The 72,089-nt window shown below is 38.9% G+C and overlaps 1 protein-coding gene across 1 annotated transcript; it reads right to left on the reverse strand.

The window, feature by feature from the left end:
* Nucleotides 1-14,566: 14,566 nt before the first annotated feature.
* LOC114645927 (neurogenic locus protein delta-like) lies at nucleotides 14,567-53,850 on the reverse strand. The gene is made up of 15 exons (XM_028793847.2): nucleotides 53,708-53,850; nucleotides 53,423-53,452; nucleotides 53,193-53,303; nucleotides 52,771-52,871; nucleotides 45,398-45,493; nucleotides 41,436-41,555; nucleotides 41,064-41,192; nucleotides 39,214-39,336; nucleotides 37,036-37,131; nucleotides 36,866-36,955; nucleotides 33,372-33,497; nucleotides 30,194-30,325; nucleotides 29,271-29,302; nucleotides 17,465-17,495; nucleotides 14,567-14,900 (listed from the first exon to the last, which is right to left on the reverse strand). Coding segments are annotated over exons 1-15 (1,269 nt in total). The 5' UTR covers nucleotides 53,758-53,850; the 3' UTR covers nucleotides 14,567-14,898.
* Nucleotides 53,851-72,089: the final 18,239 nt, after the last annotated feature.

The raw sequence follows: 72,089 nt of genomic DNA on the forward strand, positions 1-72,089 counted from the left end.
TTGTGAAGCAACACCCAATACTCAATTTTTGCTAATTCTTTTCAAATAAAAAACTCATATACAGGTCAAGTTGTGTTATTTCAAACTCCATTTAAATGAAGTCCTTGTTTGAACAAATTGTATTTTTTGCTCCAGCCAATTGGCTATAGCACTAATGTTAAAAAACCTCATTACAGTAACTCCATTTATCTGTAAACAGCATTATAATGAAGCCATTTTCAATAAAAAAGCAGCAAAACTCGTGCATTTCTTCTGACCTTGGCCCAAAAACTTGTGATTCAGGAGCTCTGCTGGACATCCAATTGGATTGCACGTTTATGTCAATTAGTTTACTTGACATTCGTTACACTCTTGCAACAGAGCGGAAACAATGTGGGCGGATGCAAGGGTGGGATAACTGTCAGTCAAATTCAACTTCAGCTCTACTTGTGGAGCTCTGCAGGTCCGTAGTTGGACTCCGTCATTGAATCGAGTGCGATTGTCACATATTTCCCCACGATTGGGGAAGGTCATCTGGGTTAGGCTATGGGAAACCTGCAATGCCACCATGTTGAATCAGACACAATTGTCAGAGTGTTGTTCCTTTAAGTGAATCGAGCATGAGCGCCATGCTGCCATGGTGTATCTGTATCCTTACATGTAACAGTTCTGTATTTAGCGAGTCATATATTCTATTCTTGCATTTTCCCTGGAGATTTGTTATGCCTGCCCTTGCTGAGGAATGCTATGCAAGAACAAAGTAAGTTTCTGCTACTGGATTGTGTTTCTGAGGTGGCCATGATAGATTGGCCATCTCGCTCTGTGCTGTTTTGTGTTGTGTCTGCCCCATTTTTTGGCACCCACTGCACGCCCAACCTACCTGGGAGGAGGTCTCTCTCTGAATTGCCTTTCCCTTTTGGAGTTTTTTTCTTGTTAAAGACTTTTGGGGCATTCATTGTATGATTTTGGGCAATACAAGAAATAAGTTGTTGTTTTTGTTGTGTATTAAGCACTATTGTCAGAGTGAGTCAGCTGCAGCCCACAGGTTACAAAACCCTGCACAAGGAGAAATTAGCCTCAACAACGGGACGCCGCAGGGTTGTGTGCTCAGCCCACTCCTCTACACCCTCTACACATATGACTGTGTCCCCACTCACCATAGCAACAAGATTATAAAATTCGCAGATGACATGACGGTGGTCGGACTCATCTCGGGCAAGGAGGGTGAGCTGGCATACAGGGATGAGGTGGAGCGGCTGTCAGAGTGGTGCACAGTCAATAACCTGCTCCTCAACACCAAAAAAACAAAGGAGCTTGTTATTGACTTTAGAAAAAACAAAACTGACATCCAGCCACTCATCATTGGCGGGGCCTGTGTGCAGAGGGTCCCGGTGTTCAGGTTTCTGGGTATTGAGCTGGAGGATGACCTGACCTGGAGCGCCAACACCAAGGAGCTGCTGAAGAAGGCGCAGCAGAGACTGTATTTTCTGAGAATTCTCAGAAAGAACCATCTCCCAAAAAATCTGCTCCATGCCTTTTATCATCGTTCCATCGAGAGTGTGCTCACGTACGGACTGTGTGTGTGGTACGGCAGCTGCACTTCCTCAGAAAAGAAAGCGCCCCACAGGACCGTCAGGACAGCGGAGAGAACAATTGGTTGTACCCTCCCCACTCTGGAACAAACCTACACCTCCCGATGCCGCAAAAAAGCAACAGACATTTCACAGGATTTATCACATCCCGGTCATTGTCTCTTCCAGCTTTTGCCATCGGGCAAGAGATACAGAGCTATGAAAACCAGGACAAACCGCCTTAAAAACAGCTTTTATCCAAAAGCAATCATGGCCCTGAACTCAGAATAAAACTGCTCCGTATCATTCTAACAGTGTGCAATATAGACCTTAAGTCAACAAGTGCAATTTGTATATTTTGTAAAGTACTTTTATTACTATTCGGTTTGTTATTATTTTCTCTCTTCTTGTCTTTTTGTCTTTTTAACTCTTATTCCTCACAGTGAGTCGACTGCACCTTCAATTTCGTTGTTCCTTTGTAAAAGTGACAATGACAATAAAGATCTATCTATCTATCTATCTATCTATCTATCTATCTATCTATCTATCTATCTATCTATCTATCTATCTATCTATATATCTAGTGTTCGGCTGGGCTGACACTTATGAAAATTGAGGAGTATGTGCACCGTATGCCGAGGAGCACCATTTATGTAACTCAAGCGGCAATTGCTTCAGAAAAGTCCGTAATGTACACTTAGAGATGACCTTTTATTTTAAGGGGACGTATGCTCTGGACACCTAGGGGCATCCTCCCTGACTCACCAAACTGAGATCTAATAATACTGACTGATGCACCCCGTAGACAACAAAAGGAACAAACCCTAGGGCTCCACAGAGGTTTTGGCACTGACTGCAGCAATTTACAGAAAATGTTGGCACTTCTCGTTGCCATTGATGTTGGCAAAAAAGGATGTTGCCATCAAGTTTCGCATTCCACAGTCAGCTTTATGAACTGTACATGCTGAAAGGTCGTGCTTTGTGCAGATTCGATTATAACTAAGTCCCCATTTTGAAGAAGGGGCCTGAGTTGCTTCGAAAGCTTGCATATTGTAATCTTTTTAGTTAGCCAATAAAAGCTATAATTTTGCTTGGCTTTTCTCCCCATTATAAAGAATTTTTTTTAGGCCTGAGCACTTTGGTCCAACAAAATTTGATCTGATAAGATCTGATAAGGATAGAGCTGCCAGGGAAGAGGAAAAGAGGAAGGCCTAAGAGAAGGTTTATAGATATGGTGAGGGAGGACATGCAGGTGATGGGTGTAACAGAACAAGATGCAGAAGACAGAAAGATATGGAAGAAGATGATCTGCTGTGGCGACACCTAACAGGAGCAGCCGAAAGAAGAAGAAGATTGCATTATCACAGTTATTCAGACCCTTTGCTATGAGATAGGTACATCCCATTGTATTGTATTGTATCCTTGAGATGTTCCTGCTATACTTGCCTGAAGTTCTCCTGTGATCCATTCTTTTGACTGGACATGATGAGAAAAGGCACATCTGTCTACAGAAAGTTCCACAGCTGACAATGTGTATCAGAGCAAAAACCAAGCTGTGAGGCCGAAGGGATTGCCTGCAGAATTTAGAGACAGGATTGTATTGAGGCACAGATCTGAGAAGGCTGCAAAAAAAAACTGTGCAGGTTTCAGAAGTTCCCAAGAGTACGGTGGTCTCCATAAATCTTAAATGGGAGAAGTTTGGAAGAGCCCCAAATCTTTCTAGTGCTGGCTGCCTGACCAAACTGAGCAATCAATGGAGAAGGGTCATAAGAGAGGAGGACCAAGAAACCAATGGTGCAGACGCCCAGAGAATCTGCGTGGAGAGGACTGAAACTTCAACAATGCCATCTATCACTGCAGCACTCCTAATCTGGGTTTTATGGCAGAATGGCAAATCAGAAGTCTTTCCTTGGCAAAAGACACATGAAAGTCCACTTGAAGTTTGCTAAATGGCTCGTAAAAACCTCTTGGACTGAAACAAGTCTAGTCTGATGAAACCGAGGTTGAACTGTTTGGCCTCAATTCAACCTTTTCTTACTGGAGGAAACCAGGAACTGCTCATCAGTCTCAATACCACTCCATAGGTGAAGCATAGTGGTGGCAGTAGCATGCTGTGCGTTGTTTTTCACCGACTTGGACTGGACACTAGACATGTTCAAGGAAAAGTTGAACACAGCAAAGTACAAAGATATCCCTTAAAGAAAACCTCCTCCAGAGCGCTCTACACCACAAATTTGCTCCAAGACAACACAGGAATGACTTCAGAACAACTCTGGGAATGTTCTTGAGTGTCCCAGCCAGAGCCCAGACCTGAACCCCATTGAAAAAATATCAGTCCAGTGATGGTCTCCATCGAACCAGGCAGAGCTTGAGAGGATCTGCAGAGAACACCGGCAAAAATGCCCCTAAAATAAGTGTGTGAATCTTGTTGTGTCAAACCCAATAAGACTCCAGGCTGGAATTGTTGCCCAAGGAGTGTCTACCAAGTAAGGAGTAAAGGGTCTAATTATTTAGTGCCAATGTAATATTTGCTAATTTGTAATAAAATTCCAAAACTGTCTGAAATTCTTAATATGCTGTGTATTGTCTGGGGTAACGAGTGTTGCATGATGAGGGAAAAATTAAATGATTTTAGCATTAAGTTGCAACAGGGCAAAATATGAAAAAGTAAATTGGTCTGAACTCTTTTTGAAAATAATTGTGTGTTTCCGTAAATTAATAAATACGGGGGCACAGCAGCATAATCCCCAGTGAGAAAGTGCAAAATAAAATGAAAATGCTCACCAATCCAGTTTGCTCAGCACTGGAGTCTCTGCTTCAAGGAGGTCAAGGAGAAGCAACAGTCAGGGACTGCTTCGTCAGACAACAAGCAGAGAAACCACAAGCTCCTGGGTCTGTAGGGGAACTTTCCTTTAAATACCAGCTGGGATCTTCACTGCAGTAAGTCCAGAGGACCACCTTTATTACTTCAAACCTGCTGGAGCACCTGCCGCGTGAACACCCTGAGTTCACTATGACAAATGCTGACCTACAGGGAACGCTGGGTAATATGGACTGACATGGGTTCATAACATGCTTGCATAATACATTTGTATAATACCCATAATTCCATCACACCAGGTTCCTTATATGGAGAGGAAGTTCTTGATATGGAGAGGATGGGCACTGAAATAGTTAAATGCTTAAGAACAACAACTGCGTAAATGACCTCAATGTTCCCATCTTGGATACGGTGACACCTGCTTAGTCATGAACAGGATCTCGGGGGGCTGGAGTCTATCCCAGCTATCACAAGGTTAGGTTCAAGGCCATCACAGGGTGAACACACACACACACACACATACACCAGAACCAATTTAGCATCGCCAATCGACCAAACCTGCATGTCTTTGGACCATGGAAGGAAACCCATGTAGACACGGGGAGAACATGCAAACCACTGTGCCACTGGACTCAAATTGTTTTATGAGAAAATTTCCCTTACACCAGCCAAGCTAAGAAGTCCTTTGATCAGTTAACTTTGGCTCTTTGCCCGCAGACTCACTTCACTTGCCTTACTCATGTAACGGAGCTCTCTGATGTGAGAGATGGTGAGTTTTTTGCTTATTTTCTTTTCTTCTTTAAATCTGTGTTTTCTAGATGTTTCCCTACTCCTTTATAATATGTGGAAAGACAACATTAAGTCTTTGTTTTCGAGATTGGGCAAATGTGTGTTGCGATCGCTTTTCTGAAAGAATCAGTAACTGTTGTTGTTCTTCTGTCTTTGTAGTTACAGAGGGTGAGATTTGCACAGGTGCCACCTTGTGTTGGACTTAACTGAGAAAAGTCTTTTGTCATGAGTTCCATTTCAGTTTCCTCATCTGTATATCCAAGAAGAGCATCGCAAAGAGCGTTTAAAACGTTCAGATCTTTTGTGATTACAGCAGTGGCGTAGCTACAGGTGGGCAGAGGGGGCGGTCCGCCCCGGGCAGCACATTTTTGGGGGCAGCATTATTGGCCAAAAGGCTCAGTACAATTCATGTGTAAGCAGCAGGGTTTGGAAAAATATCACCCATGAATGAAAAAAGTAAAATTCTCTAATTTTTATCCACAAATGCTTCAAAAATAATTTTCAGACTGTCCTTCTGTGACATCATCAGACAAAGCAGCTGAAATTTATGAGGCAATAATAAAAATAAACATAAACATCCATCCATCCATCCATTTTCCAACCCGCTGAATCCGAACACAGGGTCACGGGGGTCTGCTGGAGCCAATCCCAGCTAACACAGGGCACAAGGCAGGAACCAATCCCAGGCAGGGTGCCAACCCACTGCAGGACACACACACACACACCAAGCACACGCTAGGGCCAATTTAGAATCGCCAATCCACCTAACCTGCATGTCTTTGGACTGTGGGAGGAAACCGGAGCACAAGGAGGAAACCTACGCAGACACGGGGAGAACATGCAAACTCCACGCAGGGAGGACCTGGGAAGCAAACCCAGGTCCCCAGGTCTCCCAACTGCGAGGCAGCAGCGCTACCCACTGCGCCACCGTGCCGCCAACATAAACATTACAGCGATAATAATTTCTAGAAAGATAAACAACTAATTTACAATTTATAATTTCATTTTGTTATCAATCTGAATGCGTTCTTGCTCTGTGCAGAAAACATCCCCACCTATCACTTGTACACTACACTGGTTCTGGTTTTCGCAGCGTAATTATATTAAACTAAACACTGGTCAACAAGCATTTTGCTACTGGGATTCTTTCATCTGTACTTTAACAAATTTCACTTGCTGACTCCAAATCTGAAAACCGTTTTTGTCCAGCACGTCCCTTTTTTTAATTATGATGTTCCAGGTCTTGGACAACTAAGGTGACTGGACAGTAAAGGTTATGCGTTTCAGCATTTAAGAAATAAGTTTGGTCTCAAGAAAAGTGAAGCCAAAATTAAGGAAGGTGTTTTTGTTGGCCCTGAAATCCGTGAACTGATGCTTGACGATGAGTTCAAAAAGAAAATCATGAAATATCCCTATATTACCGGCCTTTACCAGATCCAGAACAAAATCAATATTTTACCACTCTGCATACACACAAGCGTACATGTAGGCCTACTGGTCATCTAAGGCCTTTTCCGGATGTTTTATTAGAACACCTTCCTGAGCTCATCCGGGGCTTGCACATTTCTGAACCACGTAGGGCCCCCAAACTGCTAAGAGCAACCCTTGTCCGTACACTGGCACCTCTGCACACCCTTAGGTTCTGGGCGTCTGCAACATAACTGAATGGATCAGTGGTGTATTTGGAGGCACAAATATTCAAAAGAAAACAAATCTTTATTAAAGTGCCAGTAAGAAAAGAAAAATAAATTCCAGAGTCATGCACTTTAATTAGATGCAGCCCTCTGCAATGACACTGTATGATTATATACAATACTGTGCAAAAGTTTTAGGCAGGTGTGAAAAAATGCTGTAAACAAAGAATGCTTTCAAAAATGGAAATGTTAATCATTTATTTTCATGAATCAGCAAAATGCAGTGAATGAACAAAAGAGAAATCTTAAATCAAATCAATATTTAATGTGACCACCCTTTGCCTTCAATTCTTCTAGGTACACTTACACACAGTTTTTGAAGGAACTTGGCTGGTAGGTTGTTCCAAACATCTTGGAGAACTAACCACAGATCTTCTGTGGATGTAGGCTTCCTCACATCCTTCTGTCTCTTCATGTAATCCCAGACACACTCGATGATATTGAGATCAGGGCTCTGTGGGGGCCATACCAACACTTCCAGGACTTCTTGTTCTTTATGCTGAAGATAGTTCTTAATGACTTTGGCTGTATGTTTGGGGTTGTTGTCCTGCTGCAGAATAAATTTGGGGCCAATCATATGCCTCCCTGATGGTATTGCATGATGGATAAGTATCTGCCTGTATTTCTCAGCATTGAGAACACCATTAATCCTGACCAAATCTCCAACTCCATTTGCAGAAATGCAGCCCCAAACGTTCAAGGAACCTCCACCATGCTTCACTATTGCCTGCAGACACTCGTTATTGTACCGCTCTCCAGCCCTTCGACGAACAAACTGCCTTCTGCTACAGCCAGATATTTAAAATTTTGACTCATCAGTCCAGAGCACTTGCTGCCATTTTTCTGCACCCCAGTTCCTATGGTTTCATGCATACTTGAGTCGCTTGGCCTTGTTTCCACATCGGAGGTACGGCTTTTTGACTGCAACTCTTCCATGAAGACCACTTCTGGCCAGACTTCTCCAGACAGTAGATGGGTGTGAGCTGATGGCACTGCTGGACATCTTCCGATTTCAAAGGGTAATAAGCTTGATGTGTCTTTCATCTGCTGCACTAAGTTTCCTTGGCCAATCACTGCGTCTACGATCCTCAACGTTGCCCGTTTCTTTGTGCTTCTTCAAAAGAGCTTGAACAGTACACCTTGAAACCCCAGTCTGCTTTGAAATCTTTGTCTGGGAGAGACCTTGCTGATGCAGTAGAACTACCTTGTGTCTTGTTGCTGTGCTCAATCTTGCCATGACATGAAACTGTCTTCCACAACCTCACCTTGGTAGCAGAGTTTGGCTGTTCCTCACCCAGTTTTAAGCCTCCTACACAGCTGTTTCTGTTTCAGTTAATGACTGTGTTTCAACCTCCGTGTGACATTGATGATCATTAGCACCTGTTTGGTATAACTGGTTGATCAGACACCTGACTAGAATCCTACAAAATCCCTGACTTTGTGCAAGTGTACCTATAAGAATTGATGCTGGTTTGAAGGCAAAAGGTGATAACACCAAATATTGATTTGATTTAGATTTTTCTTTTGTTCGCTCACTTTGCATTTTGTAAATAAACAATAAACAATCATTATTTATATTTCTGAAAGCATTCTTTGTTTACAGCATTTTTTCACACTTGCCTAAAACTTTTGCATAATACTGTATATACTGTATAACAATAAACATTAATAAGTGAAGGTGGATCTGTACAGTATTTACATGTCTCAAAAATAAAGGTGATGAAAAAAGCAATGAAAACACACGATTAGACAACACTTCATCTTCCTCCTTCTCAAGAGGACAGAAGAAGCAGACATCAAAATCAAAAGTGAAAAAACAGCACAAGCACAAAAATAGAGAAAGTCAGTGAAGAAAATCAAATAACGCTCCATAAACAGGAATGCCAGATAAGAATCGCTCTATCACAATCACTCAGCTACCTTCTCTCTCCTAGCCAGATGATCAAAAGACGACCCCTGCTGGGTACCTCTCAGTTTTATCTGCTGAGCCAAACTACCTGACCAATCATTAACTCCGGCCTGACACCAACCTGTCAGCAGCGCCACTTGTGACCTTCAACACCCTGTAGCCTCGATCTAAGCAGACGTCTTCCTATATTTCGGGCATCTCATTCACGCGTGTCCATGCGTGGCTGCTGGCACATACGCATATGCATACTCTCATGTACACACAACTCTAACTTGAGGTGGCTTCCTGTAGTTGTTTTCATTTGTTTTTTCTCGTCCTTCGAGATTTACAATTTTACGGCTACTCTGCACACCCAGCTTACGTGCCTCAATTTTCAGCTGGTTACTCTGCCACGACTCGTGCAGCCACATGGACATCCTTCCTCAGTATGGTATGAAGTAACGCTGTGATGTTGGTGTACCGGCGCTTGTGTTTTAACGTGAATGACAGGCCTCCTCATCCATGTCAAAACTACCAACAACGTTTCTACCTGTGGCTCTCCTCAATACCACCACCACGGCCATTTGCAAATTCTAATTTCTCACCATCCCTGCAGGTAAGTGCTCTCTTTTTATAACTAACCAATACAAAGATCAAACTGCTCTAGGTAGCTATTAGTCTCCTAAAGTCCTGTGAGACGGCCCATCACAGACTGTTATTTTAAAATGAGTTCATCAAGAACACGGGGACACAGTTGGAAACTTGTTAAGGGTAAATTTCACACAAACATTAGGAAGGTTTTCCTTTACACAAAGAACTACAGACACCTGGAACAAGCTACCAAGTAGTGTGGTAGACAGTAGAACTTTAGGGACTTTCAAAACTCGATGTTTTATAAAAAAAAATTGAGTGGATAGGACTGTCAAGCTTTGTTGGATTGAATGGTCTGTTCTTGTCTACATTGTTCTAATGTTCTATAGACACATGGAATAAATGACCAGTTAGTAAGGTGGGGAGTAGGAGATTAGGGGCTTTCAGAATTCGACTTAAAAATTAGGCAAATGCAATTAGCAAGCTATTTGAATGGCCTGTTCTCATCAAAACTGTTCAAATCATATTTCTCATCACTGATGTTGAAATGAACTAAAATGATACCCATATGCTTATGTTTGAAATTTGTCATTTTTAACCTTCAGAGAATGTATCTTAGAAGGCTAGGACCACCAGTAGAGACTCAATTATCAAAAAGATTATCATATTCATGATCTGCAAACCTCAAAATGGCTATAAATGACATTCCACATGTCTGCATTACTGATCTCATTTTTTTGAAGCCATTGTGTTTTGATTGAAGTCTCATGAATATTGATGAGTTATCTTAGAGTGGCCAAACACATACACATATTCATCATTTTGTTACAGCATGGTGTTATTTCATCCACTAGATGGCAGAGGATTCTGTCCTGAGAGTTATTCAGGCCTAACACTCTACACGTCACCCGGAGTCTGACTCAGGGATAACTGCATTTACATAGAATTACGAGTACAAGTCACGCGCTGGGTTATAATGGCAAAGAGGTTAAATATATCAAATACATATAGCTTTGTTTAATTTTAGAAGCACATTGATAATTTACTTGTCCAGGAATCTTAAACTCATGACATGAAGCATCACCGTGTCCAGTGTTACAAAGAGAATCTCAAACTAATTAATTCAGACTGGGATTCTTTTAAGAGGTGTTTCATAACTGAAGATGAAACTTGGATACATCATTATGACCCAAAGTTCAAATGACAATTGAAATAATGAAAGCACAGCCTTTAAGGGCCAAGCCAATGTTGACAAGATTACGTGTACGTTTTTGTGCAATGTTGTGGCTGTAGTCCATATTGATTCCATGCCTCAAAGACTCCTATAACTGGTTAATATTTAACTGATTTGCTTTGACTGTTGCGACTGTCAACTAAGGAAATGTCCTTCACCTTAATTCCATTTGCTTCAGGACACACTCTCTCTCTCTTGCTGACAATGCATTGGTTGCAGATGCACTTCAGAGAGAGATTGGATGGCAGGCCCTCTCAGTTCCCCAGACCTGGCTTGGTGTAACTACCATCTGTCCCCCGCTATGGGCTGTGCTTGTGCGATCGCATCTCCAGCCTTAGCAGTGAAAGGCAACCAATGCCATACAAGTGCCTGGTGAACATTATTATGAGCATATTGGCGTTTATGCTGGTAGTGTTGGAAAAGCAGTTTGTTTTGCTTTTTTTTTTACTGGTGACTTCTTATCAGGTCATGGTCTTAATATTGTGTGTACGCAATGAAGGAAATATATAAAGTGAAATCCATTTACAATTTAATACTTCTATAAAAATGATTTAAAGAAAACCTTAAATCTAGAATACTCTTATTTTCTGCAGAACACTTCCAGTATTTAGGTGTTTGTTATGTCCATATTTATTCTTTATATGTACCCATGCATTAAGATCTCGTTACAGAGCCTTTTGAAAAGACTAATATATTTTAATCTTCTCTTGGCAATTTCTAATTCCTAATTCACCTAACCTTCACATCTTTAGGGATGTGGTAGAGTATCTAAGCCGAGAGAAAAAGAGAGAACCTGCTACTCCATACTATAAGAGGCACCTTCACTCATAGAAGACCCCAGTCAGCCATTGTAACAAAGGGAGTTCTCCTTTAATTTCATTGGCTGAAAGGATTGTTGTATAATCCAAAAACCTCAAATTCGAGTCTGCCACTGCAGATGAGCAGCTGGAAGGGGGGTGGAGCTCAATGAGCAGAGATAAATGGTGTCAGGACCAGAATTCACTTGGGGAAGCAGGAGAGTACAGTGAGGCTGAGGGAGGGAGACGGAGAGGGAGAGACTCTGCTGCTATGTAAGAGGCAACTCCGTAGGTAGAAGGTCTGCCACAGTACAGAAAGGAGATCTCCTTCAGCTTTACTGGCCATTTAAGACCGTTCTATAATCCAAAGGCCCAAGTTCAAGTCCTGCCACTGCAGTCACAGAAATGACAAACAGCTGAGAGAAGGGCATCACCCTGAATGAAGTCCTAAGCAGAAATAAACAGTGTCATGACCTGGATTGGATTGTGGTAGAGCAGATTGTATCAAGGCTGTTAAGAGAATGAGGATCTGCTGCTACATCCTCATAATTAGAAGCCCAATTGATCAGTTCAGCTTAGGAAGGTCTCCTGTAGCACTCTTAGTTGAAATTGATCTTCTGTAATCCAAAAGCCACAAGTTCAGTTCCTGCTGGTTCGATGCATTTGTTGAGCCACCTTCTTTACCTTTTCAATTTGTCTTCTTCAACTGGCAGACTTCCTTTTCTTTGGATATTTTTTCTGGCAATTTCTGTCTACCTTGGCTCTCTTCAGACTGATATATGCTTCTTGGGATTCTTCTAGTTGTATGTTGCAGGCGGTACCCTGTACAAAACTCCCTGTTACTGATGTCTACTGTAAATACAGTGCTTTCTACCTAAGTGACTCCTCGTTTTAGAGGACAGTTTACTCACATTCAGAGCTCAGGCTCATCTGTGCTTCCTTTATCCCCAGACAGAGGTGGGACCAAGTCCTAATTCTGCCAGCACAAGCAAGTCTCAAGTCTTAAACCTCAAGTAACAAATAAGTCCCACATAAGTCTCAAGGCCTAGATGTAAACTCAAATCAAGCAGCAAGTCTGTAATTTTGTGCCACAAGTCTTCTAGTCTCATGCTTGGTCAATACCTTCTCATAATATATAAGGTTTAAAAAACATCAGTGATAATGTAATCGATCATATTTATGATCCTGTAATCGCTACAAATACCTTAAGACTGTTCACATATACGATCACTTGTGTGTGTGTCCTTCAAACCGTTTGCATGACAGCAGACCTCAGCTCAAGGGTTTCTTTCTCCATTGCTGCCCAATGGCCAGTGACTCCAAGATCACTTCTCATCTTGCAGTCAGACCACATATCCACAGTTACAGAGAGACGTCCAGCTTGTCACAATTATTTTTTGAGTTTTCTATTTTAGAGGTGATGGTTTTCTGGCAGGATGATGTGCACTTGCTATCGACAAGGGACGTGAAGTGACATAAGCTACTGTGTTCAACTATTGAGAGGGGCTGCAGCCAACAATTAAGTCTGACAATATAGCATTGGCTTATGAGCTTTAGTTGAGGGTGGTTGGAGGTATACAGTAGAGTTTAACAGCACTTGATTCAATGAACTGCGAGATGCTCGGCTGCCAAGGGTCACTGGTTTCCATCTTGGTCTTCAGATATTCTTCAAAGCCAAGGGATTAGAGAAAAGGCAACCATATCTAAACAAATGGCAAATGTTACATATTTTTTCTATGCTTTAAACACAATTTATAAATGTCTGTCACAGTTACGGGCCTAGCATGGTCAAGTGGGGAATATTAACTTGAGCATTGTATGTATACATCAAAAATCAATGTTAACTAAAGCTAATATATTGGAGTGGTTGCACAGTCATCATTGCTTGTCATGACAGCAGCATCTAATGTTACAGTATCTTTAGCTATTTTGTTTAAATGAGATCCCCGTGACCCAGTAGTTAGGATATAGCGGGTTGGATAATGAATGGATGGATGAATGGATGGATGGGAGTCCTAAGGCCTGCAGAGAACAAAATCCTATAGCCTGGCACAATTCAGAATGTTGGGCTAATTCATCAGCGAGTAGAATTATTAACCAATGGACCTTTTCATACTTCTGTGCTTGTGCAGAATTGCAATGGAAACCACAACATGGTCTTTGTCAAACTAAAATTCAATATTATAAAAATATTCTCTTTTTGAAAAATTGAAAATAATAGCACATTCCACAAAACATTTTTGAAGAATATTTCAATAAGCAATGAGTTAAGAAAGAAGATGCTGTTAAAGTTGAAGCACACGCTGTAATCTTTAATGAAACATATGGCTACGTGTTTCTCTGACACCGGGTTGTTCATTTTAGAAGTGACAGAGTATTAGCTTACTACGCTGTATGCTGTCCTTTCTAATGCCTCATGAAAATGGAAGTTGCGTCATCCTATCAGTATTTATAGCTCCATGTATTGTAAAAACTGTAGTTCGGTGTTTGGTTTAAAATTTAAAAAGCCACTGCCGATTATTTTTGGCACAATCATACTTTCACAGTTCACAATCCGTTCACAATCTTACTCACAGTCCTTTACTCCCCTCTCCCCGTATTGTAACCATTTACATTAAAATGCTTTGCTGTGTTTATCACATAGATTACGTATGTCAGCCGTTCCTATTGGCTAATGCAGCGCTCCAAACATGAAAACGTATTGACTGCTGTGAAAGTGCTGCATCCCACAGGAAGTTCAGGAATTGACAATGAGATAAGGGGAGCCGAGTTGTTTGTTTGTTGATTTTTTGTCAAGTCAGTTCAAGTTTGAAGTGGTTAACCGTGAAGTCAAGTCATAAAACATGTGACGTGAGTCAACTTGAGTGCAAGTCACTGGATTTGAGTCCCCACCACTGTCCCCAGAAATACCAAATTTGGTCTCCTGTTTCTCAAACAGATCACTTAACACCCCTCGACAGTACGAACTTAAACTCCATCATGACTTAGAAACCCCTTATATATTAAAAAGACAGTTTAATGTCACTATGCTTTATATTCACATTATGATATTTCTCTTTCATCATTTTTCTTGAGATTATTACCAGAGACCCTGTGCTTTTTAACCCAGTTGCCATGACTGGCCACTTAGCGCTGTAAATTCTTTCAAATTCTATTAAAAAAGAAAGAACAGATGGAGACTTCTTCTTGATATTCTCGTTTGTTGAATGAATGGGTTTGAACCAAGAACCATGATTACTTTATTTAAGACACAAAAAAGTTTGCATTTATTAAATCATTAGAAGCTTTGCATTGGATAAAAACAGATGAACATTTTAGCAAACAGTTCTGCTCAGGTGCCTGTACTCTGTTTGACTTCTTCAGAAAAGAGCGTTGCAATCTCAGGAGTGTTAGTGCACTTAAGGCAGCCAAGTAGACAGTGAAACCGATTTGGTGTAAGAGGAACACCTTGGGTGTATTTGTGCTTAGCAGGTGCATGAAATTCAATTCAATTCTGGAGTTTCTTCAAAAACAGATGTGCTGTGTATTGTGTAATCCTGGGAAAAAGAGAGAGAAACATCAGCAAAAATCAATTTGATCAGAAAATGGCAATCTTAACCCGATTTCACCAGTGCTCTAAATGGCCACACATGACAGTTTTACAGTCTTTCAATCATTGCAATTTAGAATTTTAGATTTAAAGCATTCATAACAGTTTAATGCAATAGATCCCAATGGCACCCATTCACGGCGCAGCACAACCAGCTTCACAATCAGCGTGTCATTTTCACCCCTTATTAGTCTCATTGTTTAATTAGTTGTGCTTTTTCATTCTTTTTTTGTATGAAATGTACATTTATGATAGATAGATAGATAGATAGATAGATAGATAGATAGATAGATAGATAGATAGATAGATAGATAGATAGATAGATAGATAGATAGATAGATAGATAGATAGTGTGACGGATGGCCGGGGCCCATGCCTGGCCGGGATGCCCCTTCACCACATCTTCCAGGGGGACAAGGGTGGGAAGCCCAGTATCCCCCCCTGGACGCTAGATGGCAGACTCCCTGGGTTTCAGCGGTGCCTCGGACTCCCCCAGGGCTTCATGGGGGTTGGAGTTCTGTGCAGCCCTGTTGGGTTCCGCAGGCGCTGCCAGGGGGTGCTGCAGCAGGAGCTGCTGGCCCCTTTTGGGCACTGGTTTCGCCTTACCCTAAAGTGCAGCCGGGTGTCACCAATGAAGCACCTGGAGCACTTCTGGGTACCCAATTAAAGGGAGCCAGTGACCACCACTCAGTATCCAGAGTCAGGTGGAAGAAGGACAAAGCTGTGGTGGTGGTGGTGGTGGAAGAAGAGAGTGTTTTGTGGTGTAGTTTCAGTGCTTGGGACTGTGTTGTGGCTGGAGGGATTACGGGGAAGACGTGCCCTCCAGCTGAAGAAAAATAAAAGTCTTTTTATTTTATACGTGCCTCCCGTGTCAATCTGTGTCGGGTTGGGTGCAATATAGCGCCTTTCTTACAATAGATAGATAGAACTTTATTTGTCCCCACGGGAGAATTTGGCAGTCAATAAGTTTAAAAATGTTTGCATTTTACCATAGCCTACCCCCCTTGCCATTTTTGCATTACTGTAAATCACTTTTTCTGCTCCCTTGATTGTATCCTAATAATGATAATTAGTGGCGAGCAGGGTAGACAGTTGGTCAAACAAAACTGAATGTTCAAAAGGCTGCAGATGGTAGGAAGGAGATCTGTCAACTGACATCTTAGAAAAGGAGTGAAACTCAGCGATACATAGAATTACATTCTAGGTCTGTATGTGCTAAGTATTCTGTAATCCAACTAAAGGTCATCCATCAATCACATTTATCTTGTTTAAAATTTTCCAAAATGTATCCAGGACAAGATTCGACCTGTGAGCACTGCCATGTAGCTCCTGCTTCACTAGGCCTTATGTTCTGAAAATGCACTAAATCAACATCATTTTGGACAAAAGTCCTTACACACTTCTCAAACAGTCTTGGTGTTACAAAAACTCCAAATTCATTAACGGCAATATTTGGTGTACTGGAGGATGTTGTTAAAGTGCATAGAGATAAACATATTGTAAGGTCCAGCAGCACACTAATAGCACGCTGATTAATTTCGCTCGACTGGAGGAATCCCAAGCCACCTTCTATAACTCAGTGGGTAAGCACCATTCTGTATTATCTAAAATTAGAAAAAGTCAAATACTCTGTTTGAAAAACTTTTCAAAACATGGCCAGAGTTCACTAATATTATTTTAAAATAAGCATGCTAGGCTGGTGATTGACTCTATTATGCAATGAATTATTCTATCATTCTTTATTGTTTGTTTTTGTTTTCCTTTGATTTCTTTGGATTCATCTTGAAGTAAAAATCTGTTAAGTTATTATAATTTGTTTGATTGAGTAGTCCGCCATTGCATATTTTCTGGTTTTTTGAAAATAAAATGTCAAGCAGCAGCTGCCTCAGCATCAGACCTACTAGCATGGTAACTGGTAAAGAATGGCTTAAATAACCAGAACATGTGGAAAATAGGAATGAAAACCAGGATCATGATGAGCATCTTAAAAATGAAGGTAACCACATGATTATAGCCATGTGATGGAAATGCTTGCTACATTCAAATACAAATATAGCATAATCTTATAAATTCTAAATTAACATCAAAACATAGAAACTGGGACATGGCAGCTTGAGTGGTTAAAGTAGGAGTCCAATTAAAAGCAGACGTTGATCGAGATGAAAATCTGCAGCCCTCTGGGATTGAACTTTAGTGCACTTTACAAAGGCTAAACACCAAATTTTGTTTTTTATTTTTCAGTTCTAATTCAGGTTTTATAAACATGCAATGTGAGTCCAAACTGTTCATGAGTTTGTTTTTCATTAGTCTTGAAGGAGGACAATAGTGACCCACGATACGCTATGGAGCATTGAGGGTATGCAGTGTCTAATCAATGCATTAGGAAGACTCAGCCACATGTGCGGGATTATCTGTATCTACTCCAAATAAATTAACATATCAGGCCAAGCTTTCCCTGACTTTTTGTGAACTAATTAAAAGAATCAGCTGCCATTCGTCTCTGTTACTTACATGCTTTCTTTGATTCCTCATTCGCGTAGTACTGCATGGAAAAAGAGAAAGATTTGGTCATCATGAACAAGAACACAAATGTAAAACAGCAATTTATAAAAGTCAATGCAAATCCGTTAGATACACAAACATACTGCATTTAAAAAGTAATGAATTTAAAATATAAATAGATTAAGGAAAAATAGATAACACTGAAGCAGCTTTCGGGAGCCAGAAATGAACATGCTGCAAATGTTACCAGTTTGCTGATGACAAGGTGGCAATTTTTATTTACAAAAAGAAATATCCACCGCTTTGGTGGGTTTGTCCCACTCCACCATCATTTTTTTGCCTAAACAACATTTCCATTCTAATAGGATGGCATGTCCGTAATTTGTCATTTGCTAATGTTGTTCACTCAAGGCCCCACTGTAATTTAATAAAATTCTGGTACATCCTAATATAGTAAGCAAAACCTACACTATAGAATACAGTTTTAAAGTCTGATTATGTAAAGCCACCCCATCACCACAAGGCTATCCATCCATGTGCTATCCTGTGTAATGGATGGCACGCATGCACTGATGTCCCTATCAGGATGAGTTCCTGTCCCTTACCTGGCTGGGAGACCATGGAAGTGAAGAGGCACAAAGTAGGGCAAGATTTTCCTTGCCCATCCCCAAAGACTAATAAAGAATGCCAAAATACAGGTGGGCATGTTGTCTTGTTGGCAGATATGGACAGAAGACATGTACCCGACCAGGAGGCCAATGTGATGCATGGACAGGGATTGACAATCTATCAGGACTGCATGCTCCCCCAATACTCTAGATGGCAGCATCACTGGGCTAGGATTCCCCCACAGACACCTGCAGGGCATGCTGGGATCTGTAGTCCCATGGACAGCCCTTTTGGGTTCCATAGGGGCCAACAGTGAGAGCTGTCAGGATTAGTAATCTCTGCTTTGTGTGGCTTTTGTTTGAACCACAAGTGTTTCTAACAGGCTTCACCCTAGCACCAGAAGTACTCCTGGGTCCAGAATAAAAGAAACCAATAATATGCAACTGCAGAGCCACAGCACCATACATCACCGCAGGTCTATGGCAGCAGTTCTAGACCAGTAGTTATAGGACAGAAGTTAAGGTTAGGGGTTAGTATGGTTAGCGTGTAGGATAAATGGTTAAGGTTAGGGGTTAGTTTTAAGGTTAGGGTTTGGTGTGGTTAGCGTGTCGATCAATTTGATTTGTGACGACCTATAAACGTTACAGTAATTACCAAACTGCTGGTCTAAACATGCAGTGATGTTTATTCCACCCTGAAACTGCTGGCATAGACCTGTGGTGACGTATCGTCCTGTGGCTCTGCAGGTCAATACATCTCAAAGAAGCTGCTCGACCTTATCCAGGTTAGCTGGAGTCACATGTGGAGGACAGAGAAAGCTCACCTGGGAGAAGTGGATGACAACCAAGAAAGAAAGAAAGAAAGAGAGAAAAGATTTGGGTTTGTGATTGTGTTTATTAAAGAAGCCTTTTGTAAGGTAATTATCACAATAAACCTTGTATTTATGCCTAGGACTTGTGTATGTGTGGTTGTGTCTGGGGTTTGGAGTGCTGCCACACTCCCATTGGCCACACCAAAATGATGTGAAAAAGCAGCCTTTACTACAACTTTGATTCCACTTATTTCCCTTAAGCCAATTAACGACTATACCTGGTCAAAGCTGCAATGACAAAGTACACAAAGAAGAACAAAGCAGAAAGAGAATAACACCAAAAACAGTTCAATGAATGCTGATGAAAACTTTAATATTCAGACAGACGAATGTGCAGCAAGTGACGATAATAGTAGTGTTGATGGCCCATCAAAATTTGCCAGAGCTGACAACATTAACTTAGGCTTTGTGCACACTCAAGAAAGAGATGCCACTGGCTTGTACTGGGTTCAAAATCAGACCTAACGTCATAACATCTCCTATCCATTCTTTGCTAACTCTTTGGTATATGTGTGCATTGTGCACTGGGTGTGTATTAAAATGGCTGCTGTCAGGCGGGATGGCTAACAAGTTTGCCTCGCCAATTCAGATCCCTTGGTCTGCCACTGCTGCAAACCCTTATTGGTTGTGGACCTGCCCCTCTTCCTTTTTGACACCTTTTAAGATATGCGCTCCAAACTTGTCAGTTAGTCAGATGCACAGATATGGAATGAACTCTTCAAGCTCTACTGTACAGTGATATGTTTCAGCCTGTACACTTTAACTCCAGTATTTGCGATTAACATCTTCCTATATGCAATTGCTATGTTTTTGTGTTTTTCATTTTAATTCATTTTTTTTATTTAATTCAATTTTTGTTATTTCTTTACTACGCTCTTCACTGAGTACAGACACAGAGCGCAGTTAACATTCACATGCAAATTACAATTACAAATTTTTGTGAATTTCCCCTTGGGATTAATAAAGTATCTATCTATCTATCTATCTATCTATCTATCTATCTATCTATCTATCTATCTATCTATCTATCTATCTACAGTAAGCAAAGTAATTTTAGAGTAAATGTAAAGTAAACAAAATTATTTCCAACTTAATGTTGTCAAAATATCAATATACAGTAAGTCCAGTGCTTGAAGAGGGCTCATTCTGCTTACCAGCAGAGCACCTGCCCCACTACCGTAGTTAGATCTTTAGTAGTTCCAAGGAGACCCCACCAGACCCTCCCTCCCCCAATGTTGCTATACTCCAGGGGGAACTCACCGTAATGCCAAAATAGTTTGCTTCTGTGTATAAAGATTGCTTATGGACAACATGAAGTACTGCCAGGTATTATTTTAGACTTCAGCCACTGAGTATGTCCATTAGTATTATCATTGAGAAGTCAGTTTTCCACCTCAAAAACTGTACTTACAGTTCAATGGTATGACATCCACTTTCTCATCAATGAAGTCTTATGCTTGCTTATTGTATTGTGTTAATAAAAAAATTGTAACTTTACCTAAGAACATTATCCAAATTAAACTTTCAGGTAATCCCAAATATGTGCGGCACTCAAACTCTGCAGTTGTTTATTTTACACTGTAACTAACTTACCAATCATCCTACAGCGAGAAATGAGTGAGACATGGTGAGTGCCGTCTTTCAAGCTAAATGTTATCGTAGAACTGTGCTTAAAATCGCCGTAACTGTAGCCTGACATGGAGAATAATTACCCTTTAAAACATAAATACAGTTGGGCTCAGCCTTCACTATTGAATTATGTTTCACTTTTGCTGACATGGCGTTATATTTAACTTGAGTTATTCTATCCTTCTCTTGATCTGGACTCATATGTATCTGTGTAAATTAAAAATATGCAAGTTTTAGGCTTCTCAAACCATGCAACTAGTATTACATGAAAAAAATAATTAATTAAAAAAGCAATTGATGTGCATAAGAAAAACTAAAAGACATGCACAACCACACACAATGCTCTCTATAATCATTTGTTAAAATCCCTAAGTGTAGTATTTGAGGCAAGGGTGGGAGTTAAGAAATCTCACTCTTAGTTGTGTCCCATAAGGGTTCATTACTTAATACTTTAAACTGGAAGAAAATGGACAGTGATTGGAAACCCCTGGATCAGAAAAACCACATGTGGGTCAATAATCTGCTGTAGTTAAGCATTTGCTGGATAAACAAGTCTACTGCTAATCAGAAATCGGGCAGTGTGACTACTGAGATTGAGGATCATACTCTGCTTCATCATGTTGAGTTTATATTAGAGGAGGCCTAAACAGATGGTACAACATTTTGGGGGGCTTTGATTTAAAGTATGGGAACTTCTGACTTAAGCTGTTCCATTGACAATGGTTGAGAAGAACTAAATCTATGATGCTTGCTTTTGATTTAAAACTCTCCCAGACGGTTCAAGGGACAAATTTGTCAATCCTTGTAAACTTATTGTGGGCAAATTTAAATTTCACAGAAGTACAACATCCCAGGCTTATCGCTTAAAAGCAAAACATGCATGCTGCTGCTGCTAAAGACTCTAACATTAGAAATTAAAATCTTCGACAGACTCTACGAGGTGAGACACAAAAATAACTGGACAAGGCTTGGGGCTTTCCTGGAAAATTGTCTGGAGGTCGGCCAAACGTGAATCATAGATCTATATCCCCTCCTACACGCCCTCTTAAACCACCGACCGGGTAGGTATATTCTGTGAATATCCCAGTCAGTATTTGCAGAACAAGCGCTACACATGTTGCCGCTATAATGTTGAGTGAAAAAAATCAAATTTCTCGTGAAATTGAGCAAAACAGCCACAGAAACTTATGAAATGATAAAAACAGTGTATGGTGATAACAGTTTGTCTCGCACACAAGTTTTTGAGTGGCACAAACATTTGAAGGAAGGACAAGAAAATGTGGAAGACATTCAACGCCCAGGTTGAGACGGGTGTGGGTGCTTCACCAAGACAACGCTCCCGCGCACAATGCTTTTTCTGTAAAGCAGTTTTTGACTGACAAAAACATTCCTGTCCTCCATCATCCTCCCTATTTGCCCGATTTAGCTCCCTGTGATTTTTACTTGTTCCCGAAAATCAAAAGTGACCTGAAGGGAACACATTTTTCTTCAATAGATGAAGTGAAGACAGAAACGGCAAGCTTGTTGAAGAACCTCAAGCACGAAGACTTGCAGCACTGTTTCAATCAATGGAAGATACGTATGGGGCGGCGTAGAGATCGGGAGGGGGTGTATATAGAAGGTGACAATATTTAGAATGCTGTAATTCATCAATAAATATATACTTTTTACCAATTCGGTTATTTTTGTGTCTCACCTTGTATAAATGTACAACTCAATTTACAAGATGAAACAAAATCCAAAGCATTAACTACTACAGTTCATTGCAAAATGGATTGCACCTGATGGCAAACTAATACATACATCAGGGCTGAGGTACATCACTGAGTGGAGTCTGACAACTCTTACGCATTACCTTCACATATGGCAGTTGGGTGCTGAATGAACATATTCTTCATGCAAGACTTCTGAATTTCACACAATGGACTTCTATTGCCCTGCAGCCAGGTGTTCCTACAGTGTCCTGCCACCTGCCTTGGAGATGTCCAATCAGAATCCAAAAACACCCATTGGTTCCACCTTTAAGGGCTGAAGCCATCATGTCCTTCCAAGATGGTGGACAACATCCCTTTGCACCCTCTCAGGTCAGGAGCATCCAACTAAGAAGTGGTACAGCAGGGGACTACTGGATATTGCTGAACTACTTTAGTTAAACACACGATTAATCAACTGTCATTTAGCAAAATTGTAATTGTTTGACAGCCATGGTTATGAGTAAATTAAAGTTTGAACCCACTCCAGTGCTTGCTTTGTACAACTTACTGCTTAGGAATTCAAAGGTTAAATGAAAAAGAGAAGCTGTCGGCCTAGTCAAGTTAATGACCACAGATTTAGCTGCCTCTCCATGACAGGCCTGTAAGTTCATATATAAAGAACTAGGGCAAAATGGCTAGAGATATTTAAGTCTACAGAGAAGGGTTACATATCTGATATCGACTAACTTTCTAATTTCAGATTCACTAGAGTTGAAGGCACAAGGCCAGAAAGAGACCTGGAAGGACTGCTCGGCCACACTGAGGGCACACGTGTGCTCCCACTAAGGCTGATAACACACCCAGCCAGCCCAAAATTGAGAAACTGCATTTATGGTGGCCAGCCTCATATGGGGACTCAGCAACATGACCTGCTGGCTTCTTATTCACACTTTTGGACTTGTGGTGATGTCTGAATCTCTAAAATAATTAGTGACTGGTAAAAATGCATGATTCAAAAGAAAGTGCCTGTCTGTTTTGTAAACCTGGGTCTTTTGAACATTCAAACTTTTTTGTTAGTAAATGTAAGAAAGGGTTAAATTTGGAGGTGTTTAATTATATTCTATTTAATTATTCTCAAGTCCCAAAATAAGAGATTATCATATAATGACTCACATACCAGGTGTGAGGTTTTTTTTTATTTTTCAATCCAGAAATAGTGTGACTTTCAAGTATGTGATTTTAGATGTGAGTTCTTGCCACTTATCTACCATAATGCATCTCATCTGTCTGCCTCCTGTGTCAGGTGCAAGCATACAAAACCCAAAGCAGTAGGGGGTGCTACACCACCATCGTGAAGAGCTGAATTTCAGCATTTCTGGAAATGCAAAGACTCAGTTTGCAACTGTGTAATACTGCTCTATGGGTGTTTCTTGTTGCTTTCTTTATGCAACGCTTTCAAAATATACTGTAGCTCTAAAACTAAAATTGGAGTCCGGGGGTCCTATACCTTTGCTCTCATTAAAGGCAAGTCCTTGGTATTCCTGGGCGTCTAGCAGAAAGAAAACCTACATTTATTTTCTTTTTGCAATCCTCTATAAGCCAGACAACCAACTGACTTTGAAATAATGAAATGGAGTGCAAGTGCACAAGTAAGGTACTGCCGTTGTAGAGTTGTGCCTTATAAGAGTGTGAAATGGAATTATTACAGAAAACACAAGAAATGACTAAAATATGTTCAAACAAATTTAGCTAAGAAAAAAACAAACATGCAGTCACTTAAGCAAGGCCAGTTAAGAGTTGCCCAATATCCTGATGGGTTATGGATTGTTCCTGTAACCACGCTGAGGAGGCAGCACCAACAATTCAAAAAGATCTGGACAAGCTTCTGAAATGGGGGAACATTTGGGAAATGTAGCTTAATGTAGAAAAGTTCTAAATGTGGTCAAAAGGAACATCTATATCTATACTAATAAAAGGCAAAGCCCTCACTGACTCACTCACTCACTGACTGACTGACTCACTCATCACTAATTCTCCAACTTCCCGTGTAGGTGGAAGGCTGAAATTTGGCAGGCTCATTCCTTACAGCTTACTTACAAAAGTTAGGCAGGTTTCATTTCGAAATTCTACGCGTAATGATCATAACTGGGACCTCTTTTTTGTCCATATACTGTAATAGAGTGCACCTCCATGGCCGTGGGAGGCGGAGTTGCGTATCGCGTCATCACGCCACCCACGTAATCACGTGAACTGACTGTGAACGCAGTACGTACAAAACAAGGAAGAGCCCCAAAGAGCGCTGAAGAAAACATTCATTACACAATTGAGAAGGCAGCGAAACAATAAGAAGCGAGCGACTGACGCATACAAGCATATTCATAAGTGCAGCTACTGCGGAAACAAAGCACGGTGTAAACCGTAAGTTTAAATTAAGTTTATAGAAATGCTCCCGCTGCTGTTTGCAATACCATATTCGCGACTTACAAGTTTAATGAGAAGACACGAGGTATAAACGAGACTTTGGATCACTTTGTAACGGAGTTAAAATTGCTGTAGCAAGAAACGTTTAAGTGCCGGGTCTTAGCTAACATTAAATAAAGCCGTGGACATCGCAACATCACACAAGAGAGCGGCTCACGTGAACATATGAAGCGACTGACGCATACAGACATATTCATGAGTGCAGGTACTTCGGAAACAAAGAACCGTGTAAACCTAAAGTTTAAATTAAGTTCATAGCCCTACAAAAGGTTGCCATTGATTTGAGGCAAGATTGCTTTTCTCCTGTACAACTATACGTTGCATTCTCAACAGTAAGCTTGCACGGCTTGCTCATATTACAACCGGAGTGCTGAACTGACAATGTGATATACAAACAGAACAATCGTAAAAACAGGATTAAATAAAAAGGCTGCTTCCGTTGGCAAAGCAACGAAAAAGGAACACCTTATATGACGTTCGTTTATAAAACAGCGGAGAGGCTGTGTGAAGTCAGCTTCACAAAAAAACAGATCCCCACGTAATCACGTGAACTGACTGTGAACGCAGTACGTACAAAACAAGGAAGAGCCCCAAAGAGCGCTGAAGAAAACATTCATTACACAATTGAGAAGGCAGCGAAACAATAAGAAGCGAGCGAGTGACGCATACAAGCATATTCATAAGTGCAGCTACTGCGGAAACAAAGCACGGTGTAAACCGTAAGTTTAAATTAAGTTTATAGAAATGCTCCCGCTGCCGTTTGCAATACCATATTCGCGACTTACAAGTTTAATGAGAAGACACGAGGTATAAACGACACTTTGGTTCACTTTGTAACGGAGTTAAAATTGCTGTAGCAAGAAACGTTTAAGTGCCGGGTCTTAGCTAACATTAAATAAAGCCGTGGACATCGCAACATCACACAAGAGAGCGGCTCACGTGAACATATGAAGCGACTGATGCATACAGACATATTCATGAGTGCAGGTACTTCGGAAACAAAGAACCGTGTAAACCTAAAGTTTAAATTAAGTTCATAGACCTACAAAAGGTTGCCATTGATTTGAGGCAAGATTGCTTTTCTCCTGTACAACTATACGTTGCATTCTCAACAGTAAGCTTGCACGGCTTGCTCATATTACAACCGGAGTGCTGAACTGACAATGTCATATACAAACAGAACAATCGTAAAAACAGGATTAAATAAAAAGGCTGCTTCCGTTGGCAAAGCAACTAAAAAGGAACACCTTATATGACGTTCGTTTATAAAACAGCGGAGAGGCTGTGTGAAGTCAGCTTCACAAAAAAACAGATCCTTAACAAATTTTTATTGGTATATTTTCACTCAATTTAAAAAGGTTTTCTTCTTAATAAAAAATTTAAAAGCAGTACTTCGCCGCTGCAAAGCACGGGGATATATATATATAGATAGATAGATAGAGATATATATGTATATATATATATATATATATATATATATATATATATATATAAATAGATAGATATATATATATATAAATAGTTATATATATATATATATATATAGATAGATAGAGAAGATAGATAGATAGATAGAGATATATAGATAGATATATATATATATATATATATATATATATATATATATATATATATACATAGATAGATAGATAGATAGATAGATGTGTATGTATGTAGATATGTATATATGTGTATATATATGTAGATATGTAAATATGTATATGTATATATATGTGTCTGTATGTGTATATATATATATATATGTGTGTGTGTGTGTATGTATGTATGTGTGTATATGTATGTGTATATATATGTTGATATATGTATATATATGCGGATGTGTATATGTATATATATATGTATATATGTAGATATGTGTATATGTAGATATGTATATATAAGTATATATGTTTATGTATATATATGTTTACATAACCTCTTTAACACACTACTTCTCCGCTGCGAAGCGCGGGTATTTTGCTAGTCTATATATAAGATCCAATATATGTCTGTCTGTCTGTCCGTACATATGTCTGTCTGCTTTTCATGAGAGAACTACTTAACAGATTTACTGTAGATCGGGTTTTTTTCTATAATTTTGCGACTTCTCTCACTGCACTAAGTATCATGGCTCACTTGTGGTAACGATTTATTTGCAGGAATCCGAAAGAGCGGCTATGGGCAGAACCGTCCTCACTTATGCACCAGCTACCTTTTGAGTTGGTCTATCTCTCACCACTTGTTGGAGTGTACCTTGCATCTGCTTAGCTAGTGATACCTGTTTGTTCAACAGACATTCTCATCTACAGATTGTTAAGGAGTAACGTTTGACGTTTTTGAGAGAGATATCAGAGCTATGTGTTTTTTAGAGGGTAGCTGCTGATTGCCAGAGATGTCACAGCCATGTTCTTTTCTCCCCACATGGGAAACGCTCTCCTGTCAGAGTTGGACACGATCAGATGCAGTAACAACGTTTGATGTTGGAGGGTACCTACCTTCCACTTGGCCAGAATTACATTTTTTTTTTATTGATTTTTAAAGTTTGTCCTGTTTCACTACTATGTGGGCAGAGCCGCAGGGGACAGCTAGTCAGTTATAAATACAAAATGGGAGACACTGCCCAACAGAAAGCAACATCTGAAAAGGATTTAGGGGTTTATGTTGACACAACATTTTAATCATCTAAGCAATTTGCAGGAGTGATTCAAAAGGCAAATAAAATGTTAGGTTTTATCATAAAAACCGTTACATATAAATCAAGAGACATTATTCTCAGACAATATAATGCACTAGCAAGATTGCATCTGGAGTACAGATAGTCGTCGACTTATGACCTATGCGCCTTACGTCCGGATCGATTTATGACCAGTCCGTCGGAACCAAACATGGTCGTAAGTCGACAGTTACCTGTATTGTGTGTAGTTCTGGTAACTGCACATCTTATAAAGACATAGCAGCACTTGAAGCTGTGCAGGGGAGAACAACCAGGCACATCCCACGACTTAAGGGCATGTCGCACTCTAACAGGCTCGGAGAAATAGACCTGTTCAGTCTCGAGGAGAAGAGACTGTTTGGGGTCCAAAACCAGGTCTTCAAAATTTTCAAAATGCATTGATAAAGTAGATCCAGCAGAATTCTTTAAACTTAATGGTGAATCATGAACTCAAGGACATCAGTGGAAATTAAGGGGAAGTGCATTTAGGATTGAAGCCAGAAAGCACTTCTTTACACAAATGATGTGGGAATCTGGAGTGAACTACCGAGACATAGAGTGGAAGCAAAAACTGTAATGGTCTTTAAGAAGTAATCTGATGACATACTGAGACAGCTTAGCTATTAGCTAAACAAATGAGCTTGATGGACTAAATGGCTTCCTCTTGTTTGTCAAATTTCTTATGTTCTAATTACCACAAGTACTGCCATTGTAGAGTTTTGCCTTACAAGAGTGTGAATGGGAATTTTTAAAGAAGAAGCAGTAAAAGAAATCAGACATGACTAAAATAAGTTCAAATAAACACAGCAAGCAAGACCGGTTAGAAGTTACCATTGTTATGGGTTGTCCCCAGCTGACGTGCACAGACATGAGGGAAGCATGCAAACGTAGATGTCACACCAAAGCAGCAGCTGACTGACCTAGTGCCGATAAAGAGTATTCACCTCTTTGAAAGTTTCCACATTTTATTGTGATACAGCACTGGATCACAAGGAATTTATTGTTTTTTGACACTGATCAACAGAAAAAGACTGTTTAATGTCAAAGTTAAAACAGATCTTTGCAAAATGGCCTAAAGTGATCTTCTTTTTTTTATTAGTGATGGTGACCTTTAAGGGTGCCAAGGGTACTGGACATTTCATACCTCCTTGCTTGCTTGTTTGCATATCCATTACTAGGAAAACCTCTAACTAGAAGTGCACATATGTATAAAAAATAATTAAGGGTGGTCTTTATTTTAATGCCAAGAATATGGAGCTTTAGCCTTCAAGCTCCATTACTAAACTGGAAAGTTCAGGTTGCAGATGTAGGCACACACCTTTGGGTAAGCCTGCTGTAGAACACTGCAGGGCCAATTGTTCCAGCCCCAGAAATGAGCTTAGAGCACCAAGAACAAAGATAATTTCGCAAACTGTACTGCGAAAAGCATTATTTTTTAAATAAGAAATTACACTATGCATATGATGAAAAATTGGAAAAATGCTTAAGAATACAAAGTTGGGGGGAATGTTAGAAACATTTTCAGCAATAAATTAAAATTACTGAGGGAATTGTATGAACTGATTTTGCATAACATCAAGTAGAGCTGTGCCTCACTGGCTCCTAATGCAGGAATGCCACTGTTATATCCTGTAGCCTGGACTTTTTGCTTTGGTTAATTTTCCCTAAACAAACAACCCTTTTTCTTCATTGAACAAGTGCTGAAAATTATTCATGAATTGTAGCACCTTCTGTCATTTATGCAATCCCATGTACAGTAAGTGCAATTTGCGATTCTTAATGTGGTCGGCAGCAAAATATAAAACAGTAGTTACTCACCTGGTTTTCAATTTGCAGAGCTTTGGTGTTATCTACAAAGACAAATGATCAGCTCTAATTACTCCCACAGTGACTTTTCTGAGCGTTTGGCTCCTGCGTTTTCTGCATTACTGCAGGCTACACAAGTAATGAAGTACATCTCACTGTGGAATCCAGCAAAACATGATTTAAACACAAAATAACAGAAGGATCCACTTGGGTTACTCTGGTCATATAGTACCAATATACCATTTGACTCATATTTCAGGTCAGGGTTATACAGAGTCCAGAACTGAATAATACTGAATACATTTTAGTGTGTAATGATAGAAGCCGACCTCAGCACTAAGCAGCAGCCTGCCAAGTTCTGGCTAAGTTTACTCCAATTGGGACTGACTTTCAGCTTTTGGGACTCATTATCAGCAAAGCAGCAATGCAGAGGCAGAATGCATGGCATCCTGTGGTGTGCAGAGGGTAAAGCAGGTGGGCCATCTTTATTTAGAAGGGCAGGGCTCCCATTGTTAAACTTCTGTTGTCTTAAATCCTTTCATCCACCCATTTTCAGGGCACAGGGACCTGAAGGCTATTTTAGCAGCGCATGGGTACAAGGAACCAAGCGGACATCCACTCTTTCTGGTAGTGACCTGATGCAGAGTAGCTAATCAAAGTATAATGCTTTTCTTTGAAAACCGACAATGACAGCAGGAAACAGTACCCAGATTGGCATTTGAACAGCACCCTGGAGCTGTGAGGCAGAGGTGGTAAACAAGAAGCCTCAGCACTGCCTTTAACTATAGATTGGCAGTTCTTGCCGTAGCAGTTCTGACCCACTGTTGATGCAGCGGATGCGCATTCAGTAAATTAACTTTGAAAGACTTTCCACCACTGTACAATGGTGACCAGTAATTTTACTACTTGTTTTTTTTTAAAGGTGGTTAAATTACCTGGTTTCTTGAGCTTCTTAACTTTCCACTTGTAAATGAGCCAACCAGTAAACATCAGGAACAACACAAAGAGGAAAACAGCAATGATTCCAACTATGGCTCCAGTAACATATGATACTTGGTTTATGTTTTCTAGGGGAAACAAAAACACAAATACCGCCATTATATAGTGTCAAAATAGAGCCTTCAAGCACAGTGGGGACAAACTGTAAAAATAATCCACGTCTCATTATGCTGCTTTAGCTTTGGGTAAGACGATGTTCATTTCTTCTTCTCAATGGGGCAGCAGCAGGCCCCCACCAAAACACCTTTCCCCTTCTGTCTCTGGTCCCCATTTCTCTCTGTCATTGTGCTTTAGTCTGCTTGCCCATAAATTTGTATAGTTGCCACACCATAGGGGCTTTAGATGGTCTCTTCTTCTACTGCACCCCTGTGTCCCAATACAAACTTAAAGGATCTGGATCATAGAGTGCCAGACTTAAGGAACTGTTGTGGTGTGAAATTTTGTATATAAGTTAATAAATATTTTGTATGTCTTTATTTGTAACTTAGTGCTACATTAACGATAAGAACAGCAATGGTTTGATGGTTAAGAACCACCCCCCCCCACACACACCCCCCAGTAGTCTTTGTAATTTTATGACATGGTGGGGGGGACATGCCTAAAACCAGTTTGGCCAGTGATCCCCTGCAGGACTCTTTCAATCAACCCTGGCATTGAGGCCAACTACCTAGCTGGCAAGCTTCACCTTAACAAATGGTATTGGGAGCAGGTGTGAAACCATTGTGTCATCCCAGAATTCTGTTGGTCTAAAGTTGCCTGTTTGGTTTTAAATCAGAAGACATTAAGTACCACAACGACCTACTGGCTGTAAGGTTTGGACAGAGAGTCTATAAATTTGCTTTCTTTACCCCCCTCTCTCTCTCTTACACCATCATCATGAAGGAGCATCTCTCACACTATTTCCATGAAAAGGACAACACAATGAACAGCACAGCTCGGCAGCCATATTGAGACAGGCATGTGGCCTGTTCTGCAGAAAGCAGATCAAAAATGATGCCTTAAACTGGAGACATTTTAAGTAGCTAACAAGTCCGTGTGCCGCCAAAAACTACACATCAACATTTATCAGGTTGTATGGTTGCCAATATTCACTTGTACTTTGCTTATTGTTATTATTTATGAATATAACAATACAATACAATACAACTTATTTTTGTATAGCCCAAAATCACACAAGAAGTGCCACAATGGGCTTTAACAGGTCCTGCCTCTTGACAGCCCCCCAGCCTTGACTCTCTAAGAAGACGAGGAAAAACTCGCAAAAAAACCCTTATAGGAGAAAAAAATGGAAGAAACCTTGGGGAAGGCAGTTCAAAGAGAGACCCCTTTACAGTTGGTTTGGTTGTGCAGTGAGTGTCAAAAAGAAGGGGGTCAATATTATTAGTAATACATTATTTATAGTATAGTGTAACTTACCTCCTGCTGGTCTTTCACTACACCTAACTGCTTGACATTGTAAATGTAGAAGGAAAGGTGGGGAGAAGTTATATACTATAATACCTTATAAACAGTGGTGAGTCTGTGAGATTGGAGGCATTCTGACAAAAGCTACACATTAATAATACAAAAGGGAAAAAGTAGAGTAATATAGAGCTCTACCGAGACAAAACAGGCATTTGGCTACCCAGGAATGAAATCCAGACCTACCATCTTGAAGGAGCACAGAAACGCTGAACATCTCCATTACCCCTAATTTCATTTTATACTCATTGATTTGTCAACAGGACATGTCCTATGCACATACCCAGATCTTTACAACACATAACATTTATACTGGCCATCCTTCCATGTCCTGGGATACTTCTTGACTCCTCCAGTAGCAATGGACGGCTTCTCTCTCCTGACTAGTGTCAAATATTGGAGTCTAAAATGCCTTTTACTGGTTTACTGATTTGGAAGTGACATGGTCTTGTGACTGTTTTTCTTTCCCACTGTCAGATAAGAAGACCTCAACCCTGAAAGAAGAAGAATCCTGAACTCTCCCTTCCTGAATAACCTTCATGGAAAATATTTCATAGTGCCTGGAAATGGAATATTTTAATTTTTTTTTTTGCAACATCATTTACTATCAGCAAATTAAGATATGGAAGAAGATGATCCACTGTGGCAACCCCTAACGGGAGCAGCTGAAAGAAGAAGAAGAATTTACTATCAGCAAATTAAACGCCCCAAAGCTTGTTATGTCTCTCTTACTTTACATTAGAAAGTTAACTCCTGGGTTCTATGTACACATCTTGGTAGGTCATCCCACATCACTGTATTTTTTTACAATGAATCCGATTTAAAGTATAAAGCCACAGTTGGCCCTGCCTTAGACTGATTCAGCATACAAATAGCGATGCCAGATTCTTATTTGTATGCACTTGTAGGACCAGTTTCTCGGCCACTAGATGACTCTGTCTCCCTGTATTACTGTTATTTTCTTAGCAGATGCCTTTGCCCGAGGTGACTTGTAAAATCACAATAAAGGACAAATGTTTTTATATGTTTACTTTAACCTGCCCAGGCAGACAAAATGACTTGCTTAGGGTTACATGGTCAGTCAGCGGTAGAGACTGAACAGGCAGCATAGCTTCTAGGCTGTTTATCTGCATAAATCAATCATGCATGATTTATAATGTATAATAAAATTCATAGTATTATTTTTTTTTTATTTTTGTCCATTACTTATACTCAGTGTGGCATAGTGGTTAAGGCTTTGGACATCAAATTGAGTCTGTGGCTTCAAATCCTGCTACTGACACAGTGTGACCAGGAGCAAGTCACTTCACATATATGTGCACCAGCTGAATAAATACAAGAAATATTACCAGTTGTATCTCAGATGTCGTAAGTCACCTTGGATAAAGACGTCAGCCAAATAAGGAAACATAAATGTAATAAGTGCCTTGTTCAGGAACGTGTGGATACACGGGTGGCTTTCAGTTTGCAAGATGCCACCTTCAGCCTATCCATCTTGATACTAGAATATTGTGAATGATGGTCTCCATAAGTGTTGGTTTCAACCAAAAGAGGTAAAATTTATAAAAAATACTTCAGTAAATAAAATTAGTTTTCACAGTACAGAGTTCATTTCACAGTAAGTGATCTGCCTCTTCCAAATCTTTCTCTTACCTGTACAGCTCCACTGGTTTGTTGGCGATGGGACGTAGCCGTTGTTGCACTCACACATATAGGATCCTGGGACGTTAATGCAGATTTGCTGACACTGACCATTGTTGTCAAGGCATTCATTTATGTCTGCAAGGAAAGAATATAGCTTTCAAGTTTAAGAATAGTCACCCTTGAGAATGCCTTTAACATCATAAAGACCTATCATAAGTGTGAGCTTTTGGAGGATAGTTTTGTCTGACGATATTAATGAATCCCAACTTTTAATAGTTACGCAATGCTTGGGAGCAGAGAAGTAGGATTTTTTTCATTTGTATGTGAAATTATCATAAATTTAAATGTATTTTTTCCTGTCATATTAAAACCTTGTTTATCTGAACCATTTTGATAACTGCCTCAGCACACATGGACCAGTGGTCGTTGGCTGGCTGGGTTGAGTTTACATCTTCTCCCAGCATTTGTGCAGGAAATCGGATTGTCTCTCTTAGAAGAAATGCATCAAGCCAGGTCTAGAGGAATGGCTTAGATTCTTAACATATTGGACCATTTATTACCGGGATGCTGCAGTACAAGTCTATGCATATATGATAAATAATGAACTCTATCAAAACTCATAAAAAATGTAAAGAAATGTAACAGAAAGAGGTTGGGAGCATTCACTAATAGCGCGTTGCTGCACCCAATACATGACAAACCACCTGGATTGGGAACTGAGTGCAGCAGGTGACACCTCAGCACCACACTGGAACACTGGGAGGTTTTCTACAGTGACTGGAGTATCAACAGTTTTATTATCAACAGTAAAATATGTAAAACATGTAAAGAAACAGTTAATCCGTTTAATTTAACCAGTAACATGACTAAATTTCTCCAATGGAATGAGAGTTCTAGAAGCATGGCACCTCGCTTGGGTACAGGCTTAGAACATGGGCTGTAAATACTGTATTACATGATTCTGCACCCCCGTGACCCTGTGTTCGGATTCAGCGGGTTGGAAAATGGATGGATGGATGGATGGATGATTCTGCATACTGTGCATGCCTGTTACACACAACACATTTGGTAGCTGGTGACTGTTTGCACTCTGTGCGGAAAAATGTCCATGTAGTGCTGTCCTGTTAGTCATGACAAGTCTGACATCTTATGATGAAGAAGCTCCATCAGAGCAAATCTCTGAATCAGTACCAAAGCCTACAGGTTCCACATAATCCAACTGATTGTCACCACCTCTGTCTCTGCCATTTGATAGATAGATAGATAGATAGATAGATAGATAGATAGATAGATAGATAGATAGATAGATAGATAGATAGATAGATAGATAGAGTGCATCACTTTTCCACATTTTGTTATGTTACGCAGCCTTATTCCAAAATGGATTAAATTCATTTTTTTCCTCAGAATTCTACACACAACACCCCATAATGACAACGTGAAAAAAGTTTACTTGAGGTTTTTGCAAATTTATTAAAAATAAAAAAACTGAGAAATCACATGTACATAAATATTCACAGCCTTTGCTCAATACTTTGTCGATGCACCTTTGGCAGCAATTACAGCCTCAAGTCTTTTTGAATATGATGCCACAAGCTTGGCACACCTATCCTTGGCCAGTTTCGCCAGTTCCTCTTTGCAGCACCTCTCAAGCTCCATCAGGTTGGATGGGAAGCGTCGGTGCACAGCCATTTTAAGATCTCTCCAGAGATGTTCAATCGGATTCAAGTCTGGGCTCTGGCTGGGCCACTCAAGGACATTCACAGAGTTGTCCTGAAGCCACTCCTTTGATATCTTGGCTGTGTGCTTAGGGTTGTTGTCCTGCTGAAAGATGAACCGTCGCCCCAGTCTGAGGTCAAGAGCGCTCTGGAGCAGGTTTTCATCCAGGATGTCTCTGTACATTGCTGCAGTCATCTTTCCCTTTATCCTGACTAGTCTCCCAGTCCCTGCCGCTGGAAAATATCCCCGCAGCATGATGCTGCCACCACCATGCTTCACTGTAGGGATGGTGCCTGGTTTCCTCCAAACGTGACGCCTGGCATTCACACCAAAGAGTTCAATCTTTGTCTCATCAGACCAGAGAATTTTCTTTCTCATGTTCTGAGAGTCCTTCAGGTGCCTTTTGGCAAACTCCAGGCGGGCTGCCATGTGCCTTTTACTAAGGAGTGGCTTCCGTCTGGCCACTCTACCATACAGGCCTGACTGGTGGATTGCTGCAGAGATGGTTGTCCTTCTGGAAGGTTGTCCTCTCTCCACAGAGGACCTCTGGAGCTCTGACAGAGTGACCATCGGGTTCTTGGTCACCTCCCTGACTAAGGCCCCTTCTCCCCCCGATCGCTCAGTTTAGATGGCCGGCCAGGTCTAGGAAGAGTCGTGGTGGTTTCGAACTTCTTCCACTTACGGATGATGGAGGCCACTGTGCTCATTGGGACCTTTAAAGCAGCAGAAATATTTCTGTAACCTTCCCCAGATTTGTGCCTCGAGACAATCCTGTCTCGGAGGTCTACAGACAATTCCTTTGACTTCATGCTTGGTTTGTGCTCTGACATGAACTGTCAACTGTGGGACCTTATATAGACAGGTGTGTGCCTTTCCAAATCATGTCCAGTCAACTGAATTTACCACAGGTGGACTCCAATTAAGCTGCAGAAACATCTCAAGGATGATCAGGGGAAACAGGATGCACCTGAGCTCAATTTTGAGCTTCATGGCAAAGGCTGTGAATACTTATGTACATGTGCTTTCTCAATTTTTTTTATTTTTAAATAAATTTGCAAAAATCTCAAGTAAACTTTTTTCACGTTGTCATTATGGGGTGTTGTGTGTAGAATTCTGAGAAAAAAATGAATTTAATCCATTTTGGAATAAGGCTGTAACATAACAAAATGTGGAAAAAGTGATGCGCTGTGAATACTTTCCGGATGCACTGTAGATAGATAGATAGATAGATAGATAGATAGATAGATAGATAGATAGATAGATAGATAGATAGATAGATAGATAGATAGATAGATAGATACTTTAATAATCCTAAGGGGAAATTCACATACTCCAGCAACAGCATATTGATAAAAAGCAATATTAAATTAAAGAGTGATAAAAATGCAGGTATAACAGACAAAATATTCATCTTGTAAGAAATCCAGTTGTTTTAAAACATCAGCAGCTTTATAGTTTTTCGTGACAGCATAGCAATGTTTTCTGTTAGCTGTTGGCTCCAAAAAAAATGTAATGGCTATTCACTAGATCTACATAAATAAAATTATAAACCATTTCTATTTGGATGCCTATTTGTTTTTTGCTAATCATGCAAAAATGGCTGAATCTTTATAATAAACGAGGCAACGTTAATAAATTTCAAGCAGTAAACTAATGACTGAATACAAAGCTGATGCTCAATTGTTGGTGCTCACTGTTCGTATGTCTGTGGTGCGTACGGCAGACACAGTGGGAATGGTAATTGACTTTTTGCAAGTTCTGTGAATAGCAGGGAGAAGTCTGACCTTGGTTACACTGAGGGCCTGTCCAGCCAGAGTTGCAGGCACAATGATTTGGAGTCACACAGTTTCCATTCTCACAATTGCCACAAAGTGCTACAAAATAAAGAAAATGACTTTATGCATTATTCTGTTAATTTCTATTAATACAAATAATAACACAGAAAAAGATTTACCGTTTTCACATGAGTCTCCCTCCCAGTTAGGGGGGCAGCTGCACACACCTGGACTGCTACACCAACCTCCATTTTCACACCCCTGTAAACACAAGGCTGCAAAAAAAATATCCAGCTGTCAGTTCAAAATCAAAATAATTGAGCACATACAGTACGACTATAGATACTGATGCCATGGGCAGGCATAATGGTGCACTGTCCCCTCAAATGAACTGTCCCACCCTGTCAGTATTCAGATGAAAGGATTTTTGGACACTTTAATAAGCTTAACATGTGAGTGTAAAAAATAGCAGTACTTTGTAAATGGTCAGTTTACTATACCGAGCTTTAATTCACAGCAAAATGATTTTTTATTGGAGAAAAAACTCTTGAGTCCTAACTAAATTCAAACTAGGAATTATCTATAAAAAATCTTAGGTGTGAGTAATGGCTAGAGAAAAACGCTAAATAGGTGTCAAGTGACAGGTGATGAATGAGAATGGGTTACATACAAACATGTGAAGGAGATGTAAGGGGACAACCTCAACGATACATGAGTGACAGTCCTGCCTGAAAATGAAAACAATACTTTAGTGAGTACCTTCTACTGCTGACAAGGCAATACTTTAGCAAATAAACTGGCGTTCTTCACCACAGTTGCAGGTGATGTGCAATTCAGTAATCAAAAGAGTATTGATGAACGACTCCAAATCAAGTGATTAATGACAAAGAAATAAGCTAAGGATCAATAGGTTTCATGCAATTTTGGAGAAAACCTTTTTATAAAAAATTACCATCTTGGACTCATAGGTTCACAAGTTTTTTTTTTAAATGTCTTAAATAAACAACTGATGTCCCAAATGAATGCAGCAGATGTAATGTTATCCTCGAAGAAGATTACCAGTATAACAAAAGCACTGTATGCTAACTTTTGTCTAACTAAAGTATGCAGGCACTTCTCTAAGAAGCAGCTTCTGACCTTCAGTCTCATTACCATCATGTTATATTTCAGTCAGGGTTCAGATCTTTGTTTTAGGTCTTCTTTATCATATTTGATTATTTATTTTAATATTGTGAATTGTATTAGAAGCTTGATATTACCTATGCATTTTATGAGTGTTTGGTATTGTTTAGTTTCTTTGTACATGAGCTTCGGTTATGTGCCTTATTTTTTGTGGGTGACTCACCCAGACGCAGGACCACCTGCCCATCATCCCCAGGGACAGCCCTCAGCACTATAAAGGCCAGGGAAGTTCATTTGAAAGCATTATATATTAATATATAATAATATTTTATATATATTTTGATTTTCAGATTTTGAATTAATGCTGTCTTTTTGACTAAATTTTGGCTTCCTGTATCGAGACTTTGGTGGCATTGAATTGCCTTATTGTCTTGGACGATTCCTATTGCCTTTGTGCTCCACAGAGCTTCATTGTTATTGAAGAGTGTTTTTCTGAAAAATAAATCTTTTGTTTTATAATGATTCTATATGCCCCCTTTTGTATCTTGGCAGAGTTTTTGACAATATTTAACACTCTAGTGGGCATTTTATTAAGTGCTTTGGGACTTTCAGTCTTAACACATGAATATATGCCATTATTAAGGTTCAGATAGTCCTACTTTACCTTTAAAGTAAATGTGGTCCTATAAAGATATTCATGCTATCAGCTCTATGCTAAAGATGCTCCTGTATATTCAAATCAATAAAAGATTTACCTGTTTGAACAAAGAATTATTAGCATGTCTATGACTGAAGTGTAGGGTTACTCTCTTACACATTATGCTCCTTAGATGTCTTTGTTAAATACATTTCTTACACACTTGTTGGAATCCTGAGAACATGTGTATACTATTACCAAAGTGAACCAGGAATCAAGAAGAAGAATCTGGAATCAAGATTTTTTCCCCAACAGTTACAATAGAGATCACTGATAACTGGAGAAACGTAAAATGTCAAAATCCTAAACTAGACATTATACAGATGTATGCTTCTCTCGTTTTCTATGTACCTGTGGTTTTCTCCATTTTCTGTTACATCTTGTTAATAACAGCTATAGCACTCTGCATGTAAGTGAATGAGATTTCTTATGAAAAAAAATGTCAAAATAATTAATCTTTTGGTTTCTGACTCAAAAGAAAAAGAAAAAAATATACAGTATATATGGTGTACATAAAGAACCCAAAAACAAAACTTACGTTGACAGGTGTAGCCATCAGAGATCAGCATGTAGCCTGGTTGGCAGAAGCAGGTGGGCTTTCCTCCAACTGTAGTACAATTTTGTTCACATCTGGTGGGATTACAAGGATCATAAACTATTTCTGTGGAAATAAAATGTATTATACGTGACTTGATACAGTTTACGTGGAGTTGGTAAAATCACATTAAATAGGTTATTTACAATGTTAATGTGAAATAATTACAATGCACTTTACATGAAATATATTAATACTGTATATGCTACCAGGTAGGCACACTGGCAACGTTATTAGCACAGCTGCCCCTACACCTCGGGATCCCAGATTCTATCCCTGGTTCGTTGACTGCCTCCAAACTCCCACAGTATCTGTGTCCATCTCTTTTTGTGTATTCTTAACCTCTTTCTCTATTCACTGCCTCTGTCCAGTTGCTCATGATGACACACAACATATTACAGGTTATTTTATTTGTTCATTGTCTTCTAGCATTTTTGTATTTTTTTAGGGTTTGGGTCTCTGACAAAGAGCAATCTACAAAGAAATAGATCTAACTAAATCTACATTGTCCAGAACACATATACCAGGACCTTCTGTTAGAGTCAGGCATGGTGTTCGCCAAGTGCCCGAATGACCCAAGTAGCCACGTTGAGTACATAACTGCACAGAAAGCAAAGGGTAAGGGTTGGGTGTGATACAGGTCAAGTAATGAATGAGTGTGACACACTCAGACAAAATACACGTCAATACTGGAAAGTGGCTCTTGCCAAGTGGAGCATAATGTTTTGTATGGGTAAGGAACTGGAGCTCACATCTGAAGGTGCAAAATTTATGCCATATTGTCAGCCTGAGCTCTAGACAAAATACTGGATGCTGAACCAGACTTCTCAATCACAGATGATGTCTTTCCTACTCTGTAGATGGACAATGAGAGAGCCCCCAGCTCAATGGCATACAGTTCAGATTTCTAACAGTGGACATAAGGGTCACCACAATGTGATTTTGACTGGTGTTTGTATATGTGTACCTAACAGTTATCCATTTTATTTTGGTAGTCTGGAATGATGGCTCTGGAACAATTTGCAATTTCCCAAATACCTCCTGCTGCTCAGCGATCCCTGAAAAAGCCTGTGCTGGTGTACTGAATCGGGGAATTTGTCAAGTAGTTAAGGAGTAAAATGGCTATGGAAGAGTGGACCAATTCTATCCTGGCACAGATATCAGAGGGTTCCTCAGAATGTACCAATTGTGATTATATGCTTTGTGGGGTTGGCAAAAGTTTACTACTGAGTACCTCACTTGTATCTTGTGGGATGTTTTCAAAGAGTGTGGAATTCTGGGTTCATTATAACATGGAATTTTGCAGAGAAGTTGTGTTTACAAATCTGTCCATTGTTGGCCATGCACTCCATCAAGAGAGCTTCTTGTCTACTCCTCTGGTCATGATTAAACATGACAAAGTAAAGTATGGTATGTGTCTGATAGACTCCTTGTTTTAGGACTGGGTGAATTTAAGATGATTGTTAGCTATGCTATACGTATAAAACCATAGAAATGAAATAGGATTTGCTTAACTTTTCTCATGACTGATTTTAATTCAGTTCACACACTTTAATTGTTGAAGGTTTCCTACCATTCATGTCCTTAACATCTATCTGTAAGATTAAGATTACAAAACAATCTGATAGTGCTGTGCAATTCCTTATTAAATTCTGAAATATGACCATAATTTTCTTAGCTTACACAATGTCTTTAAACAACAAAGAATAAGTACTGCACTTGAAAATAAGCAGTTTTCCTTCATTCTGGCAACTGTAGTACACCTTTCAGGAGTAGGTGTCAGTAAAACTCACTGTTGCATGTCCTGTTGTCACTGTTCAAGGTGAAGTCTTGCTTGCAGGCACAGCTGAATCCCCCATTGGATTCATAGCATAGCTGTTCACAGTTATTAGCAGGTGTATTGCAGACCGATTCCGATTGTGCTGTAAGTAGGAAATCAAAGAGACAGGTATGTGAAAAATCCTGATTAGATTTCTTGTTTTCTCTGAATTTCAATTTACATGTAGACTGGCTCAAAGTACTTGACAGATGATCAGTTTTCACAAAAACATACAATATTATTATCATAAAGATCATGGTGAAGAATATATTTAAAAAGCTTACTGCTCATTTTTGTAACGGAGAAGGAAATTTAAATAAACATAATGCCAAAGTAATGGGCTTACCAACACAAGAAAACCCATTGGCTTCGAGAACATAACCTGCACTGCAATTGCACTTGTAAGTGCCAGGGACGTTGACACACTGCTGCTGGCAGAGGTTACTGCCAAGACATTCATTAATATCTAAAACAAAGAAAACATTTTAGTGGAGTCATTTACAGTATATAGTTCATTGTGTCATAGAGTGTCGAGGCATTTCAGGTACCATGTATTGTATATATTTTTAGTCACTACTGTTGATGAGATGCAAGAATATTACTAAGTAAGACAGTACACACATGACATAACATTCAGGTGTGTTAAATATTTTACAACTAAATGCATTTCAAAATTTTCCTAGATACATCATCAAAGAGTTAGTTATCACATTATGTTTATGAAATATTTTTGTATCAGTGAGTCATGTTCAAAAACTACAATCAGCACCCGGTAAGTGATTTTAAGGCAAAACTAAGTATAAATGGCATTATTAAAGTCTACTGCCTAGAGACAAATAAAATTGATTTAATTTTTTCAGGGTTCAAAATCTGGGAAAAGGCACTGTCACTGTTGTGAAAAGGAAAATGATAACCAGTCACAGTTTTGGGATCCAAAGTAGTCTACTGCCTTTTCCTGACAAAGTGGGATATGAAAATTTTGTTAAGATTGGACTAAGTGTGTGAAATTGTATAAAGAACAAACACTAACTCACATTGCACTTTACATCTTAAATTCCATTGAAAATAGAATATAACTACTGTATATGTGTTGGAAGTACACAAGAAAACATGTTTTTTAATAACACTTTACATTACACTGCATCCGGAAAGTATTCACAGCGCATCACTTTTTCCACATTTTGTTATGTTACAGCCTTATTCCAAAATGGATTAAATTCATTTTTTTCCTCAGAATTCTACAAACAACACCCCATAATGACAACGTGAAAAAAGTTTACTTGAGGTTTTTGCAAATTTATTAAAAATAAAAAAACTGAGAAATCACATGTACATAAGTATTCACAGCCTTTGCTCAATACTTTGTCGATGTACCTTTGGCAGCAATTACAGCCTCAAGTCTTTTTGAATATTGTGCTACAAGCTTGGCACGCCTATCCTTGGCCAGTTTCACCCATTCCTCTTTGCAGCACCTCTCAAGCTCCATCAGGTTGGATGGGAAGCGTCGGTGCACAGCCATTTTAAGATCTCTCCAGAGATGTTCAATCGGATTCAAGTCTGGGCTCTGGCTGGGCCACTCAAGGACATTCACAGAGTTGTCCTGAAGCCACTCCTTTGATATCTTGGCTGTGTGCTTAGGGTCGTTGTCCTGCTGAAAGATGAACCATCACCCCAGTGGCCCCAGTCAACTCACACCTCTACCAAATTCCGGCTTTTATAAGCTTCTGCCTCTATCAGCTGACAAGGGACCAGGTCACCCATTCCCCTGTCACCCCTTTAAACAAGTGAGCTAAATTTGTGTGTGCGCATGTTCATCTACTCACAAGATGGTGCTGGTGTGCGCTCATGAACACCTCCTGACTCTCATGCCCTGCTTCCTATGCCCAATGAAATGCACCGACACGTTCAGTAAAGCTGCAGTAGCGCAGTTTTTAAAACTTTGCCGTATTTTCCCTTCTTGGTGCTTTTAAACTAGCGAGAGCAAGTGAGTAACTCTAAAAGAAGTGGACAGTGGCAGCAGATACAAATTCCCAATGGCCCTCTGAGAAGAGACACCCACAAAACCATCCAAAACCCTCTAAAGACACATCATCCCTTCGCCGCTAATATCATCATACAGGCATAAGCCATTTCTCTGATCTTTATTTAAGAGTAACAGGGCACAGTTACTTATATTCAGCAGGACACCAAAGAGAGTATACATACTGTCCCGCAGAAGGCAGGTGAGCGCACCTCTAAAACTAAACTCTTGTGAAAGGTGTTGTATCCTTACACCTATATAATAAGCAGGTTCTGAACTTAAAGTCAGTGTGCTTCATTAACAGAACCACAACTGTGAATGATGGAGCTCCTCTGCTGAAGCCCTGGAACCCATCGTTATATGGCCTCATCTTTCTGTTAATGGCATAGACTGCTGTTCCTTTTCTTTTCCTTGATCTGACAACCTAATTGAATAAAGCAGCTTCTTAAATTATATAGCCTTATGGATGGCATTGCATATGGCATTTGTCAGTCAGTCAGTCAGTCAGTCAGTCAGTCAGTCATTTTCCAACCCGCTATATCCTAACACAGGGTCACGGGGGTCTGCTGCAGCCAATCCCAGCCAACACAGGGTGCAAGGCAGGAACAAATCCTGGACAGGGCACCAACCCACCGCAGATATGGCATTTGTCGGTATACTCATTCCTTGTGAATTTCCCCTTGGGATTAATAAAGTATCTATCTATCTATCTATCTATCTATCTATCTATCTATCTATCTATCTATCTATCTATCTATCTATCTATCTATCTATCTATCTATCTATCTATCTATCTATCTATCTATCTATCTATCTATCTATCTATCTATCTATCTATCTATCTATCTATCTATCTATCTAGCTTTACACACAGACATGTGTGCTTAGAATAATTACTGACATGTTGCCTTGAACGGTTATCTGTATTGTACTTTACCCTCCATAAAGCTCACACAAGCATTTCATTGATTTGTTTCCAACACCTTTGCTCATCACGTCACTCTGTGACATTTTGTGCTTAAACGAAGCTGTGACAATAAAGGTTTAGACAATAACTTGCATAAAGGCAACCTAAAGTTAAATATTAATAGCAGAATCCTGTAAATTTGTTGATGACGTGACCGAGGTGATCTACAATTCATTTACATAATATCATTTTAAACAATTAGCACAGTTTTGAGCACATGTTGATCTCAGCCTTGAAACTGCCACCATAAGTAAACCCCATGATATCGTTAGGCTCATACGAAAGTGATTTAAAGCTTTATTTTTGATAACATCTTTCAAGTAAAATACTTTGTGGAAGAGCAAAATGTTTAACAAACCTAAAACCTTCTCAATTATACCTTTAAATGAATCAGAAAAGTATGAATACTTTCTAAAATATGAAAAATACAGTAAGATTCAATGGAAGGCATAAAAATACCCAAATTCCACTGAATGTCTGGATAGGGATGGCAACACTAGGAAATGTAAAATTCAAAAATGTGTGCATTATAAAATGGCAATGCAGTTTTCATAGATGAAGATTTCAATTTTGTCACCAAATTAAGAGATTACTTGTGTGAGGTTTGCTTGTAAACTGTAAATGTAATGTCAAAAACTTTAGATTAAACAAAGCAAAGTAATTAAGGAATCAAATCCAGATAAAATGTTAGCAAGGCATGAGACAATACACTTCATAATAATACAATTCATATTGTGATTCAGGCTTCACCATAAAATACTCCCACAATACCAAATTTTCTAAAATGAAAAACATACAGTATGCCTAATGTTAAAGGAAGTAAAGTGAAACATTTTGAACTTAAAATAACTTTTTGTTATGTATTCATAAATCAAAGTGCTGCAAAAGCATACATTTTAACCTAGGTTTCTGTATGTTTTTTCTTTTATAAAAATAAAATAATCTTAAATATTAACACAAAATATTTTCACTGCAGTACCATAAAACAAAGTTGCTGTAGTGTAAAAATAATTACAATAAGAAGACAAGCAACCTTTTGTGTACTTTGTGCAAGATTTTTGTGTACTTTTTTATAATTAAAGTTTTAAATGTGTTAATGTAAGTAAGATTTACCTTATATTGTAATTTTATATTATGAACAATTTACAGTGGTGTAAATCTGTAATAGTACAGTTGTGGCTCTAAACAATATTTTTTTGTTTCTTGATCCATTTGCCCCCCTTCAAATCTTACATGTCAAACTTCACTGAAGGCCCCTGCCCACGTTCTCTGTTCCTAAATGTTAAATTACACAAGTGACAATGTAATCGTGTTACCTTACCAGTCTCACATTGCTCCCCAGTGTAACCAGATGAGCAGCTGCAATTATTTGGTGCAATGCAAGTACCGCCATTCAAACAGGTTTCATTGCAGTATGCTACAAACAGTTAAAAAAAAGAGATACAACTTACAATCACTTGCATAACCAACTAAAATTACAAAATATCTATACAAATCAAAACAGGTAATTAAATAATGACTAATGTCAGTATGATAATATAAATAACATACTATGAATTCAACACACACAACTTATAAATGCATCAGAGCACACATCAGACATCCGTATCCAGTTTTTGTGTAGCCTTATAAGCTGAAGATAAAAACTGCCCCCTACTCTAATGGTAGTGCTAATGTGTTAATGCCATCTGACAGAATGGAGGGGGTCAAAAAGTGACTGAGACTGAGACTTTTAATAATACTGAAATGACCCCAGTCAGTTTACGGTCCTAAAGAAAACCTGCAAATTTAAGAACCCTCGTGGTAGAGACAGGACACCTCTACATGTCAGTGTGGGAAGAAAGACCTCACTAGGGTGTGGTAGGCCTGATTATGCAAATTCTTCTTGAAGTGAAAGGTCCAGGGTCAACAGAACAAGAGTATCTGAGTGGGTAAGACCCAAGTAGGGGTCAAAAATCTTGTCTAGGAAACTGTCAGTTGCGGAGAGAGAATGGGGTCATGGGGAGCCTGCAATATGTCCAGGAGAGTTTAAAAGTAGATATAGGATGCTGGGGAACACCAGGCTTTGAATGTGGAAGATGAAGAACCTAGTGCTCCTCTAGTAAATAAAAGTTTGGTTTTTTTTAAATTGAATTTATTAAAACCATACAAACAAGTCAAATTCAGTTCAACCCCCACCCAAGAGAAACAGAGGAAGGCCAACAGCCTGTTACAACTGTTAAGAGTAGTAAAGAGAGAAAGGAGTCTTTTTCCTCAATTTAAATGCTTATTTTAAAATATTATTGATTAGATCCTGCCAAGTTTTAAAAAAACGTTTTGAACAGATCCTCTGAGTGAGAATTTTTCCAGTTTCAAATAGTATAAAATTAGTTACCCACTGACTTAAAAGAGGAGAGTTAGGATTCTTCCAGTTGAGCAACATAAGTCTACGTGCCAATAGTGTAGTGAATGTAATCACAGTTTGTTTGTCCTTCTCCACTTTAAGCCCATCCGGAAGAACATCAAACACAGCTGTTAATGGATTAGGAGGGATTGGGACACCAAGGCTGTCTGAAAGGCATTTAAAAATTTTGCTCCAGAATGATGTTAATTTGGCGCAGGCCCAAAACATGTGACCCAGCAAGGCTGGAACTTGATTGCTGCGTTCGCAGGTTGGATCTTGCCCTGGAAACATTTTTGACAATATTAAATGAGACAGATGTGCTCGATATATAATGTTGAGTTGACTAATTGTATGCTTTGCGCATATGGAGCTCGAGTGAATTCTCTGCATTGCTACCTTCCACTCCTTTTCTGAGATATTGAGTGAGAGATCCTTTTCACACTGTCCACTTGGATCTTTGAAAGAGAGGGACTGTAAAATGGTTTTAAATATTGCAGAAATGCTGTCTAAGTCCTCAAGACTGAGCAATATTTTTTTATGGCATAGAAATAGGTGGGAGGTGAGTTTACTTGATCTCAAAAGTGATTGAAAAGCTTGGCCTGCAAGCAACGTTGCAAGGGGCTATGAAGTCGTCTGTGAGTAAGTGTACTAGTACAAGCTGGGAAGAGCGTTCAGGGCCAGGGCTTAAGAAGATAAGCAGAGCCAGGCATGGCTAACCAAAAAATGTGATTATTTGATGATCAGTAAGTACTACCACATTTGGGCAGCATATTCTGCACACTCGGGTGTCCAATAAAAGGAGCCAGCAACCACCACTCAGTGGTTGGACGAGATTCCCTGGGAGGAGGGGTGGTGCAGGAGAAGAAGTGTGTGGTATACTTGGTGCTTTTGAGACTGTGTTGTGCCTGTGGGGATTACGGGGAAGATGTGCCCCACAGGTGAAGAAAATAAAAAAGTTTATTTATTTTATACATGTGCCTCCAGTGTGAATCTGTGTCGGGTTGGGCGCTTTGTTACACAGGCCAGAGCTACCAATATGTCATCTGTGCTCATCCTGCTAGATATCTCCTCTGCCTTTGAAATGGTCAAATACCAGATACTCTTTGCCATCCACTCTGACCTTAGCATCACCGGGACTAATCTCAGATGGTTTAAGTCCTACCTCTTGGGCAGATCCTACCGTGTGTCCTGGTGTAGAGAGATGTCAGGGGTGCTCCAGCCAAGCATGCCCCAAGGATTGATGTTGGGCTATCTTCTCTTCTCTCTATACACTTCCTCACTAGTCTCATGGTTTTTCCAATCAGTGCTATGCTGATGATACACAGCTATACCTGTCATTCCTTCCAGAGGACTGCAGAGTATCAGCTCTGCATGTCTCACTGATTTTGCAACCTGGATGAAGGAACATCATTGCAGCTCAACCTGGCAAAGATTAATCTTCGTGTTATTCCAGCTTATCTATCAATTCAGCATCCCATCTCTGTTCAGCTTGGCTCACTATCGCTAACTCCTGCCAGATTGGTACGCAACCTTAGCGTGGTAATTGATGACCAGCTGTCCTTCAGGGGACATATTGCTATGGTCTCCTATTCTTGTAGATGTACAATATCCACAGCATAAGACTATATCTTACAGAATATGCAGCACAACTCTTGAGCCAGGCCTTGGTCTTCTCACATCCAAACTACTGCAACTCCCTGTTGCCTGGAGCACCACCATGTGTCACCAAGCTGTTGCAGTTAATTCAAAATGATAAATATTCATCCAGCCGAGGCAGACACATGTTTCTCCTTTCTTCAGATCACTACACTGTCATCCTGTAATGGAACATGTTAAGTTCAAATCCTTGATGCTTGCCTAATGATTAGTTAGTGGGTCTGCACCTATATATATGGAGATATTTGTGAGGTCCTACACTCCTTCTCGAGCACTCAGGTCTGCTGTTGATCAGCATCTGGTGATACCACCTCTGTGTGGTATCATATCTCAACCCCGACTCTTCATGTGTAGTTTCTGGCTGGAGAAAGGAGCCACCCACTTTCATTTTAAATTCTGACTCACTCAGTTTGTTTAAGAAGAATTTGCGATTCTCTTGTTTGGTGAACTTCTGTCTAACATAGCTGTTAGGTTCTGTAATCTGGGATTTGTAACTAGCTTTTTTTGTTCTGAGCTCTTCACCAATAATTTACCAATAGAAATATGCCAGGCTAAATCTGTGGGAAATTTCTAAAAACCTCTAAAAATCAATTTTTTAAATCTGGCTTTCCAGTGATTAAACAATAACATAGTGATCTGATGATAAGTTTAGCTATTTGGTGTATAAATAAGTACCCAGCATTACTCCATTGCTTTCTTTGTATTATTTGTCTCCTATCCTTTGTGCTGGCCACCAACACCTGCTCAAAGGACTCTATTCTGCAGTCACCTGGGGTACTGGAGGGAACGAGGAGGCCTTGGAAACCTTTATTGACAACTGTATCAACTGTGCCCAGTGAAGGGTGGGTGACCGGCTGGCCTAGGTCATTCTGACTTTCATGATGCAGAAACTGGTTATTATCCAACTTAACTATTTGATTTGCTCACTTCCACAGATTTATTTTTCTCTTATTGTCCCAGTCTTAGGAGTTTTTTGTTTTCCTCTCCTCCATGTCAGCTGGTCTACTAATCACATTCAGGAATCAAGAACTCCATCTACATCCTTAATCAACCAAAACCGCTATGGACTGTTTTATCGGTTTATGTATCTTTTCACCAATTTTAAAAACATCAATCTTATTCTACTTAATGTGTTGCCATTTGCACATACCGCAGTCAAATGTAGATATATACTGTATATATGTTTATTATATATATATATATATATATATATATATATATATATATATATATATATATATATATATATATATATATAAATTAGATTTGGTTGTGCCATCTTTATGTATAAGGCTTTTAATTAGAAAACAATATAGTAACAATAACTAGTTTCTGATAAGAGTGAAGGTTTGTTTTGCATTTTAGTGTTTACATTTTAACAATGCCCAGGTTGATTTTCTATTTAGTATATTTACATTTATTAGAAATTATCATAATATTAATTGATAACATGCAAGTAACTGTGTTACCTTCATTGCTTTTGTTGATTAATCTGTGGAAAGCACCTTGAGTTGCATTTAAATGTATGATAAGGTGATATATAAATGGTTATTATTATTATTCCTATCACGAAAAATTGTTCATCTTTTGCAAAACCTCTATTAAAATAATTGATATTATCTATCTTATATATCAATTATATGTCTTTATACACGTTTGTACACCCTTTTTCTGTCAAGTATTGTATGTCTATAATAGTGAATGTATTTTGTACTTTTTTGTGATGTTCAATCACTGAGTCCACCCTGACCACCTATATACCAGAATGTTCCAGAGGAACATGTGAAGCTATCTGTCCGAGAGCAGAAACTGGGGCATGTAACAGGATAATGATCTGTTGTGGAAAAACCCTTAAGAGAGCAGTGTATAACAAATGTCCTCCAGCATCAATGAACTGAAACAGTGTTGTCAGGAGAAGTGGGCCAAAGTTTTAAGATGATCAAGCAATTGTATTTCAGGTTAGCTAATCTAAAGGATATAAAGTGCACAGATGACATGAGAATGCTCCATACTGTATGAGGTCATTAGTGGAGCCCCTCAGGGGCCTGTCCTTGCATCATTAATAATAATAATAATAATAATAATAATAATAATAATAATAATAATAATTCATTACTTTTTCTACTTTGTGGTTAATAAATTTGTGAAATTAACAGATGACACTAAAAATGAAGGGATAGCCAGTAATGAGGAGGGAGAAAAGATAAATCAGAAAGACTTGGACTATTTAAAGTTTGGGGAAACATTCAAAAATGCAGTTCAATGTAATAAGAGTGCAAAGCACTACATGTAGGAGGAATGTTAAATATAAATATAAAATGGGAGACAATGTCTTATGGGAGGCAACACTAGAAAATGATTTAGAGGTTTATGCTGACACAGAAATGTCATCACCTATAATCATTATTATTATTACTAAAAGATAAATAAATTGTTAGCTTATGTTGTAAAAAGTTCAGTATAACAAAATGCACAGTAAAAAACACATTTCTTAAAAGTGAGATAAGTACTAGGGGGCTTCACCTCTTGCTCGCTTCGCTTGCCAACCCCTTTCCCCCCAGCCAGTGCTACACGCCATTGTAAAGAGAAGGGCTGAACGCACCCAAGGAGACACGGCCGCTCCTCTGAGCCCTGTCTTAAACGGTCATACAATGGGAAACAAATAACAGTTATTTTTTTTACCTCCTCTTTGCTTAATCAGCTGCTGGCTTGCTGCTGCTGCAGTGCCGCGTGATCTGCATTTTGTGTTGCTCTTCAAACGTTTAAAAGCCTGTACAGCAGCTGTCCTTTTGTCTCACTGCCTTGTCTCTCTTCTCCCCCAGACATCCTCAAACACTATTCGATCTCTTTTCGCTGTTCCGTTATTTCACTGAGTAATATTTTCTGTTTGTTTGCGCTACTGCAATCTTTACTCTCATTTTTTTGATACTTTCGAATTTTCCTACTTCCATTATCTCTAACCTGCTCTGCATGTGTATCACGGGACTTGCTTCCAAATTTGTAAGTAAGACGGGACTTGTCCGTCTTGCGGGATGTGAAAGTGTCTCTCTGTCTCCCTGTCTATCTTCAAAAGATCTCTCTTCCAAAGATCATGTCTCGTCGCAGGAAAAAAGTCTCATCTCATCACAAGATTTTTTTTATAATAGAGAGACATAAAATGTCCTATAAGTGCAGTAAGCAAAATCGTCTGCTCAGAGATAACCATTGTGTCCTGCAGATGCACTGAGCTGCATTAATACCCCAACAATAAACGCAATGTAGGTGGTGTGGCTTAGGTAATGAACCAATCAAGACTGTTTCTTCATTTTTGTGATCAACTATTTATTAAATGGGTGAAACAATAAAATTCAGACAAACAGTGGCCACAAATAAATATAATGAAGTAACTATGTTCCTGCATTGTGAACCCCCCAACTTTGCTACTCCTGCCTTTATTAAGACCCCAGGTGTACATAGCTAAAGAAGCCCAAACTGGCAAGTGAGAGAGGCAGCCAACCAACTGGTACCCAGTGACCTGCAGGTATTTTCTTGAATACATGGTTAGAATGATATTCACCCATTTGTAACTTGCTAATGTTAACCCTGGCTGCCCCATGAGTCCTCACTGTTGAAAGCTCCAGTGGGGTTAAACTAGGAATGTGGCTTACCAGGTGAAGAATGATAAAGATTCTGTGGAGTTTCAACAGGTTATTAAAATAGATTTAGCAACACGAGAGCCTCTGTTGGAGAAGATTCAGTAACAAGCAGAAGAAGAAGATGAGGCAAGAGATGAATATTAATAACAAGAATGAAAGACAGAAAAGAGATAACCTTGGACCAAGAAGTAGTTATGACAGGACACTGGCAAAAAGTGAAGAAAAGTGCCTACTGCCCCAGATTTACACAAATAGCATGAAGGATTTGTAGCAAAGCCCCTACTAAACTGTTTCTGTGGGGTGGAATATAATCTATGTGCCAACTTCAATTGAATATTTTGGAGGTTAGAGTTCATAGCAGAGACAGTATTTTTTTCAAAGTAATAGACCAGTGGAGAATTGTCATGGATTGAGGACGTTGCCAAACTGTTTGAATAAGTAAAGTATCGTGTGAGGTATCTCGCAAAAGTGCATTTGGGGTTCACGGCTATCTCTTTAGTTCCTGTCTCTGACTCACTGTGATCATGAGCAAATTACTTGGACTACCTGTATACCAACTGTGAATTAAATAAAGACATAAATACATTTAATGTATTCTGGGATATTAATTCACTCTGGATAAAACTGTCAGATGAATATACAGTATAATAAAAATAGATGATTGTACTTTTCAGGAGTCTGACTTTGTTTATACCGCAGCTGGGATGTATTGAATAGTTAGTGTTTAATTTAACAAGTTCTTATTTCTTACATATATTCTTGAACACACTTAAACAAATTCAGTGTTGATCCAACTACCTCACACAATGTTGGGATGTGGGAGGAAAACATAAGTACCAGAAGAAAAGTCCACCCTGTCCTGTGGAAAGCATTCAAACTCCACATTTACAACGACTGCTACACCATGCCAGCCTTTCATATTTTATATTAATGAATATATTGAGGGCTGTCATAAAGCACGGCTTCCTCCCCTGCCTACGTCAACCATTCAAGTGAATAAACAAACTGCCTGGTACTTACGGATTGTACATTCGTAGCCATTAGGTAACCAGCCCTCACAGCAGACATACTGAATATTCCACACTTCGACATACTGAACTGTGCTTGTGCTGTCACTGGCACTGTAAAATGGAGAAACAATGTGTGAGCCCCTCTACATAGTCCACATACTGTATGTAAACATGGTTATCATTCGAGCCACAATTAAAATTGATGATTATTATCTGTTAAATCATTAGCCTATGTGTAGTGATTACAGCTTATTTAAAATCGAGTACTCCAAAGACTTATTTATTCCAAAGCATTTAGACCTTATTAGTAGGCATACAAATTAATGAATGATCCAAATCCCTTCCATTCTCAAAACTATTTACAGAATGTTTTAGAATCAGCAGGTCATTGTTTTACTGTTGTGCTTATATGGTTAAGACATTGAAAGTTACCTTGCAGAGTATTCATTACCAAAATAGTCTTCACCTGAAAAAATCTCACTGGTATTTGTGGTGACAAAAGTGACTGTGATGGTTGGTGTAAAGTAGGCACACACGTTGACTCTGTGAAATAATACACATGAATATAATACACACTTACAAGAACGCATAACCGAATAAAACAAATATCTAAATATCATAGCTTTGTTAATGTAATGCTGCATTTTTGCAGCTAATCTCACCCATTATACTTCAGAGCCCAACAGTGACACCTGGAAAATGTGGATTTAAAAAAAAGGGAAAGACCATGTTAAAGATTATAATTGTAATCATGAAATAGAGTTTATGGGATTAAATTATAATTTTCAGTGACACCATGTTTAAAAATGAATAAATAATTGTTCACCCAAACTTGAGCACAAAATTGAAATAATAAAATATACAGTATATGCAAAAAGCAATCAATGGTGAGGAAGTCAAATAATTTTCTGCACTATATTTAAAAATTAAATAATTAAACCGCTTACCCAAATGTGAGTAAGATGAAGAGCACTGAGCAGCGCACCAAACAAGGCATTTTGCTGTTGAATGGATGTGTTCTGCTGTCTTATTCAGACATGGTTTTCAGTCTTGATATTTATAGGCTGGCTACTTGGTTGCACATGTCACATAAACTTGTTTGACTCTCATTTTTTTGCCAACAGGTATGCTCCGTACAAGGAAGTGTGTGCACCAGTTGATGAAAAGCATAGCCAGAATCACATTTCACAAACCAAAAAATATCCTTCCTGAAAATGAGAGGGACTTTCTACTAAAAAACAACTTGAGCCTTGAGATGAGCCAACACAAACAAAGGCTTTGTTTCAATAATTTCACTGTTTCTTCAGAGAATGAAGAATTAAATAAAAAATAAATTGTGAAGGGTCCAAGTGGGAATTCCTTTATTGTCTTTTCTTACACTCTGACATAATCAGTGACCATGGACATACATTTTTTACAAGATTATGAATATTATAATTGTTCCGAAAGTGTCCACTAATTTATACCCAGGATTAAAATGTAACAAATCTCGTAAAGTATCCTTTCTCCCTTTTGGTGTCACTGCCGATCAAAACGTTTGTGCACATCATTGTTGGTTATGCAAGTAATGAAAAAAAAGACAGATACCGTGTGGAACAGTATGTGCAGGAAGGTCATATTCTTCTGGACCAGTTGTATAAACACAAATACATAACAAAACTTCCTAACTTTATATGATCTAACACCTAGTATGTTAGCACATAAGCCACAATGAAATAAGATCACCACTCTGGGCTTCATGGACCCGCTGATGCAAAGTCAGCAATAATGTAGTGCCCATAACAAAGCCTGCTGGTATGACGAGACCAGCTCACAGCGTGTTTTTCTGTAGCAGAACCATATCATCTCCCTTCAGTATGGCTTTAGTCTTACTAATCCTTGTTCATACTTTGCTATTTTTTGTGGATATGTTTGTTAATGAAAATGCTTTTGTCAATTTCTTTCTTTTTATATTTTATTGCTTTTTATTAAGTAACTTTCTGTTTTTCCATTATTTTGTAACTGGGTATCTGTGTACAGTACACTGCACCAGCTAGAGACAGCCTTGGCCTATAAAAGGTCTGGGATGTCTCCATGTGGTTGCTGAGACATTAGCTCCTGTTTGTGTTGTTTGGCTCCCATTTTAGGATTTCTCTTTGTGCTTTAGTACTAGGGTGTTGTAACATGTTAGCCATTATGAATGTAGTGAAAAGTCAAGCAAAATGACACAGTTTATTGGCTAACTAAAAAGATTACAATATGCAAGCTTTCGAGGCAACTCAGGCCCTCTTCTTCAAGCAAAATGTAATCTTTGTGCTTTAGTAAGTTTTAGTTTTGATTATTTGATATTTGCACTTTCTATTGGTTTAAGGATTTTGTTCTTTGGATTTTTATAATTTTTGAGTTGCCCCTTTAGGCAATGTGTTGTAAACTCAGCAAAATAACAAGAAAGTTTTAATAGGAAAACCAGGAGATGCATGTAAGCCCAAAATGAGTCAAAACTGAGAAAATAAAGAATACTAAGCAAAATGCCAGAGTGAGACGAAAATTGAAGTCAGAAGCAAGCGAGGTTCAGGTCAAATAAACTTCACAAGATCAAGAAAAGCGAAGATTAGGTTATGGGCTTGGAATCCACAGTTCAGATAGTGAAATTAGCTTTGCTGACCTATAAACCCGCCATATCGAATCACAGGTCATAACCTCTGAGAACGCCACCCTAGCAATGTGGCACTGTCCTAACGATGGTTACACACAACAGTGGCAGACATAATACACCAAAATGGCAGGCAAAGTATTACAAAAAATAATATATCTTACAGGGAAAATGACTAATCAATAAATAAACATCAGAATTGAAATTTATGATATCAAAAACCCCCAAAATGAATGTGAAATCCACCCAAATGAAGAAAATAAGAGGTTTAAAAATAATTAGAAAAGCATTGTGACAACAATATTTTGCCCTTTGAATCTTTTTATTTAATATTAAACAAGAACTGTTCTGCAATTTGCGCCAGGGTTTTTTAAGGTTTTCCTCCCTCTTTTTGAATTTGTAAGCCTGGCTTTATTTTTATGTGTGTGAGCTACAAGTCTGCTTGCTGAGTTTCAGGATAAGGCTTACTTTGTGTTTCTAGCCACACTGGAGGTTTGAGGCCTAGTTTTTGGAAGGAGGCCTTTTTTGAGTTCTATGGAGCATAGCTTCATGATACTATGGTGCCACAAGTAATTAATGTAAGCAGCCATATTGACTTTTGATCCCAGGACTCAAACATTCCAAGAATAATCTTATAATCTTGTAAAAAGTAAAGTAAGCAGGCAGGCTGTCATTATACGGTGAACCTTCATTGTGTGCCCAGGTATGAAAAACAGTTACAGTTCAACCCCTACAGTAACAATTCAGAGTCCTTCCCACATGCCCCATTTGCTCCAACAGTTGTTACAATCCCTAACCAAAGAAAAAGACTTGGACTACTGACAGTACAATTTCCCTGTAATGTCAATCTCACCTCAACCATTAGGATTTAGTATATTAGCTTGGCCAGTTTTGGGGGGGGGGTGGGGGTGGAGGGGGTTTAATTTGGTATTTCAAGGTTAAGTGACACAACTGCCCATAACCAAGTGGCCAACATTAGTGTGTCTAATGATGGTGGAGCACAGGTCCTACCTGATGATTGGCAGCAGAACCTTTTCAGTGCTTCTGCACACCCTGCTTACAGCAAGTAAAAGAAGTAAGTATTAAGCAAAGTTCCTCATTTTCAAAGGAAGATATTTTGTCGTTGGCCTATTTTCTATTTTCATGTTCTGCACTTTGCTCAGATTTATAGATTATCCAGCTTTTGTGCAAATAGCTAAAAGGCTCTGTAGTTTGCCTTTTCTGTTAACTTGTTATATTTTGGGCTGTGATAGTTAAATAGTGTAATAATTATAATATCCTTTTTAGTGTCTCTACTTGTTGTTGTGCAATATTTTATTACCCTGCTTTAGTACATACTGTGTATTGTAATCACAAGGGAAGCGCCCAGGCCTTATTTTGTTTGTTTGATTCTATTTTTGGGCAAAAAGATCTGAGTATAGCTACAAAGAAATTTTTTAAAAGGCCAAAGGGACTAATTTTGTTGGAAGGAAGATTAAGATTGAGATTTATAAATCTTTACCAATCACGATTGATAACACAGAGTCAGAGACTCCTAAGGAATTGTAGGAAATTGATACAGGTGCCAGGTGTCTGTCCTTTGAAAGCTTGTTTGCTTTTAATTCTGTCTGGTTAAACTGTTTTAGGTGTATAGTAAACTGCATTTGATTTGTCTGAGTGTGTGTATATGGAGGCAGTGATGCCCGGGGCACCAGCCGGGTTGCTGAGACATGAGACGGTGCTTTCTCACTCCACCCTCTGTGCTTTTGGCTCTCCATCTCTCTGATAATTATGGATTCATTCTAAAGAGAGTTCCTCTTTTGCGTATTGTTCCCTTTGGGTATTGGTGTTTCTGAATATTGGTTTTGTTTGGAGTCATTTCCCTTTTTGATAACATTAAGAGTTATTGAGAGTTCATTGAAGTTTCCTTAAAAATATTAAAATGTGTATTAAGATTTTTCCAGGTGATATAACCCTTTAACTGTTTGCTCTGAGTATTGAACTTCATCTTGGTTTTGGTTATCACTTCTGCTTTCATTATTCCGGTTTTTCAAAATATAATTTTCTTATTGAGTTATTTCCATTTGATTTATATTTGTTGTTTCTCTTTAGTTTCTTTTTTTTCAGTTCTGGTTTATTTTTTGGCATTGGTTGTGGTCTTCTTTATTAAGAACCTGAAGGCCTGTGCTCACCAACTTTGTGGTGTCCTCTGTCACCAGTTCAGTCTGTCCATAAGGCTTCAGAAAGTGTCACTGCTTTGGAAAACATCCTGTATTGTTCCTGTTCCAAACAAGGCAGGTGCCTCTTCACCTAATGACTATAGACCAGTGGCACTTACGTCTCACATCATGAAGACCTCTGAGATACTGGTCCTGGACTATATGAGTCCTCTTGTGGTTGACTACCTGGACCCACTGTAGTTTGGTTATCAGACAAAGATTGGAGTGGAGGATGCAATTATTTGTCTGCTCCACAAGGCTTATTCTCACCTGGACAAAGTTAACAGAACTGTGAGGATTATGTTTTTTGATTTCTCCAGTCTTCAATACCATCCAGCAATGCCTGTTAAGGGGTTAACTCAGAGATATGCAGGTGGATGAGCCTATGGTGTCCTGGCTAATGGACTATCATAGACTGTGTTTCTGATACAGATGTGAGCAATGCTATAGCATCACAAGAACAGTCCTGTCTTCTTTTCTGTTCACTCTTCTGACTACAAATATAATACAACTTGCAGAAATTCTCAGATGATTCTGCACTTATGGGGTGTATTGATAAAGGGGATGAGACAGAGTATAGGAGTCACATGGAGAAGTTTGTTTCCTGGTGCAAAGAGAATTGTGTGCATCTTAACAATAGCAAAACCAAGGAAGTGGTTATTGACTTTTGTCTCACCAAGGAGCCTCTATGTCAGTTCACTGTTCAAGGAGTGGACGTAACGGTGGTCCACTCCTATAGGTAAGTGGGGGTCCACATTAAAGACAGGTTGGACTGGTCTCGGAGCACAGAGGAACTTTATAAGAAAGGGCAGAGTGGGCCCTTTATCCTTTAATGAGGAAGGTGATATCTTTCACATCTTCTACAGCTCTGAGATGGCCAGTGCAATGGTGTGCTGGGCTGGTAACATCACTTCAGGAGAGGCCCACTGAGTCAACAAGCTAATTAAAAGGATAAGTTCAGTTATAAGATGCACTCTGGACCCCCTGGAGGATGAAACGAAAGAGAGAATTAAAATAAAACTGAGTGCCATTATGAACAATAGTGCACATCCTCTCTCTGACACACTAACACTGTGGACTTTCAGCCAACAAATAAGTCAGCAAAAATGTGCCAGGAAATACGAGTGGGGCTGATTTATACCAACAGCAATATGTCTGCATAATGGTTCACTGTGACTGTAACAGTCAAGTCAGAACTTTTCTTTTTCATTTTCTTGTTTTATAATCATTCTTCTGTGTGCCCAGACCAAAGTGTATGTGTGTGTGTGTGTATTTCTTTACTTACTTATTTGTCTACTTATGCATGTATTTATTTATTTAAAGAGCTTCTGTAAAAAGCCAAACTTCCCCCTGGAGAGAAATAAAGTTATACCTAACCTACAGGTTTATAGTTTTATAAATCAACTAATGTAACCAATATGTTATAATTTCTCATTAATTTGATTCATGTGTTTTGTTGCTAACATAGCCTTTTTCATTCTGTTGCCTGATCATCACTACATTGCATTTTGTTTTCATGCAAGGTCACTTTGCTCATTGGAACACCAAACTCCTTTAAAGACCTTTATCCGTTCCTCCTTTAACTCTTGTATGACACAACAGATTAGCACAAGGTCCTGTTGGAATTAAGCTATAAATATGAAGGTTGGTTTGTTATAAAGTGTTTCAACTCATTGCATCCATTGTAGATTTTCCAACCTCATAGCTCAAAGAGCGCGAGACTTTTTTTTATCAGGTTAGCCAGCTTGGCATGAGATCTTCTGGCAGTCAGAATTAACGGAATTCTCAATAAAATGTGTTATGAAAAAGAATAAAGCAGTTGACCCAAGAGAGCTGCTATAGCTTGTGTCCACCCAGCGCCCAGGGTCACGTAATCATTCCCCCAAACAGTGTTGGATTGATACTAAAAATTTTATTTTTGTACCAATACCACCTTTGGCACCCTAGTACTGATACCAAAACAATACTGAAGCAAATAACAGGTAACTTCATATTTTTCACAAAAAAAAGCTAAATTAATGTTTTTTTCCCCAAAAACGTATTGATGTAGCAGAGAACCTACTGTAATAACAGAATAGCGGTGCATTTTATTTATTTTAAATATTGTAAAACCACATCTAGGTAGGGAAGAACTACACAGGTACACGTTCTGGGGACTGAAATCCCTGGTGAGTTTTTATTCATGCGCTGGCCCTGTCCTCCCATTGTTCTGGCCATGGTAGACGCCCTATGTAGCACTGAGCCCTCCTGACACACCAGCCCTGCTAATATCACCCATCCTCACCTTACTCCTTTAAGGCCGTGAGGGACCCCATTTTCGTTTAGTCATTTCCCGACCTGACTGACTTCCCTGCACAGTCTGTCTCCAGCTTCAGTGTCTTAGCCCTGACGATCTCTGCTCTTCCCTCCCTCCCTCTCTCTCTTCTCGTGTACCCACATGTGCTACACCCGCTCGCCATGCTGTTCCCTCTCCTATGCAAGACAGTTGAGACAGAGTAACATATTAAACAGAGTCTGTCTGTCTGTTTACTGGCTATTTAGAGTTCTAATTTATCTTAGCGTAGATAAACATGATCTCAAACCTTTAAGAATGAGGTCTAATGCTGTGTGGAATGCTGTTGCTCTTGGATCAAGTTCAAGTGGAGAACTCCTCTTATATTAAGCGTGTACTCTTTCTCTTTGCTACATGGCCCTTTGTCTGCGGTGTGGTGTGATATTGTCTTTCTCTTTTCACATTAAGTTTCTTTGTGGCATCTTCTGCAACTTTATAAGGAAAAGCATTACACTTTCTTGCACAAGAATGTAGGTGCTGAAGTTCCCTTCTTGAAGTAATGACTGATTCTTAGGGCTCATTTATACTTCACGCTCAGAACGCGTATGCACCCACATCATGGCTGCCAAGCGTTCCCAGTGTTCATTTCATGCGTCCTCTGAGCAGGTCCTCAGAAATTAACACGACACATGCGTGAGTTGCAGTACCAGCAAAAAGTCGGCAGCGCAGTGTGCTAAAAGTCAGAATGTGACGTCAGAGTCTCTGTTTACTATCTACATGTGATAGAAAGCCTCTATGCAGATCCTACGGGGATCGATGTGTGCGCTTCGATGTTTGATGAATGGTTCGATGTGGTGAAGCAAAATGCCAACATACAGATGCATTCGTGGTGCTTTTATATTCAAGCATCGTATATTCCCAATCGAAATGACACGATACATTTTAAAAGTCTCACATACCATCTTTTGTGCCGTCTTTTTTTTTTTTTGCAACTTCATAACAGCAACATAATGTACAGCGCTGTATTTGAGCCACTGAGAAAAAAAATTAAGGACATGGTGAAAACGTGTATTTTGTGATTAAAGTTGAAATTTCGGCTTTAATCTCAAAATTCCCACTTTAACCTCGTAGTTTACTTTATCATTAAAGCAGACCATTGTAAACGTCATCCCAGTTTTTAATCACTACAGCAAGCAGCAATAGATCACCACACAGAACACATTAAATGTATGATATTCCAACTCTCTGCACATTTAGAATCCTTAGATTTATACTTGATGTCACTTTCATGATGAAATGCATTGAAGTATGTATGTTACATTTTACAGATAAATCGGTAATTTCGTTTAAATAATGAATACTGTTAATAATGACACACATGGGGTGACACGGTGGCGAAGCATTAGCGCTGCTGTTTTGCAAGGAGTCACGTCGCTGATATTTCCTGCTTGGAGTTTGCATATTTTCCTGCTGGGTTTGCTCAGTGTGCTCTGGGTTCCTTCCAAAGATATGCAGATTTGGTTACACTAAAATGACGCCAGGGTATGTGAGTGCTTGTATTCACCTTGCGATGAGCTGATGCCTCATCCAGGGATTGTTTCTGCCTCGTGCCCAATGCTAACTGAAATGGACAAATCACTGGACTGATGGATTTAATCATTAAACATCCTTTTCAGAGATATTGCAGTAAGGTGTCATTGGAATTTAATGGGTGTTCCAGGCAATTCACAACACAGCAAAGCCGAACCTGTTCTCACTGTGATAATATCTCGCACTGCCACCTGGCGGATTCCACCAGATTTACGTAAAGTACGCGCACAAGTATAAACAGCACAATGCTTGCGTAGCAGGAGCGTCCGCTGCAGCATGCGTCACATCGTGTGAAGTATAAATCCGGCCTTAGTCTTCTCACACTTACCTCAGTCACTGACACAAATCATGGCTTGGCAGAATAGATCTTAGAGCAGGGTGTCCACTCCAATATTATTTGATGTGAAACCTCCAGAACAAATAAATTTTGTGAGCTTTATGTTCTGCAAGACTGGGGGGCTTCTTGATCTACAGACTGAAGATTATCGGCTTTCAGCTCCAAAGAGAGAGTGATTTGTCAGCTTTCACCTCCCCAAAAGAGACAGAAGATATGGATATAGCTAGTTTCAAAGGAAGGTGTAATCTCTGGTGATTGGATCAAGATCGCTTCCAGTTACAGATCCAGAGCTTATAGATGCATTATTGTGTCCATCACATTCAGACACATTTCAGTTTGCAGTTAGAAGCCTAAAGTGAATGCCCCTTTTGGGTGCCTTTATGCCTGAAGGTCCCTTTAACCTCAACCTCAACCTTTATTATGAAGAACAAAACCAGGAATGCAGGTAGGAGTGCAGTTGACTTTCTGCATCCCTGCTAAATCTGCTGTCTTAACAGGCCTTATGTGCCACTAAAAGCCTAGCAAAATAGGAAATGTCCACTTTGTCCTACAGTGCATAACTTCTGCTACTTAAAAATAACATCAGTGGGCCCGATGACATTTAAGGATTTTTTTTTTATTCTTTGCCTATAAAGAATATGAAAAATGAAGCTCATTGAAGATCGACTCCCCACGTTCTTCATGCAGAGAACCATAGACACATGTAATAAGTAAACAAGTAGTGTGGAAGACAGTGAGACTCTAGGGACCTTCAAAGCTGAACTTTATTTTGAAGAAATTAGGTGAAGACCTTTGTGGAGCTGATTGGCCTTCTCTGATTAAAATTATTCTACTTTTCTTTGCTGATGGTTTATCATACTGTATACAAGTAAATGTGGAAAGACATTGGGTTCTTCATCACATGTGTTTAAGAAAGATGTGGAACCTTAAACTTAGTTATGAAAACCTTGACTCTGAAGAAGGCTGGGAGAGGTTTGCCTGAAATCATTTAGAAATTAAATTTAAAAATGAAGGATGAATTAAATGACAACTCCAATTTAAGTTCCCAAATTTCTATCAGTTTCTAGAAAAGCCCAATGGGCAAGTTCATAGTTTACATCTTAAGAGGAAGGCTCTGTTATGATTTGGGGGTTTAGGGCAATGCAGAATTAATTCTGCCCTTAATTTTTCTCTATAGCATAAATGTGATAAAGATATAATTTGTTCATATGACTTGATTTTGTGTTCCATTGTTTTGGAGGATCACTGCCATTTCTTGCAAGATCACTGCATTTTTTCACTGTAGCTGTGCCAGTTGTTGGTCAAAGGACACTGTGGTCACATGAGAGTTTGAATCATTATTGCCCACCTATAAAAGATGGTGGTGCACTAGTCATTTTGCTCAAGGTTCTGGAAACTGTGAAGTCATGCAGTACATTTAGACATTTCAGAACCTTAGAGAGTTTGGATTTTCACGTTTTTTTGACTTCAACTTTTGGTTTGTGTATTGGGCCTTTTAATATGTAAACTTTTTTGACTTTTGATCCCTATTTGTTTCTGATTACACTTTGTTGTTATCACCTGGGGCCTCGTGTATAAAACATTCTTACTCTTGGAAACATGTGTAGACCATTTCTTATGCAAAAGTCTACATTTATAAAACACAAAGTTGACTTAACATTGCAGCAAATTCCTACTATCCTTAAGTCCTTTTTTGGTGTGGAATTTGAAAGACTAAAGGCAGCAGGACAATGAAGTGAACAGAAAATCTTCATTGCACACTCAATGATGCATCAGTCGCATTCTGATATTCTTGAACTAATTATATTACAATTACTGCAATTGACATGTTCTATCATTTACAGCTGTTTTCAATGTTGGTAATAATGCCTAATGCATTTGCTTAATGTTAATTGCCTTAGTGTGTAGCCAATCTGTTTTGTCTATAAAAAGAGTGTGCTGTGTATTGAACATAACTGGCAATGGCAGTGTTAGATCTTTTGCAGAACATCGCCAATGATAGGCAATCAGGGAATGCAATGATTTTTCACCTCATGATGATAACAGCCTACATTAATTCATGCTGTGTACCGGCAGCGGTCTGAGTACTGCATGATGGCAAAGTGATTTTGCTCTACCCACTCAGCTACTACCATTCTTGTTTTTATTTGCTTTAATGTGTGGCTCTTGCAAATAGACAAGCAAAAAAATATTTATGAGTTTCAGCACTTCAGCCAGTAATACCTAAAGTTCATGTTCACAGTAGTTTTCTGTGTTCTCCCATGGTTTGTAGTACAGATGTAATTTCTTATTCTTTTTTTGGATAATTCCTGACTGGAATCTTAAATAATGATTTATTATTATTTATTAGTAATGGGAAGTGGCCAAAACCTTGTAAACTTGGCATTGCATATGGCGTACGTATGGTTTTATTAATCTGATTTTTGTTTATGCATACACCATTTTTGGCTTTCAAGTGTAAGCAAAATTTTTAGTATGGAATCTAAGAAAGCTTAAAGCTTTCTAACCATCTGTCTTTTTTCAACTGTGGCAGCACACTATGCATGTTTTTGTGTAACATAGCTACATAGTGTATTTTATTTATTTTTTTGTTGTATGTATCAAATATTTTTATTATTCAAATATTATGTGAAAGAATAAACAAATAATGTTTGCATATGCAAATTGAGGATAATTTTCTAACATAATTTAAATAGTAAAACCACACAGTTGAAATACACACTCAACAAATACTTCAACCAGTTCTTTAACAGTAGATAACATTTCTAGAAATACAACATGAGCAGCTCTGAGAAATAATCGACTGCTTCTAAGACAGCCATGACCCCTTTGATAGCAGTACAGCAAATTTTTAATAAACTCATTCAGCAAACAAAACTGAAAATGTTCAAAGAAAGAAAAAAGGCAACAAAAACATGTCTAGCAACTACTACATTCATTACATATATCACATATGGTATTCAAAAATATTATACATTACCTTCAAATATTATCTAACAAAAATAATGTCTGACTGGTGACTAGCTATTTATTTAGCAGATATCTTTATCGAAGGCAACTTACAAAGCATGTTATGTTTCATACAAAAATTTATACCTTCAACTAGACTAAGACAAAAAACAGTAATAAAAAGTGTGTTGTCAAAAGATGCCTAAGCACAAGTAAATTGGGTTTAGTTTGAATAGATAAAGGGAAATCATTCCACAGCCTTGGAAAAAGCATGCAGAAACATTGTCTGGTCTTAGCACATTTTGGCAAAAGGGGTAAAGTTCAGCAGGCAGGCAAAGGCAAAGTAAGGAGAGGAGGCAAAAAACGAAGGCATAAGGAGAGATCAAGGACTGGAGATATTGAGGAGCAGAACATTTCAGAGAAGTGTTAGTTAAGAGTGTTAAACTCGATTCTTGAAGCAACAGGAAACCATTGGAGAAACTAAAGTAGAGGAGTAATAGCAGTGAAATGAGGAACAGAGAACACCAGTCGAGCAGATGGAGAAGAGCTGCAATAGTCCAACTGAAAGTGAACCAGTGAACAAGGAGCTGTGTGGTAATTCCTCATGGTGAATGAGTGACATCTTTAAGAGCGATGCTTAGAGACAAACCTGAGAAAGTAGAATCAGAGGGTAAGTACATGATATCCGACTTTGATGTTAAGTTTAAGATCATTCATCCATGATGAGACTGCAAGAGACAGCTGGAGAACTGGGCTAAAATCTGTCGGTTGGAAGAGGCAAATGAGAGGAAGATTTGTGCATCCTCAGCACAGAAGTGGTTGGAGAAGTCATGAGAAGAAATAACACTACATAATTAATGAATTTTAGAGAGAAAAGAGTAGTGGACCCACTACTGATCTCTGAGGCTCACCCATCTGGAGTTTCTGTGAAGGAGACAAAGAGTTAGACCAGGGCACAAAAGAGGATATGATCATCATGGACTACTTTATTAATCTTACTTATGTACATGACTCACTGACATTTAGTGCTCAGTTAGCAGGCAATACATATTAAGACATTATAATGTCAGGGCCCCACACATTAGTGGATACAAAGAATATGTATACTGTAATGGTTTAATTCATACTAACTTCTTTTGCATCAACACACCGTGAAGGTCAGGTTTATGATATTGGCTGTTGTGAGATTTATGATTGAATCAGTATATGGTAGAGACATCAGCAAGATAATAACACTTACATATATTTAATGGACAAGTCAAATTCAATCAGATTTCAACTACAGCAAACTCCTGATGCTTCAGTGTTCCATACTTCTGTCTGCTTTTTTATGTTTGTTCCATATTCAAGGATATTTCTGTGAAATCAAAGTAATCAATTAAAGATAAATCCATTATTCAACAATTCCTGTAAAAACAGCCTTTTACTGTATTCTTTTCAAGGTTCCACAAACCAGTGATCGGACTTTATTGTTGGTTATTGGACTGCAGTAATTACTCATAAGGGTACTCCATTCTCTCCTAAAGTAATCAAATATGCTTTTAATACACTCCTCACATTATAGTTCTTATACTAATAATTGTAACGTTTGCTACAAAAACCCAACAAAAGACAAAAATGCAGTGTTTGTCAATTCATTGTTAACAAGTGTCCATTATCTTTAGAGCAGTGTTTCTTAATTTGATGGTTGCTGGATGCCCTTGACCAAGTTACGCTAACGAAAAAAAAAAAGTTAGCCATCACTTTACTAAATCATATACAGTGGATGCAGAGAGTATTCAGACCCCTTCAGTCTCTGAACACTTTATTGTGTTAAAGATTTCATTTTGAATGAATACATTTGTAATTTTTGCCTGTTAACCATGACAAAGTGAAAATGTATTTTCAGAAATGTTTGCAAATTTATTAAAAATCAAAACTGACATCTTTTGTGGATAGGCTCTGTCTCTGTGTGTGTTAAACTTACAGTGCTAGGATACGCTGAACCAAAAACAATAATACATGTGCCGAAAATCAAGGTGGTTTCATCGAGCTTCACTGAATATCACTTATTTCACTGAAAACTGGTTAACTTAAAAAAAATTAAAAACAGGAATTACAGATAAACAAGTACAGAAGCAAATATGAATACAGTGATGACATGTAAAACATTCTTACAATTATAATACTTACATACTGCTGGTGTTAAAATATATGAAATAATTTCCATCTTCAAAAAAATCCACTTTTCAGATGAAGGTTTTATTGTTCTGTTACAAATAAAGTTCTATCTATCTATCTATCTATCTATCTATCTATCTATCTATCTATCTATCTATCTATCTATCTATCTATCTATCTATCTATCTATCTATCTATCTATCTATCTATCTATCTATCTATCTATCAAATGGCAGAGACAGAGGTGGCGACAATCAGTTGGATGATGTGAAACCTGTAGGCTATCTTCATCTATCTTCATTTCTGTTTGTTTTGAATACAATGCACTTACACTGTGCACAGTCATAAATATAAAAATATAACTCATAAATCATATCAAAACAGCATTACTATAGAAAAATAATTACAGAAGAATTTGATGCATGTATCTTAGAAAGAATATTCTTCTATCTGATAACATTAAAGGGGGAATTTCCACAATGTGTTGAGAAATGCACAAGGAAGAAATCTGAAATGTCTAAAAAAGAAGAATTCTTTCAATATTCCCACAACTGTAATTCAAATCCATCATAGTTCCTCCTAAAATAATTAAAAAATACAATTAAATCAAAACATCTAGAAGGAAGTTCACTAGAGAACCATTTGTTGTAACAAGTAACTTAGTTCGAAAAAGGGTGGACAGCTGAATAGATATGGCAGAAATTACATGGAGTGGATTACTTATGACTGACATGGCTGACATGACTTTAAACTAAGCTGCTTGAAACATTTTACTTTTTATTTCTTCCGGAAAACCTTGAATCTCTGTGCTACTCAAATTAGACAAAAAAAGGTGTCGTATCCAGAGCACTTTTATTTAATGCTCCTCCCTGTCCTACAAAATGTTGGCTTTATCAGGTGGTGATGGGGGTTTGCTGTGAAACAGATACTGGATCTATCTATCTATCTATCTATCTATCTATCTATCTATCTATCTATCTATCTATCTATCTATCTATCTATCTATCTATCTATCTATCTATCTATCTATCTATCTATCTATCTATCTATCTATCTATCTATCTATCTATCTATCTATCTATCTACTTTGGAGTCTTGCAACATTCCCATCAACACCCAATTATTCTGCTTCCAGATTAGTTGCCTGTTAATTTAAAATGCAAACTTTACATGCACAGAATAAGCATGGGAATGAAACTCAGGTTTGTGGAGCTGTGAGGCAGCTGGGATCTGAGTTATTAGTATTATTATTATTACTAGGGGGCTTCATCCCCTGCTCACTTCACTCGCTAACCCCCCTGGCCTGCATTATGCATCACCCATTTCACATCACTGCTGCTTGCATATGTGGATTTCACTTTCACCAAACAACAAATCTTTTAATTCTCGTAGATATGCCTCTTCATTGGGAAGAAACACTACTTTTCCCTGATGGCAACATGAATTAGATGATCTACAAGTCTCCGACTTAAAGTTTAAATCTGAACAGTATCTACATACTTCTGTCATATCACCTATGTCCATATACAGTGGAACCTCGGGTCATGACCGTAATTCGTTCCAAAACTCTGGTCGCAACCCGATTTGGCCATGACCCGAAGTAATTTCCCCCATAGGATTGTATGTAAATACAATTAATCCGTTCCGGACCGTACGAGCTGTATGTAAATATATATATTTTTAAAGATTTTAAAGCACAAAAATAGTTAATTATGCCATAGAATGCACAGTGTAATAGTAAACTAAATGTTTACTTACTTCTTCTGGTCACTCCAGCTCCTTGATCACTCAGCTGGAGCGACCGCTTCCTTCTGCCCCAACGAGTGTCTGCCAAAACACCCTTGCTTGGGCCCTCTCTCTCTCGCGTGCTCTCACGCTCTCTCTCACTCTCTCTCTCTTGCACCCTCTCTCTCTCTCTTGCTCACTGCACAGGGAATGCACAGGGAGAGACTGAACGCATGCGGAAATCATTGGCGCGTACGAACCGGAAGGGAAACTGGCTTGTTTGTCACCCAAGTGTGTGGTCGTGAACAGATTCAAAAGTTTGGCAACTTTTTGGTCGTAACCCGATTTGTACGTGGTCCGAGACATTCGTGACCCGAGGTTCCACTGTATTCGATCTCTTTTCACTGTTCCATTATTTAACAAGTAATAATTTCCATTTGTTTGTGCTAATGCGATCTTTACTATCATTTTTTTGAGACTTTCGAATTTTAGTACATTCATTATCTCTAACCTGCTCTACATGTGTATCGCGCCAACATTTTGGACCTCTTCACAACGTTCTACTTTGTCATCTACTCTTTGTCTTTTATTTCCAGCCCCAGGCGTGGTTAAATCTCTTGGCACAAAGTCTCTTCTCGTGGGACGTGAAAGTGTCTCTCTGAAAAAGTCATGTCTCGTCTCTCTGAAAAAGTCTTGTCTTGCTCCAGGATTTTTTTTATTATAATAGAGAGATTATTTTACTGCCTTTTTTGCAACATGTAATTATCACGATCTAAGTAATTTTAATATTTGCAGTTTGATGTATTTCTGTTTTGCAGTTATTTGGCTACAGTCAAAATGAGCAAAAATGTGCAGCTAACATGTTAATGCTATAGAGTGCTGTGTCTGTTCATTTCTGTGTACCTGAAGGTTAGAGCCGTGCCTCCCTCTGATACTGGGATTTGGCTCTTCCTTTGATAAAATGTGTGTGTGCGTTTGAGTTGTGATGTTCAATTTGTGACTATGATTCTGTCTGATGCTAAGGTATTTAACATCTGCTCACTCCAAAAGAATCACAAGAGGAAACTAATAACAAGAACCCAGGGAGAATAATTATTTTGACTTGTTTTTAGGTCAGCTGAATGAATCATGACACAATTTTGCTATTTTCTGTTGTTTTGGATTGTAATATTTTTGTTTAAAATAACATCAATTGATATATTTCTTCTTTGAACCTTTAAAGAACATCATCTACATAAATGTAAAAACATCCCAATAATATTCAGGAATACACAGATAAGACTAGGAATTGCAGATGATAATGGATTACAGAGCTCCCTTATGACTTCTCTGTAAAGTTTCAAATACATCCATAAATCATCGGCGGATTAAATTATTATAAAATCCTCCCTTTGCTGGCATCTATGGTTTAACTCTGCACTGGCACTTATGGAATTCTGTACATCAATTAATGTCTCCTAACTTTGGCCAAAACGATGTGGTCAGATTAGTAGTACTGCATTTTAAATTAAAGGACTCCACATTTTTCATTGAATAATTTATTTTAACTCTAAAGGTGAATGAAATACAAATGTTAGTTTGTAGCAGGGGTGCCGTTATATATTTCAGGGCCCATACTGTACTAACAGTTGCATCCTCAGCCTCACAAGGTTTTAGCCATTTAACACCACCACTACTATTAGTAGTATTATTACAAGCTATTACTATCATTATTACAAACCAAATGTAAAACATTATAAACATATATTATTCAACATTTCAAGCCAAATATGAAACATTACCAGCATGTTGTTTTGAATTTGCAGCCAAATGAAACAAGCTATAATTTTAACATGTCACACAAATATAGCAAATAACAGGACTGATCTTACTGCAGTATTTATTTCAGAATCTACCCCAGGCTTTTACAGTTACAAATCCATTAATGACATTCACAAAACAAAAATTTGACGTAGAACCTTCCATTCCATGGGCAATATTGCAAGACTTTTCCTTCTCTCTTTGTAGGCCTTGCACATCTGTAAGAAATTTCTCAAGGATTTTAGACTGATATCTTTAAAATGACAACTCAATTAGCCACTTTGGAATAATTGAAATCTGGCTAAGCAGGGAGGCCACCTTAAATTCTGTGGCAGAAGCAGGGAGATGATTTGCGTAATGACCCGCTTAGTTCAAGTCATTATGTATTCGCACCTTCTGCAGCCCCACGCAGTTGTCTATGCCACTCTTGCCAATACTGTTACAGATGGTACTTTTATAAAAACAAAAAATTCTGCACAAAATGTCCAGGGCCCCCAACCAACCCAGTGTTCCCCAGTTTCCCCATTTGCAGCCCTGATTATTTGAACCTCTGTGCAATTTCTTTCATTTAGCCAACAAACATGAATGAATAGTTAGCAAACATATGTTAAGTTAGAAAAACTATAAGTACCTAACATTTTAGTTAAAGTAAGAAAAGTTGGACTGCAAGAATGAAAGAGGAAATCTCCTAGTACTGAGGGTCAATGTGGTCAAGTCAATATGTCTGAAAGGAGTTTAAGTAATAAGCTGTGTAGCAGCTTCCTCACACTCCGTGCGGTCTTGGACTTTAAATGTATTTGTGTACTTTATGTCATTGACTGACATGCTTATTGTGAGTAAAATGAGCATTTTAATAATAATAATGATAATACAGTCAGTCAGTCATTTTCCAACCCGCTATATCCTAACACACGGTCACGGGGGTCTGCTGGAGCCAATCCCAGGGCACAATGCAGGAACAAATCCCGGGCAGGGCACCAGCCCACCTTAGGACACACACACACCAAGCACACACTAGGGACAATTTAGGATCGCCAATGCACTTAACCTGCATGTCTTTGGACTGTGGGAGGAAACCAGAGTAAACCCATGTAGACACGGGAAGAACATGAAAACTCCACGCAGGGAGGACCCAGGAAGCGAACCCAGGTCTCCTTACTGCAAGGCAGCAGCGCTACCACTGTGCCACCGTGCTGCCCATAATGAGAATACTTTACATTTAAATAGCTATTAAAATTGCTTTATATAGATAGTTGCGAGCCACTTCAACCACCACCAATTGTGTAAAATCCATCTGGATGATTTGTGGCAGCCATTCTGTTGGCAGTACGCAAACCACACATTAGCTCTTAGGTGGTGAAGATGTAAGAGAGATAGTTAGCCAATAAGGGACAGGGGATGATTAGGAGGCCAGAATGACCAGGCTAAGAAAGGCAACTTAGCCAGGACATCACGAAATACGACACTCTTTTCAAAACATGCCAAGGGATCTGTTATGACCACTGAGAGCGAGGTCCTCAGTTTTATGTCTCATCTGAAGGACGACTCCATTTTTTTATCAGAGTCCCAATCACTGAACTGGGGCATAAGGTTCTAAACACAGACCACAGGATAACTGCCCCTTATGTAATCAGCAGCACCTCTTCCAGCAGCAGCCCAAGCTTTT

This window comes from Erpetoichthys calabaricus, chromosome 2, assembly GCF_900747795.2.
Source record: "Erpetoichthys calabaricus chromosome 2, fErpCal1.3, whole genome shotgun sequence".
NCBI classification, from domain to species: Eukaryota; Metazoa; Chordata; class Cladistia; order Polypteriformes; family Polypteridae; genus Erpetoichthys; species Erpetoichthys calabaricus.

What these genes read in the sequence shown, in the direction of transcription:
- LOC114645927 (XM_028793847.2), bottom strand. Translation starts at nt 53,757, where the DNA reads ATGCCTTGTTTGGTGCGCTGCTCAGTGCTCTTCATCTTACTCACATTT. An exon ending in TGATGGCTACACCTGTCAAC is followed by an intron (nt 37,132 to 39,213) that starts GTAAGTTTTGTT and finishes TTTTTTTTGCAG; the next exon opens with CCTTGTGTTTACAGGGGTGT. An exon ending in AAACCAGTGGAGCTGTACAG is followed by an intron (nt 30,326 to 33,371) that starts GTAAGAGAAAGA and finishes TGTTTCCCCTAG; the next exon opens with AAAACATAAACCAAGTATCA.